The following is a 71,897-nucleotide window of genomic DNA, read 5'->3' as shown; positions in this document are numbered from 1 at the left end:
GGAGGCATAGGAAACTACGGTGGTTTGAGCCATTGGATTGATGATTTCACAATTATCAATACAACACTCATGCACACTTTAGCTCTATACTGGTTTCAGTGCAAAAAAAAGATTGAATACTATTATTGCATTCTTTAGACTGCTAAATATCACTCAAGTATCCATATCTCCCAATTCTCAAATGTGTACAAAAGATTAGATTTAAATGATATTCTGGTTGTTATTATTTATCATAAATATCATCATCTACCTGAAACTTGTAGAGACACTTCATTTGGGTATTTCTATTTTTACTTTTTTTCTTAGGTAAAGGTAAAGGTTCCCCTCGCACATATGTGCTAGTCATTCCCGACTCTAAGGGACGGAGCTTATTTCCGTTTCAAAGACAAAGAGCCAGCGCTCTCCGAAGATGTCTCTGTGGTCATGTGGCTGGCATGACTAAACACTGAAGGCGCACGGAACACTGTTACCTTCCCATCCAAGGAGGTCCCTATTTTTCTACTTGCATTTTTACATGCTTTCGAACTGCTAGTTCTAAATATTGGCTGAAGTTGGTAAAAGTAACAGGAGCTCACTCTGTTACGCGGTGCTAGGGATTCGAACCGCCAAATTGCCAACCTTTCAAATCAACAAGCTCAGCATCTTAGTCACTGAGCCACCCCGTCCCTATACAGGATCCTGTAGAAAAATGACTTATCCAAAATTAAGCTTAGATAATTTTTGAAAACACACAAAAAATTAATATAATACAGTAACTGTCAGGATTATTTCTCCACTGCTGCTGTTGCTGCCTTTTATTTGTTTTTATACAAAAAGATGGGTATGAATCTCCTGTAGGAAAACAGAGCAGATTCCACTGATACTCTGCACGTGCTCTTTGTGGGATGCCATTTGTCACAGCAATCTAATGCATCTTCTCATAGGTCTAAATTCTGCATTCTGATTCAGTACTTATTCTGAGCTCATGGGTTTATTGATGCTGGTGAATGTTCCACACATGGAACAACACAAAATATGCGGCGGAGATTTGTGATGAGGATTAGAGGAAAGAATTTTGATTGACAACTTTTATTACAGCAGGCAGCAGACACAACGTGGCAACATGGTAGTCTGGGAAGGAAGGCCTTTCCCTGATGCTTCTTCTTGAAGACCCCATTTTAAGACTTTTCTTATGGGAAGCAGAAGGATGATGTATCAACCGGGGAGAGCGCAGCTAGCTCAGACATCGGTGTTGAAGAGGGAGAATGGCATCTTCTTCCTGGTTAGGTCTGCTGCCAACTATGGAACAAAGCTATCTTTGGTCAGCCCTTGTATGGCCCAAACCCTTTACCTCTCCCTTTCCTATTCTCAGGTTTCACCAAGGCAAGGGCAAGCCTGTCAGTAAGGAGTTGTGGAAAATAACATATGCTAGTGGACAGCATGTCCCCTTTTGACTATAATATGGCTTCCCATCATCTGAGTTCAGTATGAAGCCTTACAGATATATTTTTTCCAGTTAAGAAAGATGGGCATAATATTAGCCAGCATTATCATTCTCTTCTCAACGTGAGATACAAAACCATCAGGCTCCTAGCTGAGCTCAAATCCTTAAAATAACTAACTTGCCTTTCTTGAGAATCTACAAGGGTATACAGCTCTTTCTTTGCCATTGTTCTTATTCACTTTCCCATGCCTTTGTGCTTTGTTCTCTTTGTTCTCAGCATTTATAAACTGAAGAAAGGAAATCCAAGAAGCAAAAAAGATGACATAACGTTGTGCAGGCAGTAAATCATCACTTACTTGCCAAACAAGTAAGACTGTCAGGTTTCCAAGTAACACCCCTAACCAAAGAAGACTCCGAAGCTTGAAGTTCCTCAAAGTTCCACTTTATTATAGAGATGTCATATTGGCACATCTGGAAAAACCCGAATCTGAAAGTTTCCAGGTTTTCCACACCCAAAGTCCCTGCCCAGCACCCACATATCCATCACATGATCCAATCAGGCACCATCCAAAATTGGAGGTACCTCCCAGTCACACCATCACAGCTGCAGGGCAAGGTGTCCTTGACTCTCTGAGAAAAGAATGTTATTTTGACTATTTTGACTATCCATATTCCATATAATCACCCACCCACCCCCATTTTCCCACAGTAGAAATTGTGGCAGGCCTGAAGGCCCAATGTAAAAGATGGCTTCCAGGAAACCAAACACTGTTCATGTGACCTGTTCATGTGACCTGTTCATGTGACTCTCCCACAGGTACATTTTCAAAAAGCAACTGGACTTTCTTGTTTTTCTTGAAGATGTTTCATTTCTCATTCAAGAAGCTTCTTCGGTTCAGTCACAGGTGAAGGAGCTTCTTGGATGAGAAGTGAAAAGTCTTCAAGGAAAACAAGGACAGTCCAGTTGCCTTTTGAAAAAGCACCTTTGGGACAACCATTACCTAGATGATGGAGAATCTCCATAGACACTGTTTATGAGACTGTTTCTAACAATTGGTGCTTCTTATTCAATGTGCAAAAGTGACTATTCTGAGAACAAAAGCAGGTATTAATTTCAGTTAAAGGATGCTCTTCATAATTGCTCTCATCAAAATGTCTAGTTTTTAAAATAAAGGATTATAAAAGAATTCCAAAACTCAGCATCTTTCTTTTACTTATATAGTATTTTCTAGGCTTCATTAGTATCTAGAAATTGCAAGTTTGTTGTAGTTGCACATCATTGCTCTCTTCTTTTTTTAAAAAAATCAACCTGCATATCTCGAGCTTTGTGTATGTGTCCTATGAGAAAAAAGGAGAGTGAAACTGAAAATCACAATAAATTTGCGAACAATGTATCCCCAATGAATGTTAAGTATTTTCCCAAGTGAAACTAGGAGGCAGGTGGAGTGTAATCATGGGCAGAACTAACTAATGGAACAATAATGAAACAAGAGACACTCGCTAATCCCTGTTGCATTGTAATGTGCTTGAAGTCTAGGTGGATGCAAAGATCAACCAGTTTCTAAAGTACAAATTCAGTCACATGAAAAGTGGCTTGGGCTAACCTAAAGGACCAAAGAGTTTATTTTAGGATCATGTTTATTCTGTGCTATCATACCATGATAATCCCATTGTATTGTTTCAGGGTCATCAGAGGAAATGCCAATCCATAATCCTTCTGATGAGCATAGATCAAAGATGCAAATAAAATGGACTAATTTTCTATAAGGAGGTCTGCAGATGTGATTATACTTGAGGAAGCAAGGAAAATTCAGTCCAATTCTTCAAGGCACAAACAATGGCATAGCTATGAGAAAAAGCCTTTGTCTATATGGAGAAAATTAAAAAAAAATACTCTTAGAACCATTCATATAGTGACCGCTTGAAGTTACAACAGCACTGAAAAGTGATTTATGACCATTTTTTGCACTTATGACCATTGCATGGCCATGTGATTTATATTGGGATTCTTGACAACTCACTCATATTAATGACGGTTGTGTTGTCTTGGGGCCATGTGATCACTTTTGGCAAACCTCTGACAAGCAAAGTCAAAGGGGAAACCAGATTCACTTCAGAATCATGTTACTAATTTAACAACTGTCATGATTCAATTAACAAATGTGACAAGAAACGTCGTGAAGTGGGGCAAGACTCACTTAACATATTTCTCACTTAGCAACATAAATTTTGGACTCAATTGTGGTCATAAATTGAGGACTACCTGTATGTAGTCCTCACATAAATTATTTCAACATTCCACCAAGTTTCAGCATGATTAATGGTATGAGCTTGAATATAACTCCCACATTTTACCAAATATTGTCTTTCAATCTGCCAGAAGAACATTTATTTTGGGGTGCTTTTGTTTCAAAGTAGGAAAAATGTTATAAATCTTGGGATGAGTGTGAAATTCTTGCACTTCCCTTAATTGCACGTTAGTTGTCAGAGAAACCTAAAAACATATGGACATGTTACAATCATCTCCAAAGCATCCTACAGCTTCCATGACTGCTTCTATTAGAACTAACTCTCGAGAAAATCCACCAAAAGGAAAGTGGAAATAAATACTCCCATCTTTACTATTTTACAATACTATGAATAGCTTAGAAATGCCAACAAAATAGCTTTGGAAGAAGAGGAAAAGGGGTGGAGGATCCTAAAGTAGAAATGATTTAGGAGATGGAATGAAGAAAATCCAGAAAATTGAAGGATAGATTTTGGCACAAGATTGTATGTTGCCATCTATGGACTTGTGTAATGTTCCTTGGCTGTGATTCCTTAACTCAAATGTAGGCAATTTTTGATTATTAAAGGTAAATGTTCCCCTTGCACATATGTGCTAGTCGTTCCTGACTCTAGTGGGTGATGTTCATCTCTGTTTCAAGTGGAAGAGCCAGCTCTGTCCAAAGACTTCTCCATGGTCATGTGGCTGGCATGACTAAACGCCAAGGGCACACGGAGTGCTGTTACCTCCCCACCAAAGTGGTCCCTATTTTTCTACTTGCATTTTTTACATGCTTCAAACTGCTAGGCTGGCAGAAGCTGGGACAAGTAACGGGAGCTCACTCCATTAAGGATTTGAACTGCTAAACTGCCAACCTTCTGATCAACAAGCTCAGCCTTAGCCACTGAGCCACTGCTTCCCTATGTTTATTGTTGTGTTTATTGTCCCATTGCAAATCCTCTTTTCCTCAAGTTTAGTGGGCATATGTTATAAGCACGTTTCATTGAAGCTAATTATTGAAATCCATTTCAGTCTGGTTTCAGACTTAGATGTAATAGCTTTATAATAGACATAATAAAAGTTGGTTGCCTTCATTGGCAAATTTTATTGCGAGACACTGTTAGAGTGATTCCATTGCCACTGGCCAAACCATCTCAAAAGTATGGCAATGGAGGATTTATGTTCAGTTCTACAACATTGAGTTATGGACACTTAAGGGACTTTTCCCCTGTTGCTCAACAAGAAGTCTCTGTGGACAATCATCCAAAGATTTGAAGCTCTGTGTTATACTTGGGACACTCAACATCTCCTTTCCATCTGAATTAGAAGAGTTTGTGCCATGTACTTGACCATTTACCTTAGGACTGCACCAGACTGGAAGAGTTAGGAAATTAACTGGATCCTGATAGATGTCCCAAATATAAGTATAAATATTTTAGTGAGTGTACGTGTGATTATGGGTTTGTGAGTCTATTTACTTTGCCATTTTAATGTATCTAAATTAAAGATGGTCCCTCCAAGCATTTGTAGTATTAAAGTGAGTGATTACAGCTTATTACTATATTTCCTGGCTTATCTGCCCAGGAAAATGATTTTAAAAACCTTAGCTAATGTGGCAAGAAACACTGGAGGCTCAAGGAAGGAAGTGGCAGGAAGAAACTTTACCAATTCCTTCTGATAAATGGCTGTTTTGAAACTGGCCACCGCCCTCCATGGTACCTTCTCTCTGAAAGTGTGGATAACATGTTTTCAAAATTCCTGATGGGCCTATTGGAGTCTCCTGAAGTTAAGAAGCGTAGGACATTACCTGAAAGTTTTCATGTTCAAAAATTTAGAACAAAGTCATTAAGACCCACAGATGTGAAATAGGTCTATTCAAACATAAATTCTATTAAGTTCAGTAAGACTTCGTAGTATCAGCGGATAAAGAGAGGATATGAGATTATGAACTCCATGGCATTAATAAGTCACCCTCTCTCAGCTTCTTCCTGTGCAAAGTCATAAGAATCACGATGTGCCTTACAAAGTAATGTTAAAGTTATTGTGATCAAGTATTCAAAGCATCACATTAGAATTTCTTATACAACTGACCCTGCTCAAATTTTATGGACTACTATGAACAGCTGTTTATTCAGGACAAAACCTGCTACCATTCTTCTTTGATGACATTAATGGGGGGAGGGGGCTTTTGATCTTATGACCTGTTGTACAACCACATAGGCTTACTGGATTTGACGATAGGGTGCCAGTATTAATGCAAGGTTACAGCTGCTGGCTTTACACTGGCATTGGGATTAGCTCCTGGACTAATTCTTAGGTGGCATTCTCTGTGCACTAAGTAATCTAGTCCCTACAGTGGATCAAGAGAACGGATGGAATCCATGGCAATCTTTGAGCCCATTAGAATCGCAAAAGGTGATATGAAGGTTCTAGGCCAGGCAATGATCATTTCATACATTACTCATCATCAGTGGTGGGATTCAAAAACTTTTACTACCAGTTCTGTGGGCATGTCTTGGTGGGCATGGCAGGGGAAGGATACTGTAAAATCTCCATTCCCTCCCCACTCCAGGGGAAGGTTACTGCAAAATTTCCTCCGGATCAGCTGGGGCTTAGGAGGCAGAGAATAAATGGAGGCAGGGCCAGTCAGATATTTACCAGTTCTCTGAACCACTCAAATTTTCTGCTACCGGTTCTCCAGAACTGATAAGAACCTGCTGAATACCACCTCTGTTCACCATCCTTCAACAAAGATTGTACAGCAAGAACAAGTACTTATAACCACAACTGAGTACAAAATTTCTGAAACATTTATATTTCTTTTGCCCTATTTTACAACCTTTTCTGCCACCATTGTTAAGTGAATCCCTGCAGTTGTTAAGTTAGTCACATGATTGTTAAGCGAATCTGGCTTCCCCATTGACTTTTCTTGTCAGAAGGTTGTAATAGGGTGATGGTGTGATCCTGGGACATTGCAACTGTCATAAATATATATGAGTTATTTGCCAAGCATCTGAACTTTGATCATGTGACTGTGGGGATGCTGCAATGGCCGTGGGCATGATAAGTGACTGTTTCAATGCTGTGGAAACTTTGAACGGTCACTAAACAAACTGTTATAACTCGAGAACTACCTGTATGTTTCTCTACCAGTACAAGGTACTGTGTGATACATGGGCAAAGAAACTCTTGCAGAATTGATAAAAGATATTTTATCAGAGCCATTATGTGTTTAATGTTCTTAGAAAATAAACATTACCTGCTTTCAGTATTGCAACTATGACTAGGAATAGTATTAGAAGTTACACAGTTTATTTCAGACCCATTTCTAAGGTGCCTACTCTTTGGTTGAACTAGTATCAGGGCTATAGGTTAGCCTGGGTAGTAGCAATGGAATGTGGAAGTGACCTTGGGACAGGGATGAATCCAACAGATTCTGACAGGTTAGGAGAACCGGTAGTGGAAATTTTGAGTAGTTCGGAGAACCGGCAAATATCACCTCTGACTGGCCCCAGAGTGGGGTAGGAATGGAGATTTTGCAGTATCCTTCTCCTGCCATGCTCACCAAGCCACGCCCACCAAGCCATGCCCACAGAACTGGTAGTAAAAAAATTTGAATTTCACCACTGCCTTGGGAGTCATAGACTGGAGAAGAGAGAGCCACAGACTGGACAACTAGTATGTAAAAGATATCTCAGCCTACAGAAACAGGAATGGTGTGGAAAACATTTCAGAAGGGACCTTCCCAAGTTTTCTGGAAAATAAAAGGAAAGGGGCAGGAGCATTTTTGCAAAATTCTATCAGTATAATCTAACAATATAAATAGAGTTAGTACTTCTGTTTGTGCTTTTTTGTCTGGACTACCCTCAGTGGTTAACAAAATATCCTGGAAAAAGGAAGTAGCAAAACACTTTTGGACATGTCCATAAAATCACCCCGAGTCAGGTTGGAGACTTAATCTTCTGTGGCAACCTTCATGCCACAGAAAATGCAGAAAACTATTTCTGCAGAAAAACAGAAAAACTATTTCTTCCGTGTCGAAAGATGTTATTTCAAATACTTTCATTATCATTTCCATAAAGCTATGACAAATGTGAGTAGATAAATAGGTACCATTTTTGTGGGAAGGTAACAGTGTTCCGTGGGCCTCGACGTATAGTCCTGCTGGTCACATGACTACAGAAATGTCTTCGGACCACACTGGCTCTCTTGGCTAAGAAATGGAGGTGAAGACCACATAACCAGAGAAGGGAAACCTTTACCTTTATGACAAATATGATGCAATGAGACATCTATTATATTTATATCTACCGTACTTAACGTGAACATTGGGGCAAGTTCAAAACATTATTACCAGGAAGGTATGTAAACAAAGGTTGGCAGTAGGTAACTGTTATTGGGCCTGATACATTTACAGGACAGATATTATTTATAATGACCAAATCACATTCTTTCCAAAGGACAGCAGATCAGTAGCAAAAGAATCTTTCAAAGCATTACCCCAACTCTAAAGTTGTAGCCAAGTTCACAGATGCTGGCAGGTACCTAAGAACAGCCTAGAGCAAAACAACCAATTGTTAAATAGAGCAGTCATGCTTGGGTGTGACTATGTGTTCAGCTGTTGAATGGAATACATAGTTTTATATTTTGCTGGGCATTGTCCAGATTTCTATTTAAAACAGGAGAACTCTAAATAGGAACATCGAAAAATACCATCAACAAATACTACAGTTTCTCTTCTGGGCCATTCTTCCTTGCAGTCAGATCCAACTATCATTTAATTGGATCCTGATGTTAAAACCTGAATTCCACTTTGGAAGCTTGAAACTGAAACATACTGAATAATTTGTTCTGCTGAACCATTCATCCCAAATGTCACAGGAAAAAATTAATCTCAGATGAAAAATGACCTACCTTTTGTGAAAGGAGAACGTTTCTAATGCAAAAAAAAGCCAATATTTTTTGTTTGCAAAGAGAGAAGCTTAGTTCATACACAAATCATTAATAACTTTATGTTCGTGCCTTGCTAATAAAGGTGTGAACCAATTCTGTACAAATCTACTACTTATGTCACACACAGGTTGTAGGACAAATTCCTTATTTACATATGCGAAATAACAGTTCATTATAAAGTATCAAAGTCTATTAGCATCCTCAGAGTGTGCAAATCCAGATATCATTTCACTTTATTGATCAGGTCACTTTTTTCATGATTAAATTTGACACACACACACACACACAAATGATATACTGTATGTCTTCACACATAAGTTCTTACACATTTGGCAATTTGCCTTGAATTACCACATCACTGTAAATTAATTGGATTAATTGGAATCATGAAATAGAATAGAAATGAGAAACAGGGAATCATGCATGTGTATCTATAAGGTGTAATAATATGTTTGGAAAGCTGAGTGAATCCTTATTTAAGGCTACAATTCAGCAAGCATTGTAGATAAGCCCTATTAAGTTTTAACTCAGGGATAAAACAATACCTGTCCAATGTTTTTTTTTAATTTGAAATTGTATTCTAACATGTGAATTAATTCTTATTTTAAAAAATTTAAACTCTTTAGTTTGCACATAATATTTAACAGCTGTAGTGTAATAGCTGTACTTATTATAACAGGGGTGTCAAACTCGATTTCATTGAGGGCTGCATCAGGGTTGTGTTTGACCTTCGGGAGGGCTCGGGGGGCGTGGCCAAGTCAATGTCACATGTGTCAGAGGCACCTATGGTGGCCCAAGTGTTCTGCCAGCAAAATCAGGCCCCTGAGCTCAGTTTTTGGCTGCGACTGCCTCCTGCAACTCTCTGCTAGTGAAAATGGAACTCAGGAGGGTCACTGCCTGAGGCACCACTGGCTGGTCTTTTCTTGTTTTCAGGGTGGCCCCTCAGACCAGATCTAAGCATCCAATGGGCTAGAAACGGCCTGTGGGCCTTGAGTTTGGCATACCTGCATTATAAACATGGAATTTTTTCCACCCTGTTTACTTGCTTTGTTTTCAATGTTTCAAAAAAAAATTCTTGACTAAATTTGATGCAGTAAATGAAATGACTGTAGTTTTATAGTTTACCATCCCAGTACGAGACCAATCCCCATATTTTTTTCCTACTATTGACATAAATGTCTATGGAGATTCTCAGTCGTCATTCCACACCCCATTATACTATTCAGGTGACCCTGAGGACACAGATAAATCTCCAACAACTTTCAGAAAGATTGCTAACAACCAGTTGACTGCAAGGAATATAATCCTTCCATCCTCCACCCTTCAGAACTGAAGAAGCTTCTTGGATGAGAAATGAAATGTCTTTAAAGGAAAAACAAAAGTTGCCTTTTGAAAAAAGCACCTTTGGGACATATTGATATAAATATATAAGAACCTCAGAAAGAATTAAAGAAGAGAACAATGAAAACCAGTTGAAGAGAAAACCAGTGGTGGGATTCAAATAATTTAACCACCGGTTCTCTGCCCTAATGATTTCTTCCAACAACCAGTTCACCAAACTGCTCAGAAAGTTAACAACTGGTTCTCCTGAAGTGGTGCGAACTGGCTGAATCCCACCACTGAGAAAACCCCTTTGTTAAAGAGAAATGTTCATATTTGTCGCCTGTTTCCAAGCTGAATTGAAATTCTTGCCACTTCCATTTTAAGCCTAAATGGTTTGGATCATGGAAAGCTAAGAGATTGCTTCTCCTTATATAAATCTGATTTTGTTTTTTTTATGTGTTAGAGATGCATGTGGATTCCAAAGCCACATGCAGCTTCCAAAACTTCAGTGCAGCCCCTAAGGTCTCTTCAAAAGTCAGCTCCAAATATAACTTTATAAGGAAATTATTAAACACAAATTTAAGTCGTGGATGATGTAACTTACATTAAATCCAATTTTGTTTACGTCTGGCATCCAGCCCACCTACAATATTTTTTGTTCTGGTCATACCTATTTTTTGAAGGGGGTCCCCAGCACACTTGCAAATGCCAAGTGCTGCACCTGGACAGAAAAACATCTGAAAGAGCCCACTAGCACATTTTCTGAAGCAATAAATTTTGTTAAGAGGCATAGGCTTTGGTGAACTGCAGCCACTTCATCAGAGACAAAGAGTAGCTAGGCTGATAGAGAATTACTCTCTCCCCTCTGATGAAGGGAACTGCAGCTCTCCAAAGCTTCAGCCTCACATAAAATATCTTAGTCAGAAAAAATGCTACTGGGCGTCTTCAGATTTGTTTTGCTACAATACACTAACTAGCCCTCTTCCCACAATCTACAGAGAAAGAAACTTATGACTTCCTCTTTACATTATTCGGATACAGAAAAGATCTATTGTTAGCTGAAACACATGAGGCAGTGTTCTCCTTGTCGACACCCAAAATAGAGCTCTCACACTCAGCTGGAAATAAACCTGGGTCCCACTTTAATGGCGCTTAAAGAATATCTAAAGTCTCTATTAGTTCAACAAGCTGGGGTCTAATTAGCTAACGACATATCATCTCCCTAGACCTATTGGACTACTATTGCTGCTGCTGCTGTTTTATCATATTGTATTGTATTTCACTGTGTAAATATTGGCTTTTTTTATGGGTTGGATTTTATTTGGGGAGAAAAAGGCACTAAGACTGTATTACTATTATTCGCCTCTTCCTTCCTAGTACCTATCTCTTCCCACTTATGGCTATAACCATGTTGTTTGTATCTTTAAAATTTATATTGTTTTATTGTTTCCTAGTATTATTTGATCGTTTACTTGTTTCCTATGACTATCACTAAGTGTTGCACCTTATGATTCTTGATGAATATATGTTTATTTTTTTCTTTATGTACACTGAGAGCTTATGCACCAAAGACAAATTCCTTGTGTGTCCAATCACACTTGGCCAATAAAGAATTCCATTCTATTCGATAAAGAATTCTATTCTATTCTATAAAGAATTCTATTTCATTCTATTTGATAAAGAATTCTATTCTATTTTATTCTATAAAAAATTCTATTTTATTCTATTCTATAAAGAATTCTATTCTATTCAATAAAGAATTCTATTCTATTCGACAAAGAATTCTATTCTATTCTATAAAAGTTTATTCTATTCGATAAAGAATTCTATTCTATAAAAAATTCTATTTTATTCTATTTGATAAAGAATTCTATTTTATTCTATTCTATAAAGAATTCTATTCTATAAAGAATTATGTTCTATTCTATAAAGAATTCTATTCTATTCTATAAAGAATTCTATTCTATTCTATAAAAAAATCTATTTTATTCTATTCTATAAAGAATTATATTCTATTCAGAATTATATTCTATTCAGAATTATATTCTATTCTATAAAGAATTATATTCTATTTTATTCTATTCTATAAAAAATCTATTCTATTCTATTCATTCTATTCTATTCAGAATTCTATTCTATTCTATAAAGAAATTTATTCTGTTCTATTCTATAAAGAATCTATTCTATTCATTCTATTCTACTCTACTCCTGTGAGAGGACAGATAGCAATATTATGTTCAGAAAAAAAGTGGGGGACAGGCAACACGTTCTCATTCTCCACCACAGGTAATTTAAACAGGACTTTATTCGAGCTCCAGCATTCTACAGGCAAGGAATTGATATTCTAACCCACACCTTCTCCAAAAGGGTTTTTCAAACAGTATGTGACGAATTAGCACAATCCTTTCCTTTCATTCCAACAAGGATATGCAGACATGCTTTAGCCTCCGAAAAAAGAAAAATTGTCAAATACTTAAAATTGATTCAACTTCATAATACCTCCAATAAATACAACAAATCAATGATTTAAAACTCTAAGCTTAAGGGAAGATCTTTTCCAAATCTGAATGCTATTTGAGTCTTACGTTACCACAAAGCTCAGCTATGGACTAAAATTGAGATTTACATTGAACAGAAGTCGTATTTCCTCACATTGCTGCACAGAGTGACATCAGTTTAGCCTTGATGATAGAAGTATTAAAGAGAAACAAAGGGGAACGAGACGTTTGAAATATCAATCCATTGCAAGAATGCAAAGGATGAAGTTTGAGTTACCAGCAGTCTCCAGCTGCAAACCAGCTGACCCATTTGGTGCAAACTACTAGCACTGTTGCTTAGCAAGCTGTGTTCCTTACAAGAGGGATGGGGGGGAGTTCCTCTTCTGGAACAGCTGGAAATTAACAGCAATAGTGCTTCTGAGATCATCTCCACTGGGTTTCACGGAGAAAAATATATTTGCCATGAGCTCAACCCCTGCCCCCAGCACGCACACACATTACTGCTATATATTTATTCTTTTATTGGCAACCTTCAGAGTCCTTTGGCCCTTAGATATTATAATTCTTCCTAGCCAAACCAAGGTGTGCTACAATAAGTCCAATTATGGAAATGGAAATTGTCTCTGCCAGCACACTACAGCATCCAAATGTAAGCGAAAGAGTGTAGGAAATTTTCATGGGGTGAATTGAGAAATGGACTTCTCTGATTCGATGTGCGTATTATAAGCAACTCAACAATTCAACTTATAATAAGATTCAGTGGCTATTTTAAAACTGAGGAATGGGTTGGCCATGTTCTCTGTTGCATGCTTTAGGGATAGCAGTAGAACAAAGAGGACTTGGTCTCTAAGCTGATTGTCAGTCAAAAAAGGCAACACAGTTTCAACCGTGACAGAAATTGGCTAGATTTTCTGTTTCATCACACAAATACAGCAGGGTTTTTTTCCTCTAAGCCTAAATAATTTCCAAGAACAACACCCATTTTCAGATACTGCGTGACATTTACCATGCTCCATTTCCAATGAAGATCTTTCATGTCCTAAACCGAGATTATGTCCTATAATCAAATGATGATACTTCTGCATTTTTCCTGCTAGTGAATTTCAAACTTTATTCCTCAACTGTTAGCTGCACAGTTCTCATTGAAGGTAACGTAAAGGTTCCCCTCGCACATTTGTGTTAGTCATTCCCGACTCTAGGGGGTGGTGCTCATCTCCATTTCAAAGCTGAAGAGCCAGCACTGTCCGAAGACGTCTCCATGGTCATGTGGCCAGTATGACTAAATGCCAAAGGCACACAGAACGCTGTTATCTTCCCACCAAAGGTGGTTCTTATTTTTCTACTTGCATTTTTACATGCATTTGATCTGCTAGGTTGGCAGAAGCGGGGACAAGTAATGGGAGCTCACTCCGTTATGCAGTGCTAGGAATTCGAACTGACAAACTACTGACCTTTCTGATCGACAAGCTCAGCGTCTTAGCCACTGAGCCTTAGGTCAATTAAAACTTTGATAATAAAATAGTTTTCAATCCTACTTGAAGATTCCAAGTAGAAATAGACCCTGGTAGGGCAGCTTCCTATTTCTCCTAGTTTCTTTGTTCTGAATGAATGTAACAGACATAATTTATATTGAAACTCCTTAGACAATAAAAGACTTTGCAATAAAGCAAACTTTGAGGAAATTGGATATTGCTGCTGTTAAACTCGGAGATAGAGAAAAGAGAATTTTCCTTAAAAAAAACCAGCTAAATGTTGATTTCACTAAGTAAATTCAGCTTTGTTATTTAGAATAGAACCGTGCAAAGCTTTGATGTGTGTTTTGATTTAACAAAGCTTTATGTAATACATTCCTTTAAAACTGCTTCAGAAACAATGCAGCTGCTTCCAAAAGTGAAAAGAAGCCTTTTCCAGCAATTGCAGTAGCTAGAAAAAGAGTTCCATGCATTTGCTACATAGGAAAGAGGAATTCTACTAACTGTTGTAATCAGCTTCTGGAAGAACATTCTCACGTGCACAGTGAATGCAAAGAAGCCTCTTCCAATTACTGAAACTGCCAGATGAAGATTTAAGACCATTTGAAGCACCTGATTTACAAGAATCATGTCATCTTTTTGCTTTCACCAAGTGATCTGAAGTTGGTGAAGGATATGAAGAACAACTAAAAGGTCTAATAAGATCAAAATAGGAAAGAACTGTCAGAGTGCTGGGTACTCAATGAATGTGGCAAAAAGCTGACAGATAACAAAGGAAAAGCAAACCTATTCAACTTCTGTTTGGCTCAGCCTTTTCTTACAAAGAGTTTGTGTTCCATCAGGCAATTGTGAAGAGCAGGATGAAGTGTCAGGATTGAAAACCAAATGTGGTGGAAACATGATTAAGGAAACCTTTTTTACTTTGAATTAGTTTTAATTTCCATGGCCAGATGAAGTATATCTCAGTGTACTAAAAGAATACGTTGATGGTTTATGTCTTGTGTTTGAGAACTCCTGGAAGTTGGTTTTTGAATGGCAAGACTCTAAGACAGACAAATCCCAGCTAAATGTTAGGACATAGTTCCTAACCATAAGAATAGTTCATCAGTAGAACAGGTTATTTAGAGAAATACTGAACTTCCTTTTACTGGGTGTGCAAAGGGTTAAAAAGTCATGGTTATAACTCCAGCATTTTTTTCCTTTGCTTCATCAGAGCAAAAAAGAAACTAAAGTAATGAATAATATTTGGGCTTCCTTTACACAAGGGATAACAACAGTTTTTTAAAGATATTTCTTAAATTTGGGTCCCTTCTAGCTTTTTTTTTTAAAAGGTAAACACTTTGTTAGCTTATCATTACAAAAAGATCTACCGTATTTTTTGGACTATAAGATGCACCAGTGTATAATACGCAGCAAGATTTCAAAGAGGTAAGCAAGAAAAAAGGGTTTTATCCTTCCTGGCCCCCAGGAGCACTCTGCAGGTTTCAGCAGGGCTGGGGGAAGAAAAAAATGCCCCAATTTTTGTGGAAAATGGACTGTTTTTTTGCAAAACAGGGCCGTTTTTGCCTTCTCCCAGCTCTGCTGAAGTCTGCAGAGTGCTTTTGGGGGAAGGCAAAATGAGATGCAGGGGCGGGGCTTCAGGAGGCCAAAAATGGCTGTATTCGGTGTATAAGACGCACCAACATTCCATGCTCTTTGGGGGTGAGGTGCATCTTATACTCTCAAAAATATGGTACTTTAATACTTTAATAAACCATATGTATATACCAGTGGTGAGTTTCAAATCCCCGGTATGGTTGGAATGGGGCTGGTGGCGTCCTCATGGATGCACACAGCACGCGCATGCATCTGAGCACCTGCGCGACGCTCTGTGATGTTCTGCGATGCTCCAGCTGCCCCATGGAGCGTCACACAGGCGGAAGCGCAGAAGCCTTTAAACACCAGTAAGGAGTGTGACCCAACAAATGCATGCACGACAAAAGCGCGCCGACAAAACCCCGTCGCTAAAACCACGACGTCATCAACACGCCGACAACAGTGCGCCAACAACAGCGTGATTTAAGTTAAGGTAAGGGTTAGGTTTAGGGTTAGGATTAGGATTAGGTTTAGGGTTAGGATTAGGGTTAGGGTTAGGGTTAGGGTTAGGGTTAAGTTTAGGTTTAGAATGCGCTTCTGTTGGCGCGCTGTTGTCGGCGCACTTCAGTGCTTATTCGTCAGCGCGGTTTAGAACTTGCGGTTTTGTCACCGTGGTTTAGTTGGGCATGCTTTTGTCGGTCGCCCTTTTGTCGGTGAACCGGTAAGGAGCTTGGGCGGGCGGGTGGGCTCTCCAGAGCATCGTACTGGAACGGTATCCGGTGCTCCGGGCTGACTTCAGTACGCCTGTACTGGGGCGTACCGCCTGCAACCCACCACTGTTATATACCGTATGTATGTATGTATGTATGTATGTATGTATGTATGTATGTCTTGAAACATTTCAGCCAATCTGAGGATAGGAAAAAAACCTCTTTTCTGTAATGACAATGATAAGTAGGAATATTACACAAACTAACAAAGAGGCAAACAGCAGAGGCCAGATACAACAATATGGATAAAATAATGTGAACGTGATTCTCATTAATGCAAAGTCTTCATTTAGGGGTGGGGGGAGTTCTAGAATTAAAACCCTATTCTATTCACCAGATCACTTTTTCAAATTACCTGGGAATAACAATCCTTATATTTAGTATACCATTCCAAGTATAATAAGTGATGGGGTACACTACATGATACAACCCATATAGTTTTGGATTATAATCCCAATAATTTCAACCACTATGTGCAATGTCTGGGTCAATTTGTCCAAAATTTGGAGAGAACCAGTTTTCCTACCCAACTGAAGCAAAAAGGTAAAATTCTCGTTGTTGTTTTGAATGCCTCACACCTGCCCTCCTGTCCTTGTGGCTACAAAATAGCCAAATTATGGTGACCCTAGAGAGAGAGATGTGGGAGACGTGGTGGCTCAGTGGCTAACATGCTGAACTTGTTGATCAGAAAGGTCGGCAATTCGGCAGTTCGAATCCCTAATGGAGTAAGCTCCCGTGACTTGTCCCAGCTTCTGCCAACTTAGCAGTTCGAAAGCATGTAAAAATGTAAGTAGAAAAATAGGAACCACCTTTGGTGGGAAGGTAACAGTGCTCCCTGCGCCTTTGGCATTTAATCATGGCCACCACATGACCACAGAGATGTCTTCAGAAAGTGCTGCCTCTTGGGCTTTGAAACAGAGATGAGCACCACCCCCTAGAGTCAGAAACAAGTAGCACATATGTGCGAGGGAAACCTTTACCTTTACCTTATAGAGAGGGAAGGATAATTGTTTTATTGTGTTTTCCCTTAACAAAGAAAAATATGTTATAGCAATAGCAGTTAGACTTATATACTGCTTCATAAGGCTTTCAGCCCTCTCTAAGCAGTTTACAGAGTCAGCTTATTGCCCCCAACAACAATCCGGGTCCTCATTTTACGGAAGGATGGAAGGCTGAGTCAACCCTGAGCCGGTGAGATTTGAACAGCCGAACTGCAGAACTGCAGTCAGCTGAAGTAGCCTGCAGTGCTGCATTTAACCACTGCGCCACCTCGGCTCTATGTTGCGATGACAACTCCGCTTTCTCCAACCTGCAGTGGCCCTGTGGCTCACAGCTACCTTAATTCTCACCTGGTTTTGAATTGGATTTGGATGCTAAGTTTGACTACTTAGTAAAATTTTCATATCAGAATTTTGGGGAAGTGGGGGTTAGAGGCTCCTCTTCAATCTTGGTGATCTTTCAGTATGATGCCTTATTTTACCACAATCCATTTCCTATTAAGCTCCATAGTGAAGTCCAAGTGAGCATTCTTATCAGATAAGAACCATGTCACCGAGAGCTACTTTATCTCTATTATCACATTCAGTCTTCCATAAATTCAAAGACAGCATGTAATAAATTTAATCAGAAAAAAAAATGTTTTCTAAAAGCATTTAAGCGTATTGTTTTGACAGATGGTGCCAGAACTGATTCATATAAAAAGTAAAAGATTTGAAAGCCACATTCAGCCAGTAAAGAAAATTTACTATTTTCCTGCCAAGAGAAATGTAGTGCGATTTGCAAAGGAGTATTCCACTGGAGAAGCAAATGTACCCTTCTGCTTCCAGATGAAACAGATTTTCAGAAGGGGAAAAAGTTGTGTAATAAAGAGCCAACTTTTTGACATGGTATATTACAGGGAGTAAAAGAACTTGGCAGATCTCCCAGACAAAAAGCAATCTACTGCATGCCACTGAATTTGCCCTTAAAGCAGTGCTTTTCTCAATTGTCAATGTTTTATCATTTTCAAGGTACAGTTAAAGAGAGAGCTGCAGTTGTTGTCTATGATGTCCTCGCAATGTCAGTTTTTTCCAACGGCCGATACTTTTAATCTAATCCTGCTCACCTTGGTCAGCAAAATTGCTTCATTAAAATTGTGAATTGAGAATTTACAATATCAATGGTGGGATTCAAAAAAAAATTACTACAGGTTCTGTGGGCGTGGCTTGGTGGGTGTGGCTTGGTGGGCGTGGCTTGGTGGGCGTGGCAGGGGAAGGGTGCTGTAAAATCTCCATTCCCTCCCCACTCCAGGGGAAGGGTACTGCAAAATCCCCATTACCTCCCGATCAGCTGGGACTCAAATTGCAATATCAAATTACAGCAGGGATCAGATAATATGCTAGTCTGCCCACTAGACAACCTTATTTAAGTTTGGCCCATTGTGTAGGTAGGCATGAATACCTTGATTCATGGTTTGATGTGCCATGTAAATCCAAACATCGATTTAATTGGCGTAGTTGGTCAAAGCATGGTTAGATGAACCATTGTAAAAGCATCGTGCAAACATAATCCATCGGTACTATCTTTTTCAAAAAAATAGAATGTGTCTCCTTGCTATAATATATGCTTTAATAATGTTTCTTACGATCACCTTCCTCTCCTGGCTAGTTGCCAGAAAGTTTTGCATTATTTAAATTGCAAACAATTTTATCACACCAATCTCTGACCATAGTTGAATTTGAATTGAAGGAACGTGATTAGTGGGGGGGGGGGGCAATGAAAAATGCAACTGAATTATCAGCAGAGGGTTATTATATCTATCTCTCTGATAGACATATTTCTCTGAAATTAAGTCACAATATAATAAAAAGAAATAACTGCATTGTAAACATACTTAGGAATATGGCCTTAATATCATTTATTTATTTATTTATTTATTTATTTATTTATTTATTTATTTATTTATTTATTTATTTATTTATTTATTTATTTATTTATACAATAAACTAAATAATTTTGTTTGTAAAAGTAAAGCCCAACTATGATTTCTGTAGATTAAGCTACTTAAATTTTAACATACAATTTGAATAGGGGCACCAGATTTGAACTGCAAAGCATCAAATGATCACTAGAAAGCAGCAAAGATATTTGGTTGTGTTTCTTTCTTTCTTTCTTTCTTTCTTTCTTTCTTTCTTTCTTTCTTTGACTTTTCTTTGCTGCCCTATGGTGATAGTCTAGATTTTTTGCAGCCCAGAGCTAATAGTTTTAGCTACTTCTCTAATTTCAGGTTAATAAAACAGTTTCCATATTCACATGATGTACAATACCCATGATTCAATACATATTTATATGTTCATTTTGTAATGTTGGCATATTTCTGCAATCTAGTAAGATTTTGAGCAGGGTTCACTTAGGAAAACTATCAATATCAACTTGCCAAATCATGTACATGTAGTGCGTTCACCCACAGCTGTGCTAAAAGCCGAAGATCATTGAAATAAAATAATCTTCACGGACAGGAAAAGAGAGGTAACCAGATATACTTGCAAGGAAGAGTATGTCTGACAAGGCCCAGCCCCCAGTCTACACCCCCTGAACTCCATATGGATAAGGTGACCAGACATCCCGCTTTTGGTGGGACAGTCCCGATAATTAATAATTTGTCCCGCGTCCCGCAGCATTTCAAAAAAGTCTCGCTTTTCACCCGCTCTCCTCTTTTCAAAGCACCCATAAAGTAATTAGCAAAGGGCGCAGGACATTTTTCCCTGTTGCACAGCGGAACAATCCTTCCCCTCGCCGGAGAGCCAGATGGACGCTTTTAAAGGGCGGACACCGTGTTTCTGGAGTGAGGATGGTGGCGGCTCTGGCGGCAAATTTAATAGGAAGATTCTTGCCATGGATGACCAAGGTTGCCCCCAGTGCAAGACCACCGAATACAGGAACCCTTCCCTCAAGCTGATGGTCAACATTTGCGGGCACACTCTGTAAGTGTATCTGGCTTGCAGAGGAGTGGTGGGAGAAAGGCAGGAGGCTCCGCTGTTAGGGCTTGGAGTCTCTGCAGAAACTGAGGGTGGGAAAGCCTGTTTCAAAAGCTAATATAGCTCTGGAACAGAGGTCTTCAACCTTGGCAACTTTAAGACTTGTGGACTTCAACTCCCAGAATTCTCCAGCCTGGCTTTTTTGGTTTTGGGGGTTTTTTTAATTTGAAATCTATTCTAGTGCAACCTCAATATGGAGTTTGGGAGAAAAGAAGAGAGTGTAAGTGGGACACAAAAAGGTTTACTAGAGTTTACTATCATTCACTTTGTGAGACAAATATGGAGTTTTATATGATGTTTTTCCCAGTCCAGATATATATTCATTGTTAATTCTGACTCAACAAAACAAGACTTTTTGAAGAGGAAGGAAACAGAGATAATTTTTATTTCTGTGCAGCACTTAATCCCTTCCTGATCGGAGTCCAAACCATTCCATCTTAATCTTCCAGGCCTTTTCCTACATCTTTCCTTTTCCATCCTACATTTGTTCACAATCTTGATCCATCTTCTATAAATTAGTATGATTTTATTATTGCTGTTGTTTTTAGTCAGTAAAAGCAGACTGTGGGTAAGTCCTTGGACAGATGCCACACATTGCCCACAGTAGATTACTCACCTCAAAACTGTGAAGACTCTACTTGTATCTTAATGAGTAACATGATCCATCTGAAATGTTGTAGGCTTAATACCCACAAGGTGGCAACAATGCTTACAATTTTTTTTCAGTTTGCACACACACAAACACAACCTTATTCACACACAGTCTTTGTCTCTCCCTCACACACAAACATTTATTGGCATTTCCTTGTTTTAGAAAGCACTACAAAATTAGAGAATATTAGAACAAAAACACACCAGTTCTTAGTTTTCTGAAATCTGACTTCACATCCTCAGAAGGATCTACAGTTAAATGTCATCCTTTTGACTGGCATTTACAATTAATAGGAAAGCATGACACTTCAGAATTTTGAATCTCAGCTCTTATTCATCCCCAAGTCAACTTGGAAATCGTCCATATCAATCTGAAAAGATTTTGTCTCTTTTAAAGCTTGCCTTATCTGGGTCAAAAACAAATGTTGTGTTCACTGAAAGCTGATAGTTCTGAGGATTCACTGACAGAGGTTTTCTAGACACCAGTATCAAGGTGAAGGCAATTCTACTAATGGAAATCCCACCAATAGCTTTGAATTACACCTAACATCAATCAATCAATCAATCAATCAACATGAAAATCAGGGAGAAAGAAAATTATTAAGTTGTATGGGAATGGAAAATTGAGCTCAAATGTAAACACTCATTTAGACTCATTTTTAAGCTTGGGGGAAAAAAAGTTTCTGTGGATTCACTACCCAATCCATTCTAGACCTATTCAGTATCCTGTTCCCAGTTCAGTTTTTAAGATCTTAGAATAAGAGGTATCAGATGAATAATACAAAAGTACTTCCTTAGGGAAGACAATGAACTATACATGCCAATGATCTGACTTTATAAAAGTCAATCAGTCAGTCTGTCAGTCTGTCAGTCTGTCAGTTTGTCTGACTCTATGACTCTCTGTCTCCCTCTGTCTCTCTATCTTTTTGTCTGTCTCTCTGTCTCTCTGTCTTTGTCTCTCTGTCTCTGTCTCTCTCTGTCTCTGTCTCTGTCTCTCTCTGTCTCTCTCTGTCTCTCTCTGTCTCTCTCTCTCTCTCTCTCTCTCTCTCTCTCTCTCTCTCTCTCTCTCTCTCTCTCTCTCTCTAATATTAGCTTTGCTACCATTTAAGACTGCCTGTTTTATCTTAACTGAAGGTTTGGGGCCACTAACAGTTAACCAGAAGCATAGAAACCAAAAGCAATTAAAAGTGATCTACTATTCTAGAGTCTACTGGTCTCTGATTTCTGTAGACATGGTGTATATGTAAGGCTCCTTTGGACATATGAAAGACAACAGAAAAGAATACCAATAGTAAGTTCAAGAATTAAGAATAAAACCCACTTTTTCTGCACATCAACTTAATCATATGGTTTCAGGCTGATTTTGATTTAGCTCTGGTACATTATTATGTAAAACATCTGCTAATGATATTGTTTCACAAGGCAGTCACTGGCAATGGTAGAACAATTTGACCAAGATGTTTACATTTCTGAGGGGCTCCACAGCAAATATAGGGCCACTAATTGCAGATAAACACCAAGGCAAAAATCAAGATCACCTCTGAATCCAAAGAGAAATTGTAAAAGTTTGGCTTGTCCTCCAAAGAGATCCTAGCATTACTCCTAGAGCCCAAGAGATCTGTTAAACTTCCATTGGAAATTTTTGGTTTGATGTAAAACTTTCTGGAAAGTCAAAGGCAGTAGGATGCAAAAACTAAAGGTGGCATAGGGAAGTGGTTGCTTAAATCCAAGCATTTGATTGGACCTGGTGTCCTTAACAATAAAGTCTGATTGTAGGAAAAATTGAAGAGTTCTGTTGTGCTGTTTGTCTTTTTTTTTCACCCTGTGGAAATCTACTTTCTACACTCCATTTCTGGATACTGACAGATACCAAAAGAGTTTGACAACTGAACTATTTATAGTTCTGTCACTATCCTTCTAATGTCTCCTCTGCCCATTTATCCCAAGGTCGAAAGCCTGAGCAGGTTCTTCAGGTTTGTTCAGTGTTCCTTTCATTGTGGTGATTTGTTTTCAATGGAAGGTTCCAGGGACACAGCATTGTCTCCTGCTTTGCTTCCTCCTCCAGAGGCAAAGAAGGGGGACTACGACCAAATTCTACCCAAAGATGGGAGGGTGGGAGAAGTAGACACTTTGTTTCCAAAAGTTGAGAAGAACAGTCTTCCTCTCTCCTCTTTCATCTTTGCTACTTGACTTTCCTTTTTTGCAAAAAAACAAACCAACCCAACAGTAGTCAAGGGGGCCCAATTTCATCCCAAGTTATTTATACTATATTTTTTTATTTATAATATTTTTTTGGGCTGTCCCCTAGCCACGGATTGGGTGATATGCTGCCCCCACTACTATAATGGTGCTAAAAAAACAAAAACAAAAAAACCACTATAAATCTCTCCTGTGGAAACTGCAGAGGGGGAAAAAACAAGGTTAAAAAAAAAAGCTCCTGGAAATGATGAGTAGGCAACAGCAGCCTGTGTGCCCTTCAGATCTTTGGGAAACTACCGGTTCTGATGATTTCTGGCTCTTAGCCAGGCTGGTAGGAATTTGAAGTTGAAAACAGCTGGAGTACAGCAGAGTGTTTCCCTTTGGGAAGGACAGGTAGTTTGGCAAAGCAGGAACCGGACTCAATGGCACGGTTCCCACGTCATCCCGCAGCCCCTAGTTCAGAGCTGCTGTGATCCACAACAAAATAAAAAACCAAAAACCCACCACCCTTCCCCTGTTTTCAGAAGCATCTTTCGCTCCCCATAAACCCGACATTCAGACAAGTTCAGGAGCTGAAACCCGAGGAGACCCCTTGGCAAGAAGGGAACATTGGGTCTTTACTAATCCTTCTTCCCCCACCCACCCCGACCCCCGCAAGCTTTCTTCCCCTTCTCTCATTTCCCCCCCTTGTTCGAATTCAACTGGCTGGTTCGAGAGAGTTAGAAAGCAACTTCGAATTCTGTCCTCGGGGCAGCCTTTCCCCCAACCGGGCGCCCTCCGGTTGGGTCCATCCACCCCATCAGGGCTCGGGGAGAAGGAGCGCTCAAGCAGGGCTCGGTCGTGGGGAAAAACGGCGGCTGGGGAGAAAAAGAGAGAGAGAGGAGGCTGCCTGGAAGCGGATGGGATCGCCCAGTGAGAAGTCTGGAATAATTAGACAAAGTTGCAAATAAGCAAAGCCTTTTTGGCTGCTGGACTCTTCTTTTCCTCTCCCCCCCTTTTTTTTTTCTCTCCCAAGGCATGAAGGTGATAATTAAGATTTGGGGGAGAGCGCCGGTCAGGTCACCTCCTCTCTGAGATCAGCGCTTCTTTTCAAGTGTCCTTCTGCGCGGCCAAAGATGACAACAGCAAATCAATAAGCCCTTGAAATGAAAGGGCGCTCCTGCCTGGCCCCCGAGGCGACAGATTTTCCCACCGCCAGCCAGCCCCGCTTCTTCCCTCCTCTTCGCCGCTGCTTTTCCTCCCCAGCAACTTGTGGCATTCCGCCGAGCCGCTTCTTCGCCCTGTCCAGGAAGGCCCCCCCTCTCCTTTCACGGACCCAGGTAAGCGCTCCCGGAGCTGGGGTTTCTCACGCCGCCGCCGGAGCCGCCTGGGTGTCCCAGCCGCCGGGGCTCGACGGCCTGGGAGGAGGGCGGGAGGAGAAGGAACGGGGAAAGCGAGCGGCCGCCGGGGCTAGAGGGCGTCCTCGGATCTGGAGCCGCAGCTCCGGCCACTGGCTGAGGAGGCTGCGACCCGGCTGGCGCAGAGACCAGGCGCGGAAAAAGGGGGGGGTCTCCCTTTGTACTTCTTTCACCTCCCGTTTGCTTCGCTTTGGTTTCTCATGAAGTCTCTGGAAACAGGGGTGGGTGGGTGGGAAATGCCCCTTTTGTGTTTCCATGGATTGTTGCCTTGTGCCCGAACAAGTCCGGATTTGAACAACATTTCTACCTCTAGTGTGGTGTGTGTGTATCTGTCTGTCTGTCTGTCTGTCTGTCTGTCTGTCTGTCTACCGGGGTATGTCCTCCTTCCCTCTTTTCTTTTCTTTATTAATTCCGAGCGTCGGGATGGGACGCCTATAATGAGGCCGTTCATTACTGACTCAAGGCAGACGTGTGTGTGTGTGTGTGTGTGTGTGTGTGTGTGTGTGTGTGTGTATGTATGTATGTATGTATGTATGTATGTATGTATGTATGTATGTATGTATGTATGTATGTATATTCTCTTAGCTCAAGTATTTAAACGTTTCTGGTTTCGCAATGATAATAGGCTACCGGAACACAGGAGGTAGCAGGATGGGTTTTAATTTATATGCAAATGAATGGGTCCGTTCGAAGGGTTTCCCGCTCCCCCCTCCCGCTTTTCTATTTGTATGGAATCGAGATGCCTAGACGAGTAATACGGAAATAAAATCATAGAAGAAATATAGGGGGGGGGGAGGAGGAAATGCAAAAGTCATAAAACAAAAGTGCAGCGCGTGTGTTGTAAACTTCCACCCCATTCGCAAAATTGTAGAGAGGAGGAAGACTCGAAAAACATAATTCAAAACGGGGGGAAAATAAGTAGGAATTCATTAATATTCACCGGTTTTCAAATAAGCCAGTAAAGATGCAAAATCATATATATATTCCCTACTACTGAAATTTCTTCTCCTTCTCTTCCCAACTTTCACATTTAGCTCAGTTCTTCCATGAAATTAGCGTTGAATGTCTGTAAATAGAACTCTTATCAGCTATTCTCTTCGATTTTTCTCATTAGTAGCCTAAGGTGCTAGAACATGATTTTAGTGTAATTATGCTACTATATAAAAATTAGTTTGCATTCCCATCCAAAAATGCTTTCTTTGAAATAACGTCCCCCCCCCCCACTTAACAGATGAGGAAACACGTTTTTCCTTTTTAACTGGGTTAGATTTTAGACATTCTCATTGGGGAAAAATAATGATAGAGCAGAATATTTTCAATATCCGTAGTCAAACTGACAAAAAGATTTACATTCATTTTATTCAAGAGAAATTGATTTGAAAAAGATCTCATTCTTGGCTACGGGGCAATTGCATTCTTGGCGGGTTTGTTTGGGAATCGGTAGCTTTGAACTCCGTGCACCTTGCTAAATTTCATAGGACCAAGTTCTGAATACGCTGCCTGGATTCTATCTTTGGGTCAACCCTATTGAAGTGAAGGGGAATTAACTGCTACCAAGCGAGGTTACTACAGGATGTTGCATTTCCAGGATCAGCATTTTGGTTAAGGACAGTTTTTTACCATCAATTTTAAATAAGTAAAATCTAATGGCAGTTAAAATCGTTTCTGGAATCTAGAACGGGAAATGCTTTGTGAACAGGTCCACCTGATTCCGGAAGTCAAAAGGCTTGTATTTAAGATTGTTATAATCGATCATCAGCTTTGAAGAAATAAAACATGGTGGTTTTTTTTAAAAGAATTGCTACCCGCAATGTCAGTCGATTGGTAGGCAATTAGTAGCCATTATAACTAGTAGCCACTTAAAATCCGCCTTTGGGAATCTTTCTGGAGGTCTTTTTTTTTTTAAGTGTCCGTTTATTTCCTAAATAAACCAGCCGTCCTTGAATGGAAAATCAAGTGCCTGAAATTAGCACTTGCAACTAACTCCACCTGCTTATTAGCCGAGACTTCAATCCTGCCTTTGCTCAATTCGGGATTCATGGAAATGAGCAGAACAAACTTCGTCGGGGCAAAAATGACTTCAGGCGAAGCTTTGCAGAAGCCGAGAAAAGGGGCCATTTTTCCAAAATCCCTTCTTGCGGCTTTTCAGCGATGCTTTCGGAGTGTCCTAAACGGGAGTCTCAGATAATAACCCTATTTAATTACAAAAATAATAAGTCATTGGGGAAGTCGTGCCCCGGCCGTGTAATCGTGTCGCACCTTCTCACAGAGGTAACCTTGAGATAACCCAGTTGGTCTAACCCAGTTAAGACGCTGCATGCTTTGTTTGCGACTAGTCAGGAAAGCGGCTGAGACTCGCCGGGGACCGAAAGGGACCAATGTCTTCACCCCCTACCCAGGATTGTGTTTCATGACCTGGGAGAAAGAGAAAGGGTGCTGGGATGGGGGACGGAGGAGAGGGGGAGGGAAGGAAAGGGATGAGGAGAGAGAAAGAATTAAAATCCGCGTATTAAAGCAGCTCCACAGTTTCCAGACAACCTTTCCAAACTCCTGTTTCGAGGCAGCCTGTCTAATGTATTCCCCAGCGATTCCGGGCATTAATTAGTTGTTTAATAGGAGTATGACTAAAAATGTAAAAGAAGGATTAGGAGCGTGAAACGTATGTCCAGCTCCTTCCACGCACTCGAGGAGGGAATGAAAATCACTCTGTATCTTATGTTTCTCCACCAGCCATTTGCATTTCCCACCAGCTGCTCACTTCAGCTTCACCCCAGTCCTAGCGAGGGAGAGAGAGAGAGAGAAGTTCCCGGCTCTAGTCGTGCTCCGGTCTGAAGCCCCGGCATTGAAGGGGGCAAGGGAGGCAGTCCGGGGACCAACAAGGGTGGGGAGTGGGGGGGAGAAAGCAACTGGAGGCCGGCTGGCAGTCTGGCTAGGTAGCGCAGACGGAGAACCAGCCAGCCAGCATTGGCTGAGGCTTGGCGGGGGGGGGGCGGAGAGGCAGGTCTGTGACAGACCCTAATTTGAAGTGCCTGGAAGAGGCAAGTGGTGGGGAACAAGCGCGCATCTTCCAAGACTCGTGCTGGGAGGAGGAGCAGGGGAAGGAACAACCTCCCCCCCCCTTTTCTCCCGGTCCTCAGACGGATTCAAAGCAAAGGCAGCCACAACACGGAGCGTCTGTTTACCTTAGTTATTTTACCCACTACTGTCCGTACATTAATTAGGTGTATGAAGCACCCGGGTATTCCGGGAGGCGAAGGGCCGCCTGGAAGTCGCTGGGAGCCAAACAAAAGGCTTCATTCTCTCCCGCTCTCCCCCCTCCCCCAGTCCCCCACTTTCACGACCCACTCACCCACCCCCTTCCACTTCACGGAGCGACCGAGAGAGAGATTTTAGGATTAATCCCCATGGATTTATTTTTCCCTTCGCATTCCTTATTGCGATACAAGAACTCGGGGCTCCCTGGCTCTTCCCAAGGACGCGAATGCGGGTTGGTCTGCTGCTCCCTTTTCACACGTGCGGTTTGGGAGCGGTGGGTGAACCCGCAGCGGAAGTATCCGATTCGACTCTAACGCAAGGTGCCTGCGGTGGCCTAGGGGACATGTTTGATGCTTCTAGATTTGGCTAAATATTTACCTTTTCAAATAAAATCGGTAGGGGAAATGATAAGGAGGACGATGATTTCAAATGGCCTGCAAGTGGTAACACTGTATTTGATGTTTAAACACTAAGGAACATTTTAAAAAAATATCGATGGAATGAGAATTTTCCCCATTAAAGCAATTTTATAAATTAATCCTCATGCTTATTCCATTTTTTACTCCAAGCAAATGGGCCTAGGTTTACAGCCATGCTGTAGTAAAGGATTTCCTTCCACGAAACGAAACGAAAATGCTTAAAAATTAAATGCAGGTAAATTAGAATCCATTAAGTGTTTAAGTCTATAGGCTGAGAAGCAGATACTTCAAAATGGCGCCCATTTCTTTGCGTCAGAAACGACCCATTTCCCAGCTTCCAACTACACTAAAGAGAGTTGAAATAAGAGCGCCAAACCAAAGCAACTTTTCTTTTATTATTTTTAGGGTGGGGGAAGAGAGTTAGCTCCTTCAATTATCGTAGAATCGTTTTCCTTCCCTTTTTTAAAAATACAGAACACCCAACAAAACCAAACGTAATAGCGATCTGAAAACGGTTAACTGTATTGAGGTTTAAAAATGGATTTTTATTTTGAAGGGCGTGCTGTGAGCGTGGAACAAATACAAAAAGGCGGCCACAATTTCTTGGAGGTGTTTTAGGCGTAGTGTCTGCAGCTCAAGTTTTGCATTTGTCTGTGCAATTGCTGTGATAGATCTTATAAGTGTTTTTTGGCTAATAGTTCAACAATATTCCCAATTCCCCTTAATGCATGCGGAAATTCTCCTGCGCTGTTTCTTCTTGATAGGGTCGAAGTAACCGAACAGGCCGGATCTCCTCGCGTTTCTTCTCTCAGCCAGAGCTTTGCTCCCGAGAAAGCGCGCCCGGCTCGGGATACACCCCACCACTACCCTCTCTCCCCGGCTGCCTCTCCGGAAACCGCGCCAACTGCAGGGCAGCCACCGCCGTTCGGAAACCGTATTTCTTCCTACGCCTCGTGCCTCGTCATTTTCACCAATGAATGATCGGTGACCCCGGGTGAACCTGCTGGGGGCCGAGACAGCCGAGGAAATTCTACCCTGCGAGGCGCTTCTGGGTCTTGTAGGTCGCGGACCTCACGGCGGAAAGGCCCTTTCGCGCCCTCGCCGCCACCCACCCAACTTTTCCCAGCTGCAGCCCGTAAAATAAGAAAGAAGGAAAAGGCCCCGTTTTCCTGCCGAGTTCATCATGCTGGCTTAAATATTGGGAAGCCCGGTGGGCTGGGCGGCTCCAGGCCCTTTTGCACCGGCTCCTGTGCTCGACCCCCGCTCTTGCACTGCGCCTCTGCCTGCAGCCCCCTTCGGGCCTCGATCCACTTCTACTTTCTCTACGCTCCCCTCTTTTGTTTCTTTCACCGCTGGCTTCAGCGCACTCCCTTTGCTGGGTGCCGAGCTGCGACTTTTAAAAAGGGAAGAAAAGCTAGCTTTGCTTAGAAAAAGGGAGGGCAAGCAGGCCTCTGGGGGAAGAGCTCGCCTTTTCCCAGCCTCGCTCCTTCGCTTCGCTTTCTCCTCCGCTTCCCCGGTACGGAGGACAGCTCTCGGCTTCCGATTTTTTTCCTTTCCTCTGCGCCTGTTTTGCTCCGCTTCTTTAATCGCTGCCTCTTCTCTCCGACGCATCTTTTTTTTTTGTCGTGGTAGGTCGGTCTCTCTCCCGCCCTTCCCCCCCCCTCTCTCTCTGTCACACACACACAAACACACACAGCCAGTAACGCTCGTTCTCTCCGACGGAAACTTTTAACTGTTCTTAGTGAAACTTTCAATAATAAGGAGCCTGTTCCGCCCGCCCAGTTCACTATCAGGCTCCCTTCCCTGCTTTTATTCGGTCTGTCGCGGCGGTTTTTGATTTTTCCTTCTCTGTCTGCCGAGCCCTGGGCTTTTGTTTAACCTCCACATATCTTGGACTATACTTCCCGTCAGCCCCTGGCCAATAGGCATTGTAGTCCATTACTTCGACTGCGCCCCGCAGCTTGATATAGAGGCGGCTCTAACCTTTCTCTCCTTCATTCAGGCTCCATCCGTTCGAGTCCCATTTTTTTTCCTGCCCCCACAATCCCCTTTCTTGGGCACCGTCCTTTCCCAGCAGCAGCAGCAGCAGCTGGGCCGCCCCTGCCTTCTCCTCCTCCCCCCCCCCCGTTATTCACCCCTACCTTTCCCCCTTCCCTCCCCCCCTCCCTCCCTCCGCTCGGCTTGGCCGCCGACTTCAGTTTGGTGGAATCTCTGCTGACGTCACGCGACTCCCCCAGCCAAGCCGAGCGAGCCGAGCCGAGCGGAGTTGAGCGGAACAGGAGCCGCAGGAGAGCCCGAGCCAGGCAGGGGGAGCCGGGTCGCCCGCCGGGAAGCTGCCTCGCTGCTGCTGTCGCCGCCGCCACCAACCTACCCAGGCCCGGCCTCCCCTTCCCTTCCTTCCACGGGCTGCTCGACGCCCCCGTTTCTTCTCCCGGGGATCCTGCTGGGCTGCCGCCCTTCTCTGACTTGGGCGGGCCTCGGGAGTTGCTGCTCCGGGCGCTGGCGGCGGTGCGACCCTTTCCCAGACCTCTCCTCCCCGCCCGGGGATTTGCTCAGCGCTTCGGGACCCGGGACCCAGGACCCATCCCCGCCGGGCAAGGCAGGAGCCATCAAGAGCCAGCTGGAGCCGGTAAGCCCTAGCCCGGAGGTGGGCCGCGCAGTGTCCCTGGGCCAGCGGTGTGAGTTGAGGCGAGTCTGCGGATCTAGTCCCAATTCGGGCGGCTGGTCCCGGCCGGTTTTTTGGGGGGGAGGCGCTCGGCTGGCTCCGAGACTTCGTCTTCCTGCGCTTGATTGGGTCAGGGGCTTTCAGTGTGGTCTCCGCTCGTTTCCAGGTTCTCCCCTTGCCCGACTTAGACGAGCGCCCTTTCCTTCTGGTTCCCCGTCTTTTATTTTTCTATTCTTTTCCCTTGTGGCTGATAAACTTGTCTTGGCATCCTGGCCTTGTAATCTGCCTGGGATCCAGGAAGGAAGGAAGGAAAGAAGGAAGGAAGGAAGGAAGGAAGGAAGGAAGGAAGGAAAGAAAGAAAAGGGAAAGAGAGAGATCAGGTCCTTTTACGGAGCTTTCTCAAATGCAGTTCTTTGCACAATATGATTGGTCCTCCGTGTCCTTTAATGTTTTTTATCCAGTCTTGGGGGGGAGATCGAGAAGGCCAAGTTGCCAAGGAGTTGCCACAATGAAGCTGAGTCTTGCTCTATAACTGAAGTGTAACTTTCGTAAACACATAATTACAATTACAAATCCTAGGATGGTTTACTATGACAAACCACGTGGGGCATCAGGATTCTGAGACGTGGATAACTTAATTTTAGTGAGATCTCAACATTCTATTTGCTTCTTCTAGTCTCATTTAAAAGGTAACGTTTTGTGAAGTTTGTGGCAAGTTTTGAGGGGTGTTTTTTTTTTTTTTTTTTTTTGCTTTGTCTTGTCTTGACTTCTAACTCCATCATATCCCTATTATTAAATCTGGTTCTTCTTCCAAAGGCAAATTATAAAGAGTAATTTGTGTTTCTTTTATTTTTAAAGATCAGTGAAGAAGACTTAAACAAGAAACCAGGCAGGAAATAAGAATTAAGGGAGGGTCCCTCTAATTAATTTAGTTGGCTTTACAAAAGTTCCTCTACATTCCACGGGTGAATCCACCTTTAAAGAGAAATGCAACATTCTTCTCTTAATTTTTCAACTATTCCAAATAATGAAAACAAATCTTACCCCGTACAATTCCTGGCTATGTCTTTTGATGCCCGTCCATCTTCTTGACCTATTTTTGTACTTTTCAAGAATGCCCATTTGAATTGCTAAGAATCAGGTTATAGGTCTAACTAAAATGCCACGAAAATGCCGAAAAATGCTCGTTGTGAGTCACTTGCTATTGATGAGGGAAGGGGGGGGAAACACACCAAACACAGAATTATAATCTGCAGTGCGACTTACTTCATTTTTTGCATTTCTGTAAAAGATGCACTTTATTTTATTTTAGCTATTTTTGCTTAGAGTGTACATGGGTTCCTCATAAAAGCAATTTAAGTTTGTGGATTTAAAACAACAAAATGAAAATAAGAGGCAAATACATGATGAAGAAGACTGGGTGCAAAAAATATTATGGTTCTAATTGTAATATTGATTGGTGGATACTAAATTATTTGGTAGAGGGTCCCATTTATTCTATTTATGTGATTATTTGCATGTACTGTAGAAGCAGTCTAGCATCTGGAGCTAATATTAATAAAACCTAACAGTCATTCCCAAGAGCCTTCTCCTGCTCCCCTCCCCCGTAGATAAATTTGCAGGTTGGATGTTAAAAAAATCATTTTTTTTCTTGGCAAAAATCTGGTTCCTTTCTTCTTTCTCACTGTAGTCTTAACCTTACTTGCCCAACTAGTTTTAACTTGGTACTGCCTTCTGTATAAATATGAATAGACTTCAGCTGCAAATTTCTTTTTTTCTCAACTATCAGGAATCCTTGCAATCAAATAAAAATTTATATTCCAAAATAAGTAAGAACAAGATTCTAAAACAATGGATAAATAGAACTGCTGATATTGCGTTTTTTAAAATAATATTTTCTAGCGGTTCAGTTTTTGGAAGTGAAGGACTTAAAGCAAAAATTAATGCCCGTATGTTCAATTAATTAGCGATAAGGCAAGCGATGAGCCTGAGAGTTTGAATTTATCCTGGGAAACCTGCTTGACAAAACCCACTTTAAGGACCTCTAAGAGAAATTAAAAGGGACTCTCAACTGCCTTTCTCTAACAGTTTCACTATAGATCTCAAATTAGGCCTTCCTTGTGGGAAAAAATGTCTCCTCTTGCTTCTTCTGTTGTAACTCAGAAGATGAACTGTTTCTGGGCACCTTACATGTCAGTCTTGACTGCTGAAAACTAAAGAACTTATGACCTTTTCCATATGTCCCCCTGGCCACATACATTAAACCGAAGCAATATCTCAATTGCATCCATTGCTGGCACCCAGTTCTACTCCAAGAGACTTCGGAATAGCTGGTGGCTTGGAGAGAAATCAGAGGGCTCTGATCTGAGATCTTAAGGCCAGCCTGGGTGGGAAGAAATCAGCAATCTTACTAGCTTGTAGGAATTTTCTCCCCTAGCCAGAAAACTTCATCTGAAAAACAAGTTTTCCTTGGGAGACACATCTTTTGTAAGTCAGCTTAAATAGGCTGGAGGGGTATCACCCTCATCATCCTCATCATTAAGTCAAGGGGATTATTGTTCATCTTCCTGGCTGTTTCTGATTAGCCAGTTAAGGCAGAGCCGTCCTGTCCCCCAAGGATTTCGGAGAAGGCTCAGAAGGATAAGTTGGTTAAGAGTGAGCGCCCATTAACACACCCGAAATGGTGGAAGGGGATATTGGGGAATGGGGGATGCTAAATTATCCAACGGAAAAGGACATGCAAATTTTCTATCAGAATTACCATAAGTAAACATTTGAAGCCTGGACTAATAACCTCCCATCTGTGTTACTTCATATCGAGTTAGTTGAGAGCTCTGGTGATGATTTTTGTAATATCTCCCAAACAGACATCTCAATCAGGCACTAATCTTGCTCCTTTTTTTCCCCTTAACATCTCTTTTTTTAGTGTTAAGTTATGGTGTTTGTCCTGTTCTGTTCTGTTCGTTCTGCTCTATTAAGTTTAAACAGTACTCTTCAGAAGAGTTAAAAGTTGATGTGAATGGGGCATCTAAAGTGTTAGGAAGGCAGCCCTTCTGCCCTTCTATCTAAAGGAGACAGAGAAGGGAAGTAGTCCATTGCCTTTCTTGCCCTGTTTCCTCTCCATCCCAAAAGGGCCTCCCTTCAAAGCTGCACTGGAGAGGCTGCCTCCTCTATCTGCCAAGAGGGCTCTTCATTTGGGCTTCCATTCTCCACCAATAAGCCAGAGACCCCAGAGTGTGCAAATTCAAACCCAGACTTTCCTGTTTTTCCAAGATCAATCCACACTAGTGATTTATAGCAACATCTGCCAGTCGGTGCTGTGGCGGTACAAAGGCTGCTTCCGTAACTGTTACAGTGGGATGGTGATGGTTCTGTAAAGTCAATCTTTGGAAATGGAAAAGGTATCTACAGTGAGGCACACCTGCTCCTGTCTCTTGAAAAGAATATCCCTTCCCACATGTGGAGGTGACACCCATCAAACCTTCCTGCTCCGTTATGTAAATTGCAGCATTGTTAAGCCGAATATCTTGATATGCTCTCCTGGCTCAAAGATGTCAGCTATTGATTTATTCCAGTGGATTTAGACAAGTCTAACATTTCATAGGATCAGGCTGGGTGAGCCCTTGTTAACTCACGAGCAGCTTTGGTTTTATTTGGGAGTCTGTTGCACTGAATCACCTGAGCTTTGCTTTCAGGTAAATGCCCAGCCTTAAGACCTTAATTTTTTGTGAAGGAGACTGCAGCTCCCCCTCTCTTCAAGTCCATGGGGTTGATTTCCTCAGTGAAACCAATCTCAAACATCTTGATTTGAATCAATAGCATCCAGCAAGTTTAGACAAGCCCATTTCTAGGGAAACAGATTGTGAAAGTTGGGATTCCTCATCACAAATGAATGGATGGGAAAATGGGCCATTTCGAGAGGAAAAAATAGTTTTGGGTAGTTAAATTGAAGTAAGCTGTTTATGACACATACACAGGAGTGAACAGAATTTTCACACTAGTGCATTTTTATTTCATTGATTCAAGAGATGTCTTTGTCTCTTTGTTTAGAATGAGATGTATTTATTTATTTATTGCATGCAGCATCCCTATGTGAGAAAATCCACTTTTCCCTCTAATTATATAACCCCTGCAGATCTATGTGCATTGAAATGGTTCTGTCAGAAGAGAAATAACCCGGGGCCACTGGGCATTTTGTCAGATTCCAGTTGTGAAATGTTGCGCGTGAATTCACATTAGGTTTGCATCAGTGGACTTGGTGTGTGTATGTGTGTGAATTTATTCCATAATGAAATTTATGCAGAGTCAAAATTCAAATTCAATGAATGAGAAAGCTGGATGGCCTTAAGTTTCTTCTAGAGTCCAAAAGCTTAAATCACTGGTCAAGTTGATTTCCTGGATTTAGTCTTTGATTTCTTTGGTTCGAGCATCAGAATTTAAAGCATGTGAAGTACATCTGCTTCACCCCCCTGCCTTGAAATGCACAGTCGAAAGAGATCTGCAAGTGTGTACACACACACCACATGGGGAGGAGGAGGAATAGCCTTCACAGGGATGACCTCAAATCAGGGGTGCGAGTAGAGTCTGGTCAAAAAAGTTGATACATATGAAGAATAAGTAAATTTTGGATTATGTGAGTTGGATCACCATCTTGACTTTTTGACAACTCCCTCTGGAGCTCAGCATTTTTATAACCGAATTTAGCAATGCTAGTCTGCTCCTGAGTTTTTTAATACTAGCTTTCCCAATCTGATACCTTAAATGCCCTTTGCCCCCAATTTCCAGACTTCACCATGCTAGCTGGCATCTACCAGGGCTTAAATCAAAGCATTTGACTGAAAAATAATGGGAAATTGGAATCAACCTTTAGGTATAAGTTTATTGTAATTTTATTGTGTTTTGATGTGTTTGTTCATTATAACTTATGGTTTTACTTTATAAGGATATTACCCGGAGTCACTTCGGGGCGGAGTCACTTCGGGGCGAAATGGGCGCCGAACAAATTTAATAAATAAATAGGGGTCTAGACGGGGACCATTTTTTTCCCTTCCCCATTCATTACTGGAGGATGGCTTGTTTGCGACGCGACGGCTTGCGTTGTTTTTCTTTCAAGCGTCGCTGTTTTGTTTTGTTTTTTTTTCTCGTCTGACTTTTGCGAAGCTGACGTTTATTTCGCCTGTCATCTCAATGCCAATCCGTCTTGATGTTTTGCAGATAACGGGTTATGGAGTCCAACTGCCGTAAACTGGTATCGGCTTGCGTCCAGTTAGGTAAGAAAAAAAAATGCTTCGCCCCGAACTGCTTTTTCGTTTTTAACCGGAACGACCCGCAGTGTTTAAGGTCGAAGTGTGCTTGCACGCCGTTTACTTCTTGTCCGTTTTCAAGAGAGAGACCTTTAAAGGTCCGGGTGGTGATAGTTATATGTAGCGGGCGCCTTCACGGGGTGCACCATCACGGGATAAAATTCGGGGCTCAAAAACCCAGCGAAAATCCTGAAACCCTCCCCCTTCCCTCAATTGATCGGGTGAGAATTAAGGCGCCCTCCATCAGCCTGCCAGCCTAGCAGTTCGAAAGCCTGTAAAAAAGGCAAGTAGAGCTGAGTCATGCTGGCCACATGACCACGGAGACGCCTTCGGACAGCCCTGGCTCTTCGGCTTTGAAACGGAGATGAGCACCGCCCCCTAGAGTCGGGCTCGACTAGCACATATGTGCGAGGGGAACCTTTACCTTAGGTGGGGGGAGTAAAAATAGAAAGACCTAAATGAAGTATCTTTACAAGTTTCATGTAGATGATATTGATGATTAATAGTAACAACCAGAATGTCATTTAAATCTAATCTTTTGCACACAATTGTGTACAAAAAAACCTTCACCATCATCCAAGCGCTGTCCCGGACTCTTCTTCGGGGGGGGGGGGAGGTATACCCAAAAGCTGGTGAACTGAAAAGAGCCCCGAGGCTTCTAGCCCCGGGTAAAAGCGCCCTTGCCGTTCGACGGCCCGGTTCGCCTCGTCGCGAAACTCGAAGCCCAACGGAGGTCCAGGGAGAAGTGGAAGGCTATGGGGATCCTCCAAGGGGACCAGCGCCTCCACCTTCGCCTTTCCCAGTGGCGTCGGGGCTATCCCTCAGGCCCCCAAGACCCATCATCCCCAGCCAGCCCCATCTAGACAGTAAGGACTTCAGATCCCCCACACACATCCACCACCACCCTTTCCCTCTGCGGAACCAACAGCCCTCCTTCTCTTTCCCTCTTTAGGGGTGCAGCCTTCGACCGTCGAATGTCTCTTCTCCAAAGACCCCGATATTAAAAAGGGGGACTTCGGCGAGGCTCCGGAAGGCAGGAAAGAGGCTTCCAGCAGCAAACACTTCGGCAGGGCCCACCCCAGCGCCAACGGTGAGTCCAGGCGGGCCGCCTCTGCCTGCTCAGACGAGGGAGGGGGGCAGAGATCGGCGCACCCACCCCGGCCGTGAAATCTCCCCCAGGGCTCTAAGGACGGCGGTGGGGCGAGCCTCACGGCTCCCACGACCAAGGCAGGCACGTCGCTTGAGCCCGGAGGGAAAAAAAAATCCCGGGGATGGGCGCCGTCGTGGGAGTGGGGGGTGCACGGTGGGAGAGTCAAAACAAGGGGGGCTCTCCCTCCTCTTTCCCAAAGCTTTCGGCGCAGCTGTTGGCTCGTCTGCGGCGACCCGGGCGAGGGTTTTTGCGCGCTCTCCCAGCTTTCCTCGCGGCGCAGGGCGGCGAGCTGAAGGTGGTGCAAGGGCGCCCTCTGCTGATGAGGATTGGGTGCGGAGCGGAGAGCCGCTCGGTGAAAATGTGCTTTTTGGCGAAGGGAATTTGATCGGGTGGTTTGGTGTTATTTTTTTTTCCTGGGAAGGGAAAATATTTGTATTGAGCACGCCTGTTTGCCAGGAAATGCTACCGGCGTGCCACCCTTGGCGATTTTCTTTTAACACCCCCCCCCCCCCCAAAAAAAAGATCTCGGTTGATTCGTCTGTATCTCCACCGAATTCGAAGCGTCGGTTCGTGGCACTATCGCGTACAAGGGCTGGCAATAATGGTAGGTGTAGAAAGTAGGACGGCAATGATAGGTCTTTGCTTTTTGCCATTCTCGGGAAAGGCAAGTGGCATTTTCCTTGTTTCTTTCAGTTAAGTATCGATGTTTATTAAAAAATATATGTCCCAGTATATTTTTACAAAATATCCATAACAAAGTGATTTTAGCAGCCTGTTTCCCCAATCCAAAATGGGAAAATAGGGAAAAAGAGGGGGGAGGGACAGCCCTTTTGCTGTTTAAACCAACAAGCTGGAAATAAAAGTAAAGGCGACCTTTCTTGTTTTGTTTTTGTTTTGTTTGCAGTGGTATAGAGTATATTACTATCCTAATAAGATAGCTCTGGCTGTCCTTGTTTTTAGAAGGCAGTTGTGTTTAATTAGCAGAAATGCCATTTCCTTAATACCTCCAAAGACGATAACAACTTTCTTCAGAGCGAGTGCATTGTTTATGCAGATGGGCATGGTGGTTTAGGAGAAAGCGCACGGATTGTTAAATCCAATGGCTTCCTAATTGGAAAAGTTCCACTGAGCCCAGTGGTGCTTCTCAAGAAAGTACCCGGGCAGAAGTACCACTCAAGTTGTTTCAAAAGCATCGCTACAACACAATCCTACAACACAATCCGTAGGAAGGGGATTTAGGCATTAGCTCACAATCCTCCATCACAGGCGATTGCCCCACTGGCTTCCTTGGGGGTGATTTCAGCACAACCAAATCTCTCTGGCACAGGCCCATGGCAGGGAAGGGGGGGAGGCATGTTGATGGGGTATGGTCGTTGGTAAAAGTGGGGTTGGGGAAGCTGCCTTCGATATATGACCCCCTTCACCTAAATTAAAGCTTTTGTGATTCCCAGCCAGGGGGATCCATTGCTGGGAGTTGGAAGTGCAGTTGACATTGCCGATTGCAGATGTGGTAATCTAACACTTTTGCACAGAGAGCCTGGCACTCACTCACCTGGGGATCTGGTCAAAGAATGTGTGCCATAGAGATTTGCTGACAAGGAAGTGTATACAAAATGCACTAGTTCGGGGCAATTCCGCTGAATGGGTTGCACCGGGGCGAGGTCTCAGCTATGCAAGGGATGAGTAAAATTTGATTGGGCGTGAACCTCATATTTCCCTGCTGAACGGTGCGCAGGAACAGTGGCGTTTGCTGTCGCGTGAAGTTGCGCCCCTGCAAAAATTCGACCCCACCCTTGGAAAAACCCTTTGTAAGACAACAAAAGCGAATTGGCTGGAGGCCTGGATCTGCGCTGAGCTCCCCAAAGAGACCCTCCAGCCTAAAGTCTTTCGACTCAAACAAGGGGACATAATTCCCAGGCAAAAGATTCTCCTCCCGCGCAAAGAACGCCTCAGAGGATGATGAGTTGGGAAATCACATTGAAAGGTACGTTATCGAGATGTTTTTTAAAAAACCACCTTTTCCAGGAAGAGTCAAGTGTTGAAGAAAGCCAGTTCAGGGGATCAGGGTTGTCTGCTGCGGTTGTCTGCTGCGGGAGCTGGGATCCTCATAGAAAAAGGCAACTTTGATTTAGGGGGAGAGGGGACCCACAACAGAAAATTACCTTCATATTCTGTGGATGCCCTAAATCGAATTAGGTGGAAACTGCCACAATATGCCATGTCTTTTTTTCTCTCTCTCTCTTGAATCAGAAAGGAAATGGCCAAAGGTGGTTGTTGCTTTTTTTAGAAAAAAGAGGAGAAATCATCTTAAACTGAAGATGGAATTTTAAAAAAACCCAAGCGAAGGACCAGATGGAACAATACTGGGGAAGAAAGACTCCAGGGCTAAATATATCCTAAGTGAGAATGGTGGAGTTGTCAATAGGACTCACCTGCTTTTCAAACCTTCTGCACAACGGAATGAGGAAAATTAAGAGAATTGCAATCCCACCTATGGAAGGATTGGGACTTGGGTGGGAACAGACTATATTTTGTATTTTAGAAAGTGAAGACAAAGCCATGTGGAGTTAAAAAGACAGAAACCGATCAGATGCATCTCTCCAGATGCCTCAAGAAGAATGATTTCAGGAATGCTTATCACAAGTGAATTTGAAATGTCTCAAAAGTGGGCCTTGTAGCCTGTATCCTTCCTCGCTTCCTGCTTTCTTTCAAATAATATAAATGGGACTTACTTCCTATGTAGACCAATCTTATTCCTAAGTAGAATGCAGAGGATTATTGCTTTCGGCAGCTATCCTATGTTTATCAAAAAGTGCCTCAAAAACAGGTCTGAAAAAGATTTCTGATAAATGCATTCAATGAAATGAATGATAGCTGTCCCCAATAAGAGAGTGGTGTGTCCTTTTCATTCCAAAGCCTATTTGGCAAAGTGAGAAAGAAAGGAGGCTTCCATTGATGGATTTCAGGCAACTCCATTGCCGTCTCTGGAATCATCATCAAAATGAAAAATCCGTTTTGTTAAAGAAGATCTTTGCTGTGAAACCCATACATCTCCCTCCAGCTTGTTTGTTTTAAATGCAGTGGGAAAGTTTTAACAAAACTTAGAACAATTTGCAAATGTCACAAAAATGCCCATATTTTGACTTCACTAACCAAATACTCATCAGCCTTCCAATCCCAAGACCTTTCAGACTTGCTGGACCACACATCTGCTCATAAGCTCTAGGTTTTTGGAGGCCAATGGTTGAGGATGATGGTTGCTATAGATGAGAGAATAAGTTCAATACATTCTCAACAACCTCACTGGGTGGGCAGTGGGCAGTTTGTAAAACAAGACATTCTTCTTCCATGCAATGGTTCAATACATATTTAACTTGGAATAAATCTTTTCGAGTTCACAGTGGGGCTTGCTTGTGAATAAATATATGTACAATCTTGCTATCAAAAGAACTGAAATGCAAATGTTGCTGATTAGTTTAATTCAATTATTTGGAATATGTTGAGGAGTATCCAACACGTAGCTCTATGATCAATCCAATGACACTTGAGAACTCTAACCTTAAGATGTCTTTTTGACTTTCTGCAATCCTTAAAACAAATTCTCCAAGCAGATGCAATTCCAGGCAAGGATTTACTTAAGCAGGAGGGGCTGAATTCACTGCATTGGATTTTGGTTTTAAAAACACAGACACAGGGGAAAAGGTCCAGTTGGGAAAGCTTTGTTTGTGACAAACCGGTTTTTCTAAGTCTGGGTGGGATGTTTGCTAAACAGGCTTCCTAGAAAGTAAACTGCCCTGAACTTAGGCCAAAAACAAAAAAAGGTTGCTATTCTGGGCAGTGGTTAAATTTAAACTGACAAGCATTTAATTGAAATCTTAATGTCCAGGTAAGCCAGGCAAATGTGAACATCACTTATTTTAGAAGTCTAATTCAAAGAAATACTGAGAAAGGTTTACAAGTTAAGTTGCCTATTTATCCTTCTTTCTTTCCTTTTAATGGAGACATGTTGCTAGGGGGATTAATCCTTCATAGATTTTAAATATGTTAATTGACCCCAAACAATTCCTCAATTCAGCACTACCTAGCTTAAATTTGGTGTTGCTTTTATTGTTGTTTTAATGCACACCTTCAAAAAGGCAATTTATTTGTAAAAGACAATTAGTACTTTTAAAAAAAAGATAATGCTAGTGACTGCCTACCTGCCTAAAATCTACCTACCTACCTACCTACCTACCTACCTACCTACCTACCTACCTACCTACCTATCTATCTATCTATCTATCTATCTATCTATCTATCTATCTATCTATCTAGCCATCTGCATCCAGCCATCTAGCCACTCTTGTAGTCATACCAGTACATTCTTCTTGTTGTAGTATTGTTATTATAAACTATATAAAGATTCGGTTCCACCACAAATGGGCGAACGTTCGCGCTTTTGTCGGGTCACGAAAGATTCAACTACTTTGAAATTAAAACTATGTATTTGTGTATGTATTGAATTATTGATTTATATCCCAATGTATACAAAAGTCTCTTCTCAAACTTTTTCACAACGGCCCAGATAGGTAGATTAGACTGAAATAATAATTGACTCAAAATCACCCAATGAGCTTCCAGGGTTGGGGGTAAACTTTCTTCTGAGTCTCTTCAATCTTGACCTATACCTTCATCACCATGTCAACAATATAGAGTGATTCCAACCGATTCCAATCAATTTGGAATGACAAATCACATTATGTCAGTCCAAATTGATGCTGGTGGTTTTGGCGTAAAAACACATGTGCACCAATGTATAATGATCCAAATGAGTCCTAAATCAAATAAAATGGCTATTTGAACCAATTTGACTTCAAAATCAACCTTAATCAGATCAGATCGATTCATAAATGTGTAACATTTACGTTTTGCTTTCCAACTATAGTTGATACATGTTAGTATAAGGATATCAGGAAAGCTAACTGAATGAAACCAAGAGTATGTTTTTTGTCTGTCTTTGTTTCCATGTCAATGGCATGCCTTAGTGCAGTGCACCTGAGCAACTGATACTCAATAGGAATTGAATATTTTTATGCATTGATCCTAACTCATTAATAGTATTATTGTACTCACCTTCCAAGGTGTCTATGTGCAGTACATCTTTTAGGACTCTTTTAATGTTCTCCTGTGTAGAATTTCATTTCATTTTAATGCAAGCACTAAAATGTGTAATTTATTGAGCAACATTTGCTAGGTGGGATAATGTATTTTTCATTTCAATTCATTAAAAAATCCACAATACAATCCACAAGATTTAAGAGCTCTGTGTGTCTTAGAGAAGGAGATGAACACCTTCTGAGTAGATCTCCCTACTGAACTGGGACCTAACAGTTCTTATTGTGGAAGTTAGTTATCTGAATTGAGTTATCTGAATTGAGTGGCAATTGTTTCCAGAGAAATGCTGAATTACCCTAGGCATTAAGTGAGCTTTGGGATGCTAAAACTCCCATTGAATTCAACTTGCCTGTTTTGGATGGACATACTTCCAATACAGGGCATACAGGTTATCTGAGGGACTGTCTCACCCCACTAGGATTGGCCCATCCCATTCATGTTGCCAGAGAGGCATGCTGTGGGTCCCATCAGTCCAGGAAGAGGTCTTTCTCTGCTCTTGTGCCTCCGATGTGAGGTTGGCCCCAATCTTCCTATCCTTTCCTAAGCCTAAAGACCTGAATCTGCCAGTGAGCCTGTGGCCCCAAACAGTTCAATGGAGGTAACAACAGATCCCATATTCTGCTCCTGCCTTCCCCCTTAATTTTTAATTCTTGCTTGTAATTTATTTATGTTATATAGTACCTTATGGTAGGATGGGCACTCAATACCCATTTTTTTAAAATAGATAAATACATATCTGTATATATAAGAATGTTAAAGGACTTCATCCTATATAGTCGTAATTTTACTCTTCAAAGGGCTACACATCAGTTTCCCATAGGCAGAATGTTATTTTATCTCAAATCATTGCAGAAAAGGCATTCCCATGTCCAGATTGCTTCAGCTCAAAATTGTCAAGTGATGCTCTGGATAATTTATCAGGGTTCTCCTGTATAACTGACCTATGGGTCTGCTTCAGATTTAGGAAACAAACAAAAAAATACTCCTTGGATTACAGTTTATAATGCAATACAGTGCATATCTCTTCTGGATTAAATTAATCTTAATCAGGATTCTGATTCACTACATTCCAAATAAATGAGTCTAGTTGCAAACTTAAGCATACTTCCTGCCGTAGATTTATCAAATATTTTTGTTAGCGCATGCAGCCTTTTAACAAGGGAGCGACTCTGTGGGACTTTATTCTGAGTGAAGATGTATAGAATAATTTCAGCAACCAGAAAGTAATCTGGGCCATCCTAGCTACATTTGAACCACAGAACTAGTTCTATACCATGTTTCAAACCTGAAACCACATCAAGTAATATGGGAAACAATGGGAGTTTTCTTCCATGTGTGGAATCTCTTTTCCAGAATGACTTTTATAATGAGGAATATTAGAGCTCAGATTTCTAAACCATCTTCAGTTTTGTTGGTGTCTTGATAGTTTTTATAGTTTGCAGGGCAGCCAAGGTCCATGAAGATTTTCTTGGGAAACAGGAATATTTCTTAAGTATGTCTACCATATTGAAAACCTAGTGAAATGATATGGTTTGCTTCTGAGCAAACTACTCAGGAATTAATCCCTTTAGGATTAATTTAATTAATAGGATCCCTTAGGATCTTTAAAAGAAGAGACTACTTTTGAGTAAAGTGCATAGGATCCAATTACTCAACTGATTTTTCAGGGAAGAATGTATTGTTGTGATATTTATATATCCCATTTTCCAAGATAGGTTGGCTTCCAAAGTATGTTACAATTAGGATGCTAAATAAATTGCCCCAGAAAAGTAGCATATGAATTTAAAAAAAATCAGAAGAACATTTACAACATTTTTTCTTTGGAGCCATGTTTTGTTTTTCACAAATTAATTCTAGTTCTAAATTAACTGGCTTAGAGATTTCTCTCTCTGAATTCTTTATCCAAGAATTAGTAGACCTCTTTTTATGACTTAACCAATTTTATAGGATGTTTTCAAGAGACTGGGAAATGGGAGGAATGGAAACTGCCAAGCACTGAACACATAAATTAAAGTTAATACACTTGAATCTGCGTATACATTTGTAGACTGCCTTGTTTAAGTTTTTTCTAAATTTAATAGCATAGTGGTTTCTTGGGCCATCTTATGGTTCAAAACTTTAACTTAGTGTGGTCATGTCACTGTGGTTTATTTTAAAATAAAATGGTAGATTAACTTTTAACTTATTCTACCGTAACTGGCTCCCCTTTTAAAGCATTTTCTTTCTTTTTTTAAAAAAAGGTTTGGTTTTTATTTTCATACAAGTAACCTCAAGTAAAGCATTACATCTTAACAAGCACTATTTTGTATTATCCAATATTATATCAATTCCTCTTACCATCAACCCACAACATCTATCATTTGCTCTTCTGCTTTCCATACACCATATTATACCCGATGAAATCGCAGCCCTACCTCCTCTCCCTCTCTCCTCCTCCCTACCTCCTTTCTTCCCTCTGCCATCCCTCTCTTCTCTACTTCCCCTTCCTCTCTCCTTCTCCTCTCTCCTCTTTCCACTCCTCCTCTCTCTCCTCTTTTCCATCCCTCTCTCCTATCCCCTTTCTCCCTCCTTTCCTCTCTCTTTCTCCCTTCTACTCTCTCAGCTGAGCTTACATGGTGTATTTCAGTGTCTGAGCAAACTCCATTTCATGTTGATGGTATTAATAATTGCATTCCAATAAACATATTTCTTATTAATTATTTTACATACATCCTCCTTTTAAAAGTATACATATATAACAATTTCATTGTTGTGTCGTCGTCCGTTCCCCCCCCCCCCGCACAAAAAAGCACAAAGTGTGAGCCAGGTTCAAGTTTCCAGCTATCCTCCTAATAATATTACATAGTTAAACATCATTAAGCGCCCTTTAAAGCGTTTTCAACTGTCTTAGTTTGTCTGGTTCTGATTCAGAGCCATTTTTAGCTTCAGTGTTTTGTTTTAAGAATGCATTGGCTACTGTAGCACTTTTGGGAAGTTTGTTAGTGGGGGCCTCTGCCAATCCAAGTAAACATTCCACCTACAGTATTCCTCAAAAAGCCAGAAACCGTGTTCCTAATGGAGAAGGAATGCGATCTTGTTTGATTTTTAAGGAATGGCTAGTTGCCCTCTGCTCCTTGCATAAAGAGAACTGCAACCAAAGCATGAAGCGGGATTTGAAACCGGTCAAATGAATTGATACTTTTCCTTTGGGGCATTAGATCAGATAAGTTAAACATAGTTTTCTTTTGGTATTTGGGATTTTCTACACTCCTGCTGGCCTCTTGGTTCCAAAGGATCATAAACATGGAGGAAACAAAATGTCCCGACTTAGTGGTGACAATGACAACAGCACTGATGATAAGAAAGGGAGGGAAACTGTGGGGTGTATGCAATTCTGAAAGCTTTAATAACCCCTGTCTCCAAGATGTCTGTACTCTCTCAGTTCTTCCATCTATCTCTCCTAGATGTGGAGAATGGGCCAAAACGCCCTCAACTGCAATTGATCAGCTTCTGCAAACTTCTCTAACAGGCTGCCCTTAAATCGTCAATTGCATCTCCCATCATTTCTTTTTTAAAAGTTTTTTATTTTTTGTTCTCTGTATGCAATCATAGGTATACATTCACATAGTTATTATTCTTTTTTACATTTGTCATTCCATTTATGGGGTTATAGCATACCATTTGGGTTGCTTTGTTTATCATCCTTCGCCTGTACTGCAACACTTTCTTTTCCCTTTCTTTTCTCCCTCCCTCCCTTGTGTACTTTCTTCCTCTCTCCTTTCCCTTCCTTCTTCCCTTACCTCTCCCCTACTCCTCTCTTCCTCTTCCCCTTCCTACGTTTTCTCCTTTTCCCTTCCATCTTCCTCTCCTCCCTTCTATCTACCTTCCCTCCTCTTCCTCTCATCTCCTCTCTTCCTTTCTTTTTCTATTGTTATAGGTGTCTCTTCCAGCGCTTAATTTTTATTTTCTTGGGGTGGTATTTCCGCAGACCAAAAAATAGTTACCGTAAACATCAGTTCTTGTTCCCTTTCCTTCTCAAATCTATCCTAATTATGTTTTCCCCCCTTTGTATTTTACTTTTGAATATATACTTATATATTATTCATCATTTCTTCTGGCTTAGCCAACCAGTACCCTGGGACCAAACTTTGATCTGTGGAACTTTGGGGAGGCTGAAAATCCATTGCACATCAATTCCTAAAGTGCTGTAATTTGGACAGATCACTATGTGTAAAAGTGCAACATATAGAAAGATAAAGTGTATTTGGGCAATTGTAATTAGCTTCCCCTCAATCTGGTGCCTGGATTACAATTCCTATAATTATCAAACAATGTGCCTCTTATATTCAAGAGCAATTGGAAAGACAAAGGGGTAAGGAAGAGCATTGCTGACTCATTGAAATATGAAATAGTGAAACCAGAGTGCTGTGTTTGACACACACACACACACACACCCAAGAACAAAATTTAAATCCCACCTCCATTATTTAGCTGATAAAGTGGTCTGGGGACATGACATTAAAACCTTTTTGTATGCTTTTCTCCAATGCATTCTTGGTCAACAAGCTAAAACTCAAAAGATCACAAGCGGTCCATTTATTGTGCAGTATATTGCCCTTGAATTTTTCAACAACGACAACAACAACATTGTGGTGGAGTTTTCATTCCACTTTTTAGAACAGAGGTCTTCAAACTTGGCAACTTTAAGACTTGTGAACTTCAACTCGCAAAATTCTCCAGCCGGCTATGCAGGCTGGAGAATTCTGGAAATTGAAGTCCACAAGTCTTAGGGATGCCAAGTTTGGGGACCACTGTTTTAGAACCACTCTTTGTGGGCTTTCTCGGAACCATCTTTCTTTACCAACAGCTCTCCCAGCAGAGCTGCTGAAGGATGGGGAGAAATGCAGTAAACGAAGAACCTGCAAAGCGGCAGCGAAGCCCAAGAACCCGGTATCCAAAACGAAACACTTCCTTTAAACTGCAGGGGTCTCCAAACCTTGGCAACTTGAAGACTTGTAGACTTTAACTCCCAGACTTCCTCAGCCAGCGAAGCTGGGAGTTGAAGTCTTCTGGGAGTTGAAGTTATCTGGGAGTTGAAGTCCACAAATCTTAAAGTTGCCGAGGTTGGGGAGACCCCTCCTTTAAAGGACAAGTAGATCTGCCTGACTTGTCTACCCCAACTCATGGAGCCAAACCAGCCATTCCGCGTTGAATCCAGCCGCAGTCTTTGTGCAAAGCGGCGGCGACAATGTTTCGACTCCCGGGGCAGACACGCGTGCAAACGCGCGCACATACAAACCCGCTCCCACCCTACGGGCTGCGCCTTCGTCCTTCTCGGCTTCTAATTTAGGCAACCTGGTTCAATCGGCCGTGCGGTGCGGAGAGGGCGCCGCGCAACGAAAGCTTCGGCCGTGAGCAGGAATAAGCTAACGGGGCGATCTGAGGTCTCCTTAATCCTACCTTTCAAAAAAAAAAAAATTAAAACCATCTCCACCGCCTTCCTAATATTGACTGAATGGGGATAATTAATGGCTCTTCATCAAGGCGAATCGAGAAAGGCGAAAGACGAGGAGCCACCGTTCCCTTTCTCGCACTCTTTCTCCGTTTCCGTTTTAAAGGCAACGGGGTTCTTGGTGGGGGGGGGGACCTTACGAGCCACCTAAATCGAACGAGGAGCGAGCGTCGCCCAAAGGCTTGCACACCTAAGGCAGTTTCTCACCCTTGAGTCCATCTGAAGATGTATGGACTTCAGCTTCCAGGATTTCCCAGCCAGCTGAAATCCACTCATCTTAAAGTTGCCAAATTTGAGAACAACTAATGTAGGGAACAGCTAAGGAATATATAGGAAAAGCATGAGATGTAGATGACAATTATTATTATTATTATTATTATTATTATTATTATTATTATTATCATCATCATCATCATTATCATTGATATTTGTGACACATCTTTAAATGTTCAGTTGACTGAGTTTCATGTTTAATGAATAAAAGCAATAATAATAGTAATAATAATAGTAATAGTAATAATATGTTACCACCAACAGCAAATGTCACCTCTGTAATGAGAAAGACGAGACAGTCAACCACTTGATCAGTGGGTGCAGCAAAATTCACAAACTGACTACCTACAAACTGACTACCTACAATGCCATTTCACTGGAAATTGTGCCAAAAGTTTGGATTTGAATACAGCAAAAACCACTGGGACCATCAGGTTGAGAAGGTTTTAGAGAATGAGAAAGTGCCCACAACACACCTGACATAACAATAATTGAAAAGAAAAAAGTATGGTTCATTGACATTGCAATACCTGGAGATGCACAAATTGAAGATAAACAGCAAGAAAAAATCGCAAAATACCGGCACTTGCAAATTGAGGTTGAGCGACTATGGAAAAAGAAATCATATGTTGTCCCAATTGTAATTGGAGCCCTTGGAGCAATACCTAAAGGGCTACCTCGCTATTTGGAAATTCTAAATTTACCTGACTTGAACATTCTGATTCTACAAAAAACCACCCTACTTGGAACAGCTTATATCCTCCGATGTTACCTTAACAGTTCCTAGGTTCTTGGTTAGGACTCGAGCTGTTGAGCTACCAACCAGGCTGTGAAGGCTGTCAAAGGCTGTGAATCTCACCAAAGATTAACATAATAATAATAATAATAATAATAATAATAATAATAATAATAATAATAATAATAATAATGGCACAAACCAGCAGTGGTAATTCCAGTGGTAATTGGCACACTGGGTGCTATTCCAAAAGCACTGGAATTACATTTAAAACAGTTAAAAATTGACAAAATCGCCATCAGTCAAATGCAAAAAGCCGCACTGCTTGGATCTGCACACATATTAAGAAAATATGTTACGACGTCCTAGGCCCCTGGGTGGGGCCCGACTAGTAACCAATGCCAAATCCGGTGAAACAACTGGCCGCTGTGATACAATTGTATAATAATAATAATAATAATAATAATAATAATAATAATAATAATAATAATAATAATAATAATAATAATAATAATAACAACAACAACTACTACTACTACTACTACTACTACTACTACTACTACTACTACTACTACTTTAAGAAGATACTTGGTTGATACCTAGGATGCTGGCAGCAACCCGTATCAACCATTAACACCAGTCAGTTGTATTTGTGATGCATTTTTAATGTTCAGTTTCATGTTTAATGAATAAAGTATATGATGATGATGATGATGATGATGATGATGACGGCGGCGACGACCTGGCCATTGAAACTACTCAATTATGGACGAAACATGTAACCCATTGTCATCGGGGCACTTGGTACTATGTCGAAGAATTTTATAAGGTACATCAACAAATTGCAGCTTCCTGCAATAACACCAGCAGAATTGCAAAAAACTGCGCTACTGGGAACATCTTAGATTTTAAGAAGGTACTTTGGTTGGCAGCAAACCGTATCAACCATTAGCACAAGTCAATGGCATTTGTGATGCATTTTTGAATGTTCAGTTGGCTGAGTTTCATGTTTAATGAATAAAGTATATAATCATCATCATCATCATCATTAGGAGGTGGGAGGGAAAGAGATATCCAGTCCTTTTTTCTTTTTTGCTTGCTAGCTATTATTTTTCTGTCAACATTTCTCGTTTCATCTCTTCCTTCCCTTCCTCCCTATTTTCTTTTTAATTTTCTCTTTCCCACCAGCTAACTTGGTTTGGCTCCTTCCTTCCTTCCTTCCTTCCTTCCTTCCTTCCTTCCTTCCTTCCTTCCTTCCTTACCTTTCATTTGCATTTTATTTGAAATATTTCTTTAGCTTCTTCCTTGCTCGCCCACCCAAGGAAGATGGCTAGGTGTTGTTTGTTTGCTTTGCGTTTGTCTATAGAGCTTTTAGGAGAAAATTGGTTCTTCGATGCTGAAGTGGTGACTGTGAAAACAGGAAAGGGAGACCCCTGTTTATTTCACTTTGATTAGTGGCCCCGGGAAATGATTTAAGGAACACCCACGAGGGTGTTTTCAAAACCTTTTGCTCCATAAGCTAAAGCAACAAGTTCTGTGCTAATTGAGGAGTAATCATTTTATTGTAGCACAAGCTGGAAATAGACTGTAGTTCCTAAATCTAGGAGGAAAGAAATCTGGTAAAAATAATGAATAGTTTCTCTTGAATAATAACAACATGGTTAGTCCTGAAGGACTCATAATGTCCTTTATTGTTTTGACCAACATACTAAACAAGGGTTATCTGTCTGGCTTCCATTATGAAATGAAATTCAACTGAAGTTCCCGTTGTAGAAATGAACAAAGAAGAATAGCATGGTTTTCATATCTTCTGATTCTGCTATGCTACATGCCTTGTTTTATTTACTTGTTTTGTTTAACAAAGAGAATATCTTGATCACAATTCCTTGTGTGGGAGCAAATCTGAACAAGGTAGGACTTTGTCCTAATGCAACATTTTGGTCGTTGCAACCCACTGGCCCTTGATTTTGCTTAGCATTTACTTTGGATGGGGGGGAAAAAGCCTGTTAGCAAACCTCATGTGGTTTGGACCAATTTTCACTTCCCTGCTATTTAAGTAGGATGGTCCCTAAAGTATCCTCAAGTCCACAGCGCATCTCCTGCCCTCATACACACCTACCATGGAAGTCACCCCAGTCTACTTTTGGCTCTGAACATAATGAGGGATGGACCTATGAAAACCTTTTATGGAATTTTATGAAAATTGAGCAACCTGTAATGGTAGAAAGGAGCATGCTTATTATCATATGAGCAAGCAATACAGTTCTTTATTTAATTTCATTTTTGACGTGTGTGTGTTTGTGTGTGTGTGTGTGTGTCATTCTTCAAAACACAATCTTCAGAATATTTTACAGTTATTTTCTATAAGTCTGAAACCTAACACTGAATACCTGTTAAGGGCACATCATAGAGTTGCATATGTGTCTTTAGGCTAATCAGTCTACCTTTAAAGGTTCTTCAGAAGATAATTTAGGGGATTATGAATACAAATTCAATCTATTTGAAGGAAGGGTGTAATAGAAACAAAGAGAATGATAAGAATAGTGTATTGCGTTTTAAATAGCACAATTCTGAGATTTACTGGTGAAAACTAACCGCCACTGAATTACCCTTTTAAATTATCAGTACTAACCGCCACTGAATTACCCTTTCAAATTATCAGTAAAATCAGTGATGACGAATTTACAAACTCTGAAGACTCAACATTTTATTCCTAATTAAAAGGTAGTTGTTTGAGGAATTTATAAGAACTTTTTGAACTGTTCTTGGTCACATAATTCTGTCCAGTTAAGATACTAGAATATAATTTGAATCAATGGAGTTCATCATTTCAAACTCCTTACATCTTATATTTAACTAGTTTGAAAATACTAGATGTCCTTTCCATTATTACTGTACCTGAGTAAATAGCAGGAGCTCACTACAAAATTATCAGTTCATTCTGAGAGTTCATTCTGATTAATAACCTCACAAGAGGTTATTAATTTTTTGTTATCTCTCTGTAGGTTTCTGTTCTGCCAACTTTAGAATATTAACTATTTCTTATCAATTATCATTGTCAGTGAATTATACCGTTGATTATCCAACTTTCTCAAACTTATCTAAACAACTTAGAAATAGCACGAAAGTAAATAATACTCGTCTCCCTGGAATGATATGAATGCTAAAGTGCAGCACAAAGGAGGTTGTCTATTAATTATCAGTCAATTGTCTGTTTAATTTTAATATGACAGGCTTGCATTTCTAATGTAAGGTTTGGAACTGCCTTGGGGAAAGGTAGTTTCCCAGCCAGCTTCCCAGCTGCTGTTAGCATAACTGGATCGCCTTGTTCTTTCACGGAAGAGGTTGGGACAGGCACCTTGGAACCATGGGACCAATTAGGGTGGTGTTAAGGAAGACAAGAAATCATATCATAGGGTCTTAATTATTGCCTAGGTTTGGTAGACCCCTCATGATATGCTTTAAGGGGAGAGTATTTGGAAGGCACGAGAGGAAACCTGGGTGAGATACCACCACGGAGGTGGGTTTTGCTTTGTAACTTTATGTAAAAATGTATCCCACGCAGATCAATGCAAGGAAGAGCATAGGATTTCAGCTTGGGATAAAATACATATGCAAATGAAAGGAAACCATATTATGCAAATCTCTTTGAGAGAAACAAAGTCTTGCCCAAGATCAAGAGTGCTTGAGAAGAACTGCATGTTCCCATGCAGTTCACACCTCTGGCATTTGAGCAAGAGGCCTTCCCATTAGCTCCAGCTGTAAGAACTGAGATCAAACTTGCCCATATTTATTTTGCAGTCCCAATGTCAGAGGTACAAAGCAAGACTTATTTCTTTAAAAAATGTAGATGAGTGGGAATGAAAATCTACTGAGATGAGGGACAAGAGAGTTGTGCCACAATGCCACTCCTTGGACAGGCGATACCTGGCTAAGGGATCTAGCCCTTTCACTTTTCAAAGATGAGATTCATGGCTTTGGTCAATCTAGTTATAAAGCTTCCCCTCACACATATATGCTTGTCTTTGCCCGACTCTAGGGGTTAATACTCATGTCCATTTCAAAGCTGAAGAGCCAGCACTGCCCAAAAACGTCTCTGTGGTCATGTGGGAGCCATGACTAAACGGCAAAGGCACACCAAACGCTGTTACCTTCCCACCAAAGGTGGTTCCTATTTTTCTACTTGCATTTTTACATGCTTTTGAACTGCTAGGTTGGCAGAAGCTGGGACAAGTAATGGGAGCTCACTCGTTATGCGGCTAGGGATTCGAACTGCCGACCTTTCTGGTTGACAAGCTCACCGTCTTAGCCACTGAGCCTTAGGTCAATTAAAACTTTGATAATAAAATAGTTTTCAATCCTACTTGAAGATTCCACTCACTCCATTACGCGGCGCTAGGGATTTGAACCACTAAACTACTGATCTTTCTGATTGACAACCTCAGCATCTTAGCCACTGAGCCACCACGTCCCTATTAATCTAGTTATAAAAGCCCAGTAAACCACATCCGGATCTGGATTAAAATACAGTGAGTGTGGGGACAGCGAATCTTATGAAACCCATCTTGTCCATGTGCAACACTTCTTTCTTAAGGACAGAGCAGATTCTTAACATACCAAAAGTTCTAACCCATCCCTGACCTGGAGTTTAAAAACCACCGCCTTCAATTTAGGAAATACTCCCATTACTGGCTTGGTTTGGCTTAAGGCTACTTCCTACGAAGTTTGACGTTTGACGGTTGCTGCAGGCACTGGACAAACTGGATTCAGGCAACAGGCTAAGCAGGGGTCTCCAACTTTGGCAACTTTAAGCCTGGTGGACTTCAACTCCCAGAATTCCCCAGCCAGCAAAGTGGCTCTGAACGTTGATGCCATGTTTTTTATGTTGTTACTGATTTTTGTTTTTTTTAACGTGGCTATTTTCTTGCTTTATGATGCTGGTATATTTTATTTGGATTTGATGGTTATCTGGTGGAAGTGGCCTTGGAGCGTTGCTGCGAGTATATTAACATGATAAAGGCCAGTTTGGTTTAATGGTTAAGACGCCAGGTTTGAGTCCTTCCTTAGCCATGAAAGTCAGCTGGGACTGGTCTTTGAGCCAGTCATTCTCTCTCAGACCAACCCACCTCACAAGGTTGTTGTTGTTGTGGGAAAATAGGAGGAGGAAGGGGTGTAAGATATGATCACTGCATTGAGTTATTTGTAAAGATAATAAAGGTGGGATAGAAATAAATTATTTAATAGTGGATTCAAAAACATGCTTAAAGCAATGAACAAATTCCCATGACACATTAAACCATCAATCACTTACACTAGTCTAGCTTTCTGAAAACCCAGAATGATGGAATAGTAAACTTGTTTTGAGCAAATATGATATGGGAAGCCAACCGTGTCTTTCAGAATCAATCTCTCTTGGTGTGTTTGTTTTTCACATTTTCGAACTGCCCATTTCCTTCCCTGATTTTTGCCCAGAAGCAGACCCTGTTTATCATTAGTATTATCAATACTTTCATTATCATCCTTGATTTAAATTTGTTGTGTTGGATGCTACTTTCTGCTATCTGCTGGTCTTTGTGGGGGAAGTCTGGATGGGGGTATAGCCATTCAGAAAATATGGAATTTATGGTACAAATGGCTAAGAGGAAAGATGCAATGAATAAGAAAGCATTAAAGGGAAAAAGATTAAGAAATTAGAAAACAATCATAAAACCGCATAATTAACAAGAGGGGGGGAATGTAAGATATATTGTATATAAAATAGTACAGAATAATAGTTATAAGAGGAATATATGTACATAGATAGATATAAGATGTATAGAAATAAGTACATCGAAAGAGTAATATGTATAGAATAAATATAAGTATAAATTACCATATTAGTAGATGGTGTGTGTGTGTGTGTGTAGATGGATGGATGGATGGATGGATGGATGGATGGATGGATGGATGGATGGATGGATGGATGGATGGATGGATATAGGTGGATGTAGATATATACATAAAGGTATACATGTATGGATAAAAGGAGTATAATGGACGTTTAGTGATGTTTAATAAAAACATTAAAAAAAACAAAATATGAATTCCCATTTCCCATGGCTGGGGTTTTGGAAGAAGATAGCTCAAGTTAATGGTAAAAGTGTGGGTCCTTTTCTAGAGAAAGGATCCAAGTTCAACCCTAGTAATCCACTTCAAAATAGGAGGGAGGTTGTGAATGGCTTCTGTTTGAGAGTTGCTATCAGATAAGAGTAATTAGATATTTCATGATCTGAAAGATTAGATTAGATGATTAAATCCAGATTCTCAAGGAGGTTTTCAATGGTAGGAATTGTAGGACGTCAGGCTGTCATGCCCTCACTTCAACTAGATAGAGAAATTCCTGCAGGAGCCTTTCCGAACCTAGTGCCTTCCAAAACGTGTTGAAATGTCAATGAGATTATAAGGGTTGAAACCCAACCCACGCATGGGCACCAGGCTGGGGTCTGCTGCTGCACAATTTCTATGCATGGTAACACTCTTCCCAATTCAGACCACCATGTACAATTTACTGGGCCCTATTGTGTAACGTATGTAAAGCCATTAATTCAACTTGAACCGGGTTTAAACACCTCTCTTGTTGATTTGCCATGGCTAGTCTTCTTTAAATCCAGGGGATCTGCATTTTTCTCAGGAGTAGTAGCCGTAGCATTGCGCCTGGGTTTCGTTTAAAAAGTGCTAAAACTGGCATTTCCACGTCTCCACTTCAGCTTCTGAACTCAAAACTGGCGAGGCAGCCTTCTTAACATTCCCTTAACTGGGAGTCTCACTGACAGCAGCGACTTCTGTGTAGTAGATATATTTAGGATTACGGAGGGCAAGCGCTGGTTTCTTACCAGCGAAAGTACTGAGCTTGGTGTATCTCCTTCTGTGTAGCTTTACTGTAATCGCCCTTTGTCAATACAAAGTCAGCTGGATTAGTTTCCCCCTCCCTCCTAATTTAACGGCAGACCGAGGTGTATCTTTAGGATTGCTTTAAATACAAGAGTTAGGGTGCTCTTGGGTTGTCCCTTTGAGCGTAAAGGGGCATCTTCAATCTGATGAGAGAAAAGGTGATATAATTCCTTCACCCAACCTCAAAGGGCTGGATCTAGGCTAGCCCTTCTCCAGCTCATTCGTGTCTTCTTGCTCCCTTTCCCCAAGTTGGGGGAGAAATTCTCTTTTGGGTGTAGAGTCGTGGGGGGGGAGTTGCGGCATTTTCTGCCTCCTGTTCTCCACTCTGCTGCTACTACGGAGTAGTTTCTGCCGCGGTCGCGCCGTCCCTTGCTTTAATAAGAGCTTGGAGGGATTTACGCGGCGTGTGTAGCAGCCCTGGGAGGTTAAGGAGAATCGGGCTATGGTTAGTAAACAAATTGTGGAGAAAAGCTCCGGATTCTTATTGATTTACTTATAGGTCATCTACTGGCGGTGCTTAGGGAGAAACTATTTACTTTATACATATACTTTATGATCTTGGGGGAATTAGAGGCAATCCAATAAGAAAAGAGCGAGAATCGTCGAAAGCCCCTATTTAAAAGACTTAAGCAAATTAGAGTCTTATCAGCTTAAAACCCACTACAAGTGTCTGCATCCAAACGCTGAGGGGTCCCGAGGAGAGGCAGGTCGCTGCCAAATCGCAGGGATAAAGCGCCGCCGTTTAATGAGCGGATAATGAGCCGCATGTAAATTAACGAGACCTGCTTTTTCGTTAGCTATACTGCTAAAATTCTACGTGGGTTTTAGCGGGGAAGGCGACAAAAGGGGCGGGCACCGTCCCCTCCATAAAGGGGAGGGGATGGAAACGGGGCTGGGTGGCTTGCATCCCGAAAACCGGGGTCCAATCCTGCGAGTCTCAGCTCTTTTACCCACCCGGCTGAGTCGATCCTCCTGCTACCGCTGCTGAGAACTCCACGGATTTAATAACTGGGAATCCAGAGTGAAAAAAATGGGGAATTTTATTTCCTCCGGATTGTTAAGGAAAGAACGCAAAGCACCTTTTAAAGTAACCAACGGTACCAACGGGGGTTGCGAGACGGAGAGAAAAACAGCCTCGGTTTGTGGTATTCACATTGCCCCGCACTCTCCAAGGGGAGAGACTAAAGAATAGATACGGTTTCCCAGCCCGGCTAGAAGCAAAATCTACCCGAGATTCTATTTGTGCCTTTCCCTAAAGGTTGTAATATAACACCACCCTTTAAAAAAAACACCGAAAAGAAAGAATAGCCCATTTCACCTGCGGAGAGAGCATTTCTGTTTGTACTTAGTTTTGTTCACTGAGATGGGGGGGGGGGGGCTGCTCCTGTGTAGGCAGGCTGGCTCCAGTGCCTGTATTTGTGTCAGAGATTTAAGACGCAAATTTGTCACAAGTTGCAAGGCTGCATTTGCGGGTTGGGAACATAATTCCAGCAGAGTAAAACGCGTAGTGTTAAATCCCGATGACGCCTCAATAAAACCTATTTATTTTTAAGGTCCTGTCTCTGCAGGCGAGTCTCCGTGACTATGGACCCTCACCTGGCTTGTTTTAAGGGCCAAGCGAGAATCAAATTAAAAGTTTTCAGCATCTGGTTTATTTCTAGGGATTTTTTTTCATTCTTCTTACTACAATTTGTTTTTCGTTATTGTAAAATGAAAGATAGCAAAAGGACGTTAGGGACTGTTTATTTTGAAAAAGGGCGAAAATGCAGTGGCATATTAAACTAAGACAAACCATATCTTAGTTTTTTTGTTTTATTGGGAGGGGACAGGGGCTCAACCGCCAATTACGTCTGTCTGTTCCGGTGTTGGATGGGTACTAGCTTCAAATTTTTGCAGTCTTACCAGCAAAAAGAATGAAATGTGTTTAGGATTAGTACAAAGATCTTTTAGAATCCGATGGGCAGACGGTTATAAAGGATCAGTGAAAATCATCGGTGGTGGTTTAAAGTCACCGGGGAGGATTTTAAACAATAGCATTGCAACAGTTAATGGGGACATTTATTACACTGTGTGTATTCAGTGTAATAATAATTGACAGCCGCGAACTACACAGAGGTCCTAAGCGGATAGAACTATCTCTACGCTTTTCCCCACGACCGTCTCTTTCTCGCTTACTTTGGCATGTTCTAAAAAGTAAAAAACGTGTAGTTTTTCTCTTCTGCGTCACTGAAACCAAAGTCAGAGATCATCGCAAAAACTCTCCAGGCTGCGTTTCCCCTCCGGGATACCTGCTTTCTTTTAATCTAAGAGGGGGGGAAATCCTTTGTGTGGTTCTAGGGAGCGATTGTGAAGCTCGTAGCCTTCTACATTGAGGTTATTGAGCGGCTTCAAGACTTCTTGCAGGCATCTTCGAAATAAATGCAGGAGAAAGCTCCCCCCCCCCCCCAGGATGAAAGCTTAGGTAATAAGAAGATTGCCTCGTCGACGGATTTCCTCCCCCCCCCCTAGATTTTCCAATTTTCCCTTTGCTGACTTGCAACGCATAGCTCGAAAACTTGACTGGAGGGAGAAGGGGTTTGCGAGGGGAGGGGGGGGAGAGAAAAAGAACAGCGAAGCTTTCCATTGAGCCTTGCCCAGAGTTCCTGATAGGCTGTCCCTTATTATAGGCCTGCGCCGGGGCGTTGCGCTTTCCGATTGGCTGCGCCCCGCGTCCGTCTCGGCCTCCGAGCGAGTCTGGATCGCGGGGGGGAAGGCTGGGAGGAGGGAGAGGGAAAGGGGCCGGCTGATAACCGCTGGCCCGGGAAGGCGGCCTCTGGCTTTAAGACGTTAGGCAAACAGGGAAGCCAGTGAGGAGCCGGGCTCTCCGAGCGCCCGAGAAGGGAAGGGAAGTCGCGGCCACCGCCGGGCCAGAACGCCAGCGGCTCGCTCCGGGATTGCTTGCTTGCTTCTTTTGCAGCCCACCGACGGACCGATTGCTTTGGATCTACCCCGCTCTACCTGCGCCTGATCGTCCCGCGAGCCCGCTCGGGGTGATTATTCATGGTCTGCGCCGCTGCTGTCCGCCTTGGGAGTCTAGGGCTCAGGTTGGCCACGCTCTCCCAGCGGGGGCGCTGGTGCCGCGGGAGCCTTGGCTTTGCAGTGGTCGATGCGGAGGGGGGACTCGGCGGAGGGGGGCGGCCGGGGAGCGCCCTTGCCTTGAGGTCCGGACAGGATTGATTGATTGATTGACTGCCTACCTGCTTGAAGGGGCCGGGAAGGAGCGAAATCTGGCCAGGGGGTTGAAGCAGCCGCTGCTCCTGGGCCACCGACTGCGGCAGCCTCTGCCTCTGGCAGCGGCTCACCCTCCCTCGCCGGGGTTCTTCTCCGCCAGCACGCAGCCCCCGGCCGCCCGGGTTGGCTGGTTAGCTGGCTGGCGACGCTCGATGAACTGCCTGAAAGAACCGCTCAGCCTGGAGCGTTTGGGAGCCGGGAATAAGCTTTGCTCCACCTCCCCTTCCTCTTCCTCTTCCTCCTCCGTCTCCTCGTCTTGCCACCACCACCATCACCACCACCACCACCATCACCACCAACAACAGCCGGCTCTGGTTATGGCTTCAGCCCTGACCCCCGGCCAGCCGCGATCGGCCCTGGAGTCAGCCAAACACCGGCTGGAGGTTCACACCATCTCCGACACCTCCAGCCCCGAGGCCGCAGGTAGGCGCTCCTTTCCCCCAACCCAGCCTCTAACTTCCTCCGGCTTCTCGTTTTAGAGACGCTCTTCCCCTATTATTGTACAGTGGCAACGGACGTGTGTGTGTATAAGAGGGGGGGGATAATGGCCAATGGACCTGATCTGTTCTTCCCATAGCTACAAATTAGAAAGGTAGAGAGAACTTCAAAGGAACACCACCAACAACAAAAACCAATTCTCCACTCCCTTTAAGATGGAGAAGGCGAATCCGATCTCGTCAGGTATTTGCTGTGTTGGACTGGAGAGGGCAAAGAATGGGGACAATTTTTATATTCCATCTTCTGGCCCAACCTTGATATTCGCAAGGGAGAGAAGGTGGCCCCGGCAGGAAACCCAACAGGAGGTCGGCCCCGCTAAGGTAAAAATCAGAGCCACAATTCCCAGGGGTATCACCTGATTTAAACAGAGTTTATCTCTCTTCTGAAAGAGTCACAATTTGAACTCTTTCCTTACTGGAAACTAAAGGGGGGAGGACCGGGGGGGGGGACTCTTGAAATAACGACGTGTCCAAAATCTGAGAATAGTGAAATGAATGTGATTGCAAGCGGTTGTAAGCCTCCCTGCAAGTGTCTGAAGCTTTCCAATATAGCTGCAATTGGGAAATTTTGCTGCTGAAAATGCTGCTGAAAGACAAACGCCACTCCTGTCTGTGCTTACTCAAGAGTAAGTCCTGTTGAGATCAACTGGATGTATTTGAGAATTAATGTGCATGGAATTCAACTGCAATTGAATTCAACTGCTCGTGTGTGCAAGAGCTCAGAACTATCTGTCAGAATATGCAATGTACAGTATTTTAGCCCAGGGAGAAGGAAAGAACTGAAGCGGACTTAAAATTGATTTATTTGCAATTAAACACGATCAGCTTTATAGTTCGGGTTCAACCACAAAGTCTTGGGTTAACGCCACATTAATTTTATTTATTTATTTGGGGCTAAATCCACGGGTACAGTTGACCTTCTGCTGAGTCGAATACAGCAGGTTTAGCGTGACCACCTCAAATTATACTGAGGTCAATCCATAACTCAAATTTGCTAATTTATATAAAGGACACTCTTGAGACCTAAAGAGAGCAGGGTATCTATCTTTATATGATTGTAGATATTTGCCGCAGTTCTTATTGTACATAAAACGTGCTGCTGTGTGTAAAACAACTGCTCCTGATAGGATTCTCAGTCCCATTGCGGTTTTTGATATATTTGCCATTTATTCTTTTCGGCTGTTTGTATCAGTCGAGATCAACTCTCCCATTTGCGACCTACTATTTGATATAATTCCTGGATGTCCCCAAAGTGGGCATGTCTGGAAAAAAATGTAAGAATATGCAAGATAATAAATACTAGGTTTTTTTCAAAATCTGTCTGTCCTTTGAAAAAGGACGTTTGTGTTGCATATTTAGGTACCTTAAACCCAGAGCAATGGAGCGTACTGCATGCTGCTTGGGAATTCTGGGAACTGAAGTCCACAAAGTCTTCAAGTTGCCAAGGTTGTGGAGACCCTTGTTCTATATTCTAGAAGATTTGTCAGTTCAGACTTGTACTATCCCACTACAACCAACGGCGGTTATAGATTTAATTGCAACAAAACCATATGCTTTAAGGGAGAAGGGGTGAGCCATCCCTGGAATAATCGCTGCAAACCTGCTTGGACCTGGCCGTTTGAACGCTCAGGGATTAATTTACACAACCCACGTTCCAAGTCTAAGCAGGTAGTTTTGTACCGTGGGAATCCCCCTTTCTTTTCCCTTCCTTTCCCATTTTCAGCCCATGGTACAATCTTTTCCAAAATCTGGGAGAATCCACAGCACAAGGAAGCCACTCTCGCCCGTGGGGCAGTCTTCTTGCGGACGCGCGCCAAGGATGAGGGGGCGCTTTTCCATTCTCAGTTGGGTTGTTTATCCTGGGAAGGAAGCGCCTTCATTTTATAAGCAGATTTCTGCTTCTTCTCACCAAAAACTATCTGATGGTGGATAGGTACACGCCTGGTTTTTCTTTTTAAGTGGTTCTTACTTATTTTAAGTCATACCGCCGTGGCTGTGGCTCCTTCATGCCGACTCCCCTTGATTTCCAGCGGCGCTGGCTGAAATGAAAGGGATTCGCCCTTTCCCACAGTTGGCTCGCGTGGGCTTCCAGTCGCTGGCCTGCGGAGCCGACCGAGGGAAGGGGGCGACTTCTCACTTTGCCGCCGCCGCGCCTCGCCTTTTCCTCTTCCCCGACGGGCCCCTGACCCGAAGCTGCTTTTTTTTTCCTTTGGCAGAGAAAGAGAAAAGTCAGCCGAGCAAGAATGAGGACGCGGGCGCCGAAGATCCGTCCAAGAAGAAGCGGCAGCGACGGCAACGCACTCACTTCACCAGCCAGCAGCTGCAAGAGCTGGAGGCCACCTTCCAACGCAACCGCTACCCGGACATGTCGACGCGGGAGGAGATCGCGGTCTGGACCAACCTCACCGAGGCCAGAGTCAGGGTAAGAGAGCGCCGAGGCGCGGTGGGGACGCTGGGCGGGACTTTGCGGGGAGAGGAGGAGGCGGCGGCCGCTGCTTTCGATTTCGCCTCCAGCGAGGCGGGCTTTTTGGCCCGGCGCAGCTCCTCGGTTCTCTGTCAGGCCCCTGACGGATTGCCTTCCCCTCCGAAGATGATGGATGGCGCCGAACACTGTGCGGCGTGTTCTGAACGGGATGCGAAGGAGCAAAGGGGACCTGCGCCAAGAAAGCGGCTCGGGGCAGGCTCCGACGTGCGCCCAGCCCCAAACTGCGCCAGGCCTCGGCCGCCTTCCCAGGCCCCGCGACGCTCCCTTCTCCGCATTCTTCCCACCCACCCCCCTCCTTTCCCTCCGCTTTCACAACTCTGGTGGCTTATTCCCCGTCCCTCTTCTCGCCTTAGATTTATGGCTCCGTCTAAAAGCCCCTCAAATCCGACAGGATCAGGCAGCTCAGCCGGAGGGGGGGGAGAAAGAAAGGGAGGGGGGAAAGCTTCCCCCATGCGCCGGAGAGGAAGGGGGAGGGCCGTTTTTTCTATTGAGGTTGTAGTTCAGAACTACTCGTGGTAGGAAAATCAGATGGAATCCGGTGCGGCTCGACTTCTCCCTGTGCAAACCGAGCTTAGGTTTTCAGGCAGAAATTCGTAGATGGGGGGCCTGTTAATTCGATGGGATTAGTCGTGACTCTCAAACTCTAAAAAGGGTTTGAATAATTACTACTGCTCGGAGTCAGGAAAGTTGGTAAGCGAACCTTTGGATTTGATTCCAAGGTTTACTTGAAGTGGAAGTAAATTCAGTTTACTTCATTTCACCAGTTTCAGTGGAAGCCAGTGAAAAGAAGGGAAGGGGGCAGAGATGTCCGGAGAAGCAGAGGTCAGCTTGTTTCAGTGTTGTCGCTGCTGTTGTTTCATGCACACACACACATATACGCATTCATGGAGGCGCACACACATGGGAGAGGGAGCGGGAGCTGTTTGTATTTTTAAAAAAGGAGTGGTGATAAACCATACAGTTGTTTTCTTGGATGAAAATGAAAGAGACTTTCCAAAAACAATTGTTGTGAAAAGGGAGGACTTTTGAATGCAGTCCTACTACTTGCTCCACCTTTAACCGCCTTTCTTTCCAAACTTTTGCCACTAAGAAGTAGAGTGTAAAGTAGATACGTTGAGTATCTATTGAGGAGAGTAGATACTTTGTTTTGTGACGAAGTTATCCATATTTACGGAAAAAAATGTTGCCTTTGCAATGTGAAAAGGAAGGTATGGATGGATTGGTCTCCATTTAATCTAGGAAAGACAAATGAACGCCGAAATCCATTCCTGCCGTCCTTTTGAGGAATCCCTTTTAATTGCCACGCTCAGAGCGAATACACATCCCAAAGTTGTTTTAAATGAAAAATAGGAAGGACTCAAGGTTTCGTACAAATAAACAACAAGCGACTGGGGAGGAAATATGGCACAGTAAGGAGGTAGCTGATCCTTTTGGCTTCCTCAGTCCATTGAACCCAGAATTCCTGTGGTTCAAACCATTTAAACCGAAACCCTTGCAATTAAGATGGTCTCGAATGAAGTCCTTTTCTTGTCCTTTCGGAAACAACGCGGTACAGGGATCTATCGAAGCCACCTTCCGGGGTCCTTTAACGACCTTTTGCTTCGTTCTAAAGAATAAAATTGTTACTCTTGAGATTTTGCTGTTGGGATTCTAGGCAAGTTTCTTCCGTGTGTTTGTCTTCTAATGGACGATGCAATCACACCCTCAGATATTCAACTGTACTATAGGTATTATGATGGCTCCAGTCTGCAGTAAACCACCTCTACACTGATTTTACTCTACAACAACTTGTCGGATTGTCCCAAACGCCTAAAACATAAACAAAAAAACCAACCTCGGCCGATCCCCTGCTCCAAAAGCGCCTGGCTCTGCTCTTGGGGCCTTGAAGAGACGCCCTGACCTCCATTGCAGATGGCGGAAACACGATCCGCCCTGCAGGTTGTCTGCAGTGGCCGCCTCTGCAGAGTTTCAGGGGCGCAGAGCGGTACAAAGCGCGGCCTAGACTTCGGTTGGCGTGGCATGCGGGGGAGGGGTTGGAGCCCGGCGGGTCCCCGGTTAAAGCGAACTTTCGCGTGGGGTCAACCCAAGAGCAGACTGGCCATTCCAATCCACATCGGAAGGTCGCAGGAGGCGGGTGGGCCGAGCAGGCAGCTGGGAATGTGGATTGGAGAAAGAGGCGCGCGCCTGTCGCCTTTGTCTTGGCGGCGGAGGCGCCCGTCCTCCTTTCTCGCGTCGAGAAAGAGAGAGCAAAATTTGGCAAAAGCGCAGGGAAGCAGCCGGCCCGGCCCTGGCTTAGCTCTACTAATGATTAGCACATGAAAGAAAGACGCTCCTGTCACCAGCCGTTAAGGTAAAAGGTTTATTAGAAGGTTTCCTAGCCGAAATATATTTAGGTTGACTTCTTATTTTTTTTCCACCGGGCTGCTGGAGAGAAAATCATTCACCGGATTTAAAATTGCTCCTGGATTATTAATATCATCGCGAGGATCGTTCTTCCTCTCCTGGGTAGAAAAATAGGTGTTAAAAGCGGATTAACTTCCTTGCCTTAGACTTCTAGAGTCGTTGGAGGAAGGAAGGGGAGTTAGAGGTTTGGAGTGGAGAAAAAGAATGAGCCATATATTCCTTTTGTTCAAGATTACCACTCGGATCAAACTGAATGAACTGCAGAGCAGAGGGAGGGAGGGGAGAGAAAGAAAGAGACAGGCAGAAAGACCAAGCCTTTAATAAATCCACATCATTGGCATGTAAGTGTCTTAGTGTCTTCACTAAGGAAGAACTTTTATAATGTTCATCTGATACCTCTTATTCTAAGATCTTAAAATTGGAGAGAGAAGAGGGGGGGCACAAAAGCGGGGTGAAAATCAACCAGCAGATGCACAGGACGTTTTCTTGGCTAGGTCTCAGATTTGGTTAGGAACGGTCTTCGCCTTCGGACCTCAACATACCTTTTGTCAAAGTCCTCCCTGTCTCCAAAGTCAGCTGCGGATAAGCATTTTTGTCCCTTTTAAGGAGAGGGAAATTTGGCCGCTTTCTGGAAAAGCCCATTTGTTTTCAGATTCAGCGCGTATAGGCGAGTTGTTGTGTGCTTATTATCCGAAATGTAAATGCCAGAGTAGACTGGGTTGTTTACGTAGCCACGCAGATGTTAAGAAGGCCGGGGGAACAAAACTGTTCACACTCCATGTGGACCAGCTTGGGCGAAAGGTGTAGTAGCGTCCTTGGGCGAAACAGGTTTTCCGTGCTGACCTCAGCGAAATCTGAGGAAATGGCGTTCGGGGCGGGAGGGGGAAGGTCTCTCTGCCCACAGAACTTCGCTCTGTTTTACTGGGATTACTTGGGCCTTTAACTCTGAGAGCCCAGCCCGGACATTTCCGTGCAGGTTACTGAAAGCTTTCTTGGAAGGGGGGCTTGAGGTTGAGCGCCAGATCTGTCTTGTGGTCGTGAGGATGCAAAGATTTTCAGCGGTGCCCCTCTCTCGAAAAAAACCGAAGAGGCCCCTTGCTAGATAAATAACGGTACATTTCACGCGTTTCACGTTCGGACAACCTTTAAGAGTCTTTTTCTTTCTTCCTCCCCTCTCCCCCCTGTAAAGGAGCCTTGAAAGGTTTTATTTATCGCATCAGAAGGCGGATGATCGGGTGTTTACAGGCTCAGCTTGAAGGACTTTTTAAGAGGGCCTTTTTTAAAAAAAAAAGAAAAAAGAAAAAAAAGAAAGATTGTTGGTCGAATAGAAACCTGGATGAGTAAAAGTCCGAGGCTGGAGCTGGAGGGGGGGGGAGGAAGAAGTGTGTCTATGGGTGGGACGGGTGAGGGGGGAATTCTGGTTTGTGGTGCTCGCTCGCTCGCCCCCTCCCTTCCCTCAGGGAGCCCGGGAAGCCCCGTAGTGGGGGTCGCGGTGGGCTGAGAGGGCGAGGGGGAGCATGCTAGGGTCCTTTGGTTTCCCCGCAGTGACCAGTTTCTCTCCTTCGCTCTGTTTCCCTCCTCCTCCCTCCCTCTCTCTTCCCTCTCCTTAAGGTTTGGTTCAAGAACCGGCGGGCCAAATGGCGGAAGCGGGAGCGGAACCAGCAGGCGGAACTCTGTAAGAACGGCTTCGGGCCGCAGTTCAACGGGCTGATGCAGCCCTACGACGACATGTACCCGGGCTACTCGTACAATAACTGGGCCGCCAAGGGGCTGACCTCGGCCTCGCTCTCCACCAAGAGCTTCCCCTTCTTCAACTCCATGAACGTCAACCCGCTGTCCTCGCAGAGCATGTTCTCGCCCCCCAACTCCATCTCGTCCATGAGCATGTCTTCCAGCATGGTGCCCTCGGCGGTGGCCGGCGTGCCGGGCTCCGGCCTCAACAGCCTCAATAACTTGAACAACCTGAGCAACCCTTCGCTCAACTCGGCCGTGCCCACGCCCGCCTGCCCCTACGCCCCGCCGACCCCTCCCTACGTTTACCGGGACACGTGTAACTCTAGCCTGGCCAGCCTGAGACTCAAAGCCAAGCAGCACTCCAGCTTCGGCTACGCCAGCGTCCAGACCCCGGCCTCCAACCTGAGCGCCTGCCAATACGCCGTGGACAGGCCGGTGTGAGAGAGAGAGAGAAAGAAAGAAAGAAAAAGAAGCCAGCCTCTTCGGCCGGGCTTCGGGGTGGCTGCTCTCGTTGCTGCGTGGGAGGGGGGAGGAGGGCGGGGAAGAAAGCCGGCAATCGTGCGTGACCGTCGGAAGGGACGAAGGCGGCTTCTTGGCTTCGGCATCTTAAGGACACGAACCTTCCATCCAAAGCAAACGGGCGCTGGGGCGGGTGGGGGAGAACGAGCGAGAGGAGGAGCAATTAGAGGGCCGAATTTAATCTACCCAGGCGGAGGGGAGAGGGCGAGAAGGGAAACCCTTGAAATTACGGCGTTCTTTGCTTTTTAAAGGGTGTTTTTCGGCTCCTTAAAATAAATGGAAAGAGGTTTTTTTTTTTTTTTAAGAAAAAAATGGGAAAGAAATGTTCCCAACCGAGACAAGGACATATATTATTATAAATATATATAAAATACGGACAAACGTTTGACTGGATATGGTATGACATTTTAATGTTCCTATAAGCTTGTTATTTTTTATGTTTAGCATTGTTAACATTAAAAGGAAAAAAATGACGGGAAAGGATGTATATATATATTGAAATGTCAAAATTAATTTTATAAAAGCAGTTGTTAGTAATATCTCCACAGTGTTTTTAAAAAGTTAGGCTTTAAAATAAAGCATGTTACACAAGAGAGTAGGGATTTGTTTTTCTTTTTTCTTTTCCGCTTGCGAGCAAGGGAATGTATATAGTGTACTAAATGCAACACTGTATGTTTCTAACATGTTATTATTAATATTATTATTATTATTATTATTAAAAAGGAAGTCCCATTGTGTGAATATCAGTTTTTAGAATAGTACCTCTGGTGGATGCAATGGTGACTTTTGAAACTGCAATGTAAAACATACCCGTGTATAACATTTTCGTATACTTAGTGTTTTCCTTTTCAGACAACATTGAAAAAAAAATGTGTTTCATGGGAGTAAAATATACAGCATACAGTTTGGTCTGGATTTTTTTTTTTGTAAATTTTGAGCGAATTTCCCAGGGAGGATTTCCCAAGTACTAAAGAAAAATAATACTTAGCTCTTATCCAACCTGTTGTTTAAAAAGGGAGAAAGAATCTTATTTCGGTTTTTTTTAAAGCCCCTGAAATCTTAATTAGGGCCTGAAAACTTCGAAAATGCCCGATTTTCTCCTCTCTCTCTGCCTCTCTCTCTCTTTCTCTCTCTCTTTCTCTCTCTCTAGCATAGCGGCATGAAGGAGGAGGTTATAAATAAAGTGCAAGTCTTGCAAAAACGAAGTGTGTTTTCCAGGACCGGGAGAACGAAGGTCTGTCATTTGCTTCATGGATCGAATCAACCAATACCCGAGTGGATTCGATCCAGAAGAGGTCAGATTCTCTTGACTTTCCACGAAAGAAATTGAAAGAAGCCTTTAAAATAGAGGTTGCTCTGAAGTCTGGAGGGAACCTCGCGGAAACCTTCGGAATTAAATCCCCGTGGCAAATTTGCCTTTCTTGCCAGCCATTTTAAACCTGGAGCTTTACAAGTTCTGAACCTTGGCCGGAGTGTGCCTAGTACAAATAACTGACCAATAAAATGATCAAATAGCCTAACGTTTCTCCCTCACTTTTTTTTGGTCTCTTTCTCCCTCCGCCCCCTTTAAACGAGAGTCCTCCGTTAATTAGAGGGGAACAGACCTTTGCCCCAAATCGATGCCGGCCCCACCCCTAATGACCCTCGATTCCCCTGTGGACCGGCAGTGGGGGAGGGGGGAAATAAGCGGGCTAGGCTGGGGCGGCTGAGGATTTGTTTTTTCCTTTCGGGGAGGGGGGGCGGCGACGGCGTGGCAATTGGTTACAACCTTTGGCTTCCCAGCGAGGTGGATCTACTTGGATCTGGAAAACTACTGGTTCTTAAAAAATCATTCCGGATTACGCTTTGTATCATGTCTGCGGCAGGATGACGCAAATCAGGATGAATGAACCTCGCCAGCTCTCTGAGCCGGGAGGTTCTGACAGAGATACAGGCAAAAGCTAAAAGGATTTAAAACAAAACTAACACAAACACGAAATGAGGATCGAAAGAAAAGAAAGAAATAAATAAAAAGAAAGAAGGAAGGAAGGAAGGAAAGAAAGAAAGAAAGAAAGAAAGAAAGAAAGAAAGAAAGAAAAAGAGAAAAAGAGAAAAAGAGAAAAAGAGAAAAAGAGAAAAAGAGAAAAAGAGAAAAAGAGAAAAAGAGAAAAAGAGAAAAAGAGAAAAAGAGAAAAAGAGAAAAAGAGAAAAAGAGAAAAAGAGAAAAAGAGAAAAGAAAAGATCCAACGCGCATACAGCGGACGTGGTCAAAAGGATTGGAGAACCCAGACCCAAAAACATTCCCGCCTCTTCCCGGATGCCCAGATTTTTTTGGGGGGGGGGGGAGGCTGCCGATTTTGCTAATGTTGTAACTTTATCAATAATCACAGCAAACAGCAAATCCCTGCTTTTGTTCTGCTCCGCATCGCAGCCGAATAGCAGGGAGAGAAAGATCCCAGCTAAAGTCCATCGCTGGTGATGGCCAGACCCTACAAAGCAACTTCTCTTTTTCCCCTCCCTTTTTTTTTCTTATTTTCCACAGCGGACTAACCCTTGCCTGGACACGAAAGCCTCCCCCTCCCTTATCTTTCGGGACAGCGGAGGAAGGGCAGGGGAACTGAAAGGAGGAAGACTGCAAGGGGGAAGCCGGAAATGTCCAGTACCTGAAGTCGCCTCTGCCCAAGCAAACTTACAAATGCAGCAGCAGGAAACTTACTCAACCGCCCATTTTTGGCTTGACCAGTTACGCATCCATTCCCTTCCGCCCACAAACCCTTCGCCACTTAATAGGGTTCGGGGAAGGCTGATTTGATAGCTCATCGCCTGCAAAAATAGGCCCTCAAACACGCGTGGGCTCAGTGTCCGGACCAAGAAAAATGGACTGCCCGCCCCAAAACTCAAAATACGGAAGCTTCCGAATTCACCCGCGCGGGAAATATTCTGAGTCCCTTGAGATTATAATCTTCCGGTTTCAAGGAAGCGTAAAAAGCCTAAATGTGTCGCTGTTTGGGTTGATCTGTGGGAGGGGGAGGGGGAACCAGCACTAAAAACATAGGTGACATATACGACGGAGTAAAAAAAAAAAGTAGCCGGGATCCAGTGGAAAACGCGCGCCTGTCAAATTTCAAAGTTTGAATACTGACAGTCCAAAAATCACAGCTGAAGATCGATCTTTCCTGAATGTCATCTTAGATGCAGCTTGGGCACAACCTGGCGCCCTCCAGATGCGTGGGATAGCAAGCTTGCCCACTCCCATCTGAGTCTGGCTGTCGAACACATTAGAGCAGGGGTCTCCAACCTTGGCAACTTTCAGCCTTGTGGATTTTCAAAGCTGGCTAAGGAACTCTGGGAGTTGAAGTCCACAAGTCTTAAAGTGGCCCAGGTTGGAGACCCCTGCATTAGAAAGGCTCGAAGGTAGGAAGTCTCAGAGTGGGGGAAGGCTTGAGGGTGAGGAGTGGGGAAGGTCGAGTGGCCTGCATTCACCCCAACTCCAACCTCAGGGCGGGCGCAAGGGTGGGGAAGCTAAAGGCAGCCGAAACGGGGACTTTCTTCCTTATCACCTTATTTGCATCGCCAGGAGTTTGCTGTCGATTGATTCACTCTTGTCAACACTTCAGATTGGGGAATGAAAGGGTCTGGGAGATATTTATGACGGCTGTTCTCCTACGTGCCCAGTGTTTAAAATAATGGTAATTATTAATCCGATTGTGACCAGCACTTTAATAAAGAACCAGAAGAGAGTTCCTGGAGACCCCCTCCTCTTTTTCGCCCATTCTGTTCATTCAAAAGTATTTCTAGTGTGGCCCATTCATTTGGGGATGCAGTGATGGGCCTTAAACAGAGATTTCTAGGTCTCCGGTATCAAGGAGATTTTTTAGAAACAAGTTTCGGAGAAATCAGGGCGTTTGCTTAATTTCCCATTCAGGGATGGAAGGCCTGCAGTTTATAGACTGGTCCCATGTTCAGAATTCAACCCCATGATTTTCAGTGGGACTTTCTTCCCACATAACCGGCTTCAGGACCGCAGCCTTATTAGTGTCTATCTGTAATCTCATTCATGGCAATGGAGCCTAAATGCACCTGGATTAGACCATACATCGAACCTAATGAACCCTCGTGCTGGATTCTGATCTGGTTAACTCGATTCGTGAACCCTGATTGACTCTCCACCCCTCACCCCACCACACACAAAAAAAGCTTGCGTTTTATTGTCTAAACTGGGAGAGAACCTTGTTTTCAGGCCAGCAGGTAGAGGAGTGCAGGAAATGATACCCCCCCCTGCGCCTCATTTTAAGGGGATACTCTTTTTTCTTTTTCCCTTCTCATCCTCCTTCTCTTTCTCCTTCTGGCTCTGCGTGACCATTTATTCCTTTCCAGGAGCTTTTTGCATGCCTTGGTCGGTCAGAAATGGAAAGAGGGTGATGGTTGTGATCTCTCTCTTTCCCTCTCCCTCCCTCCCTCCCCCTCCCTCCCACTCCCTCTCTCCCCCTCTTATTCTCTCCCTCTCTCTCATTCTCTTATTCTCTCTCTCTTCCTCCCGCCCTCCTTCTCTCTCTCATTCTCTTTTCTCTTTCCTGTCCCCTGTCTTTCTCTTCCTCCAACCCTCCTCCTCTTTCCTTTCCTCTCCCCTTCCCTTATTCTCTCCCTCTCTCATTCTCTTATTCTCTCCCCGCCTTTCTCTTCCGCCCTCCCTCCCTCTCTCTCCCTCTCATTCTCTCCCTCTCTCATTCTCTCATTCTCTGCCTCTCACTCCCTATCCTCCCGTCTTTCGCTTCCTCCCATTCTCCTCCTCTTTCCTTTCCTCTCCCTCTCCCTTATTCTCTCCCTCTCTCACTCCCTCTCTCATTCCCCCTCCCTCCCTCCCTCCCTCCCTCTCTCTCTCTCTTTCTATCGCAGACAACCTTGGAAAGAGAGCGAGCTCTTGGGACAGGAAAGTGGGAAGGCAGAAGAAAGCAGAGAGAAGATGGTGGGGAGAAGGAGTAAAAGCCCGGTCTCTAAAGAAGAAATCCACATTGCTTTTCAAAGTTGCACCTCTTAAGCACCAGGCCATCAATTAAGCGCCTGGAGTTGCTCCCTTGAGGAGTCTATTAA

The 71,897-nt window shown here is 42.9% G+C and overlaps 1 protein-coding gene across 3 annotated transcripts; it reads left to right on the top strand.

Annotated features, from left to right (window-relative positions):
* The first annotated feature begins 24,209 nt into the window (after window positions 1-24,209).
* Window positions 24,210-67,728, top strand: PITX2 (paired like homeodomain 2). 3 transcript variants are annotated; one of them, XM_014051979.2, is made up of 5 exons: window positions 24,210-24,465; window positions 36,097-36,152; window positions 37,138-37,275; window positions 61,903-62,108; window positions 66,186-67,728. In XM_014051979.2, exons 2-5 carry the CDS (start codon window positions 36,107-36,109, stop codon window positions 66,747-66,749), a joined length of 954 nt encoding a protein of 317 aa, XP_013907454.1. In that variant the 5' UTR covers window positions 24,210-24,465; window positions 36,097-36,106; the 3' UTR covers window positions 66,750-67,728. The 3 variants fall into 3 exon arrangements, with proteins under 3 accessions (XP_013907454.1, XP_013907453.1, XP_013907452.2); XM_014051978.2 differs by lacking the exon at window positions 24,210-24,465 and adding an exon at window positions 30,410-30,846; XM_014051977.2 differs by lacking the exons at window positions 24,210-24,465; window positions 36,097-36,152; window positions 37,138-37,275 and adding an exon at window positions 58,720-59,612.
* Window positions 67,729-71,897: the final 4,169 nt, after the last annotated feature.

The sequence above is a fragment of the Thamnophis sirtalis genome, unplaced genomic scaffold (genome assembly GCF_051295495.1).
Source record: "Thamnophis sirtalis isolate CommonGarterSnake01/CBP01778 unplaced genomic scaffold, rThaSir2_p1.2 scaffold_10, whole genome shotgun sequence".
In the NCBI taxonomy this organism is placed as follows: Eukaryota; Metazoa; Chordata; class Lepidosauria; order Squamata; family Natricidae; genus Thamnophis; species Thamnophis sirtalis.
Note: the sequence above shows the minus strand (reverse complement) of the source record. Positions and strands in the feature narration are given on the sequence as shown.

Excerpts from the sequence above, each read along its gene's own strand:
- PITX2 (XM_014051977.2), top strand. The coding sequence starts at position 59,342 with ATGAACTGCCTGAAAGAACCGCTCAGCCTGGAGCGTTTGGGAGCCGGG. Across the intron at positions 59,613-61,902 it reads CTCCAGCCCCGAGGCCGCAG|AGAAAGAGAAAAGTCAGCCG; the intron begins GTAGGCGCTCCT and ends TTCCTTTGGCAG. Across the intron at positions 62,109-66,185 it reads TCACCGAGGCCAGAGTCAGG|GTTTGGTTCAAGAACCGGCG; the intron begins GTAAGAGAGCGC and ends CCTCTCCTTAAG.